At 38.9% G+C, this 72,089-nt stretch overlaps 1 protein-coding gene across 2 annotated transcripts; it reads right to left on the bottom strand.

Annotated features, from left to right (window-relative positions):
• Nucleotides 1-32,457: 32,457 nt before the first annotated feature.
• Nucleotides 32,458-57,727, bottom strand: NUCKS1 (nuclear casein kinase and cyclin dependent kinase substrate 1). 2 transcript variants are annotated; one of them, XM_081325418.1, is made up of 8 exons: nucleotides 57,468-57,725; nucleotides 44,100-44,149; nucleotides 42,748-42,853; nucleotides 40,934-40,986; nucleotides 40,144-40,293; nucleotides 39,313-39,465; nucleotides 38,073-38,222; nucleotides 32,458-37,128 (listed from the first exon to the last, which is right to left on the bottom strand). In XM_081325418.1, exons 1-8 carry the CDS (start codon nucleotides 57,482-57,484, stop codon nucleotides 36,929-36,931), a joined length of 879 nt encoding a protein of 292 aa, XP_081181544.1. In that variant the 5' UTR covers nucleotides 57,485-57,725; the 3' UTR covers nucleotides 32,458-36,928. The 2 variants fall into 2 exon arrangements, with proteins under 2 accessions (XP_081181544.1, XP_081181545.1); XM_081325419.1 differs by lacking the exon at nucleotides 38,073-38,222 and having other exon boundaries at nucleotides 57,468-57,727.
• Between the last annotated feature and the right edge of the window lie 14,362 nt (nucleotides 57,728-72,089).

Genomic DNA, 72,089 nt, shown 5'->3' with positions numbered 1-72,089 from the left:
ACAAGATGTTTGAAATTATTTAGGGGATGTTCCATGACTGCATTTCTATTTCAAGCATTTTCAGAAAGACTCAGTTCAAACCTGAATCGCTATGATGGCGGAAAGAGATTCACTCTATTCTCTACATTGCTTTTTAAAATTAGATCATACTTCACTCCACTGCCAGGGGTTGCTGCTATGGAAAACATATACAGTAGATACCTAAATAAATAGCAATGGGGCAGGGACAAGAGGAAGGATAATTTCACTGCAAAAATAGGAGGGAGAAAAGTAACTGTAGCCCTGATCGTGGTTTTTTTTAAAAACGAAGATTACTGAACTCTCAACATTTTGTCTGACTGATCTCTTTGTGTCTTCAAAATTATGTCCCAGAGTAATCTTCATGGTTGTTCACCTTTAACCTCAATATCATTGATTCTCTTCTGTTTTAAATTTAAAATAAACCATTTTTATTATGGTTAAAGGCATAAGAATCATATTAATAGCTGGCTTTCCACCCATGGTATTTTTGCAATTCCTGGTGATGGGGAAAAAAGGGTTAATGAAAGCAGGAAATACTTTAGAAAAGCAAATAGAATTTTGGACACACTGCTCTTTACCTCCTGGGAGAATGTTCTAGGCAGGGGTGTTGACTGTTCAGGTGAAGAGCTGAGCTGATTCAGAATAATTCCTTCTCTTCTCCTGTCAGGAACAGATATAGATCATCCATTTGCTGATGTCTTTATTAGCAGCCTTTGTCCTAGAGACAAAGCACTGCATATTCCACTACCCTCATCTTGAATTTCCAGTTTGTTTCCAGTATCTATTGTGAAGCATATTTATTACAGATGTTCAGAACTGCTCTTTACTGTGATTTCCTTAAGCAGCCACATATATTTTATAAGCTATTTTTAAAAGCCCCCAGGATATAGACACTAGGGACCTTGACACAGTCAGAGTAAGCATCTGAACTCTTAAGCTTATCTACTCTTGTTCTCTAAACAGGAAATGTAGATACAGTGCAAGAATTTGTCTCCATTACAGAACAATTTAGGGAGTTCCCAAATGTTTTTCCCCTCTTGTCTATTGTAGCAATATACACCAGCTCAGTAACACAGCTGGGTACTTTGTTCTACAATAGCATCGAATACTATTGATACTTGAGTATATGTTTATAAATCTATTTTTAGCACTTCTTTTTAAAAAGTTATAACCAAGAAGAGACTTTCTTATTAAACTCCTGAGCATCATAAAGAGCCAGTTATTTCCGGGAGCTAAATCCAGAAATTTATTCAGAGATTCCTTTGACATAGGTGGAGCCTACCTCTGATTAACTCTGCATGATTACAGCTCCCAAATGTGGTGAAATCTGAGACAGCATTGTTGGAATATGTGGAGTCATTTTTACAGGTGACAAAATGAAGCAGAGAAATGTGCATATACACGTAAAATGCTGGCAAAGGAGAAAATAATCGGGGGGCGGGGGAGAGAGAAATAAATGATTTTCTTCTTATAGGAAGTTTTTGACTGACACAACATACAGCATTTTTTTTATAAAAGATATATAAAAATACAAAAATACAAAAGTTAAAAGAAAATTAAACATATGCCCAGCTAAAAACAATAAATACAAATATTAAAAATGAGATAAAAACCCAACCCATCCCCCTTTCAAAGCCATTGTACAGTACAGTACACAAAAAGTAAAGAATAATGTAACATTTGAAGTAGTTTAAAAACAGCCTCTGCTTCAGGAAATGAAAACTGTTTCTATGTGTTTTGAAATGGATTCAAGCTGAACAAGAGAAAAAAGGGATTTAATCTTCCTTGTAAGTAATGGATATAGATAATGCCCATTTCCGCCACACTTGTTCCAAAAATCAGTTAAAACTATTTTTGAAGGAAGAATCATGATGCACTTTCTTTCAAATAATCTCTTTAGAAAAAGTAACATTTCAGAGGGGAAAGACTGGCTCTACTATTCAGAAAAAAAGAAAATACATACTAGCACCTCAACTATTTATTCTTGAATTTTCAAATCCTATATATACTGTGAACAATGTACCTTTCTTTCTCATTTATTTGCACTGTATAAAAGAGGCTGTTACAGATACTTCTTTGTCTGACCCATAGGGAGTTTGAACAACTTTGTATTAGAAAAAGAAAATATAAGTCTTCAAACCTTTTTGACGCTAAGATTTAAATTGGTTGCCCAGCAGGGCTTGAACAATGCTCATGTGGACATCAGGCCATTAACCAATGGCTTCTCCTTTCATCTCACACTGTTACAGCCATTAGCATAAGACCTGGTGTGATTTGGGCTGCTTCAGTTCAAAAGCATGTTTTAACATTTTAAACATTCATTATTATTAAACAAACATTATTAGTTTTGGCCAGCTCACAACATCAGACTAATTTGTACTGCAAGGCTGATGTTTTCTGATACAGCAAAATGTTTGAGGCCAATCAAAGTATGGAAGAGCTATTTGTAGCCCTAAGCAATACTACATTACTATAGCACACTAAGACAGAATGTGGATTGTATGGCTTAATAACCTAGTGTGGTGATCCTACCATACAAAACCATAGTTTATGGCTACATATTGTGGCTTAATTAAACTATAGCAAAACAAAGCATTTTTAAAAAGAAGGCAAACTCTTGATGATTGAACAGACTGACTGCCTTTTTGGATGTGCCGAGAGCCTTGAACTGGGGAAATCACATTAAACACAACTGGTTTAAGAACAGATTTCAGTTTGCTCCACATTATGTATGCAATTCTTTCTTTTCAGGCTGTGACTAGACAGTCTCTTATTCTAAACTGTGTGTATTCTCAGGTTCAGGGGATGGAACCCATTAACGTTTCTAGAAAGCAACTAACTTGGAAATTGAGAATCATTTTTACTGCAACATCTTCATTCATAGTGGGGAGTTTCCTGGGAGAGTAAAAATCATTTCTCAGTCTGCATTCACAGGTCCTTCAAACCTAGATGGGCCCTTTGCCAGCAGAACTGTAGAGAGTCCAAGGAAATGCAAATGTTGGCTCTTTCTGTCAAGTTAAAAGCTGGAGCTGAGTTTTCCCTGGGAGGTAAGTTAAGTGCTACTGGACTATGGCCAGGCTGAGAAATGCCTGGCAGTGATGGTTGAGAAGAATGCAACAGGAACCTTTTTTTTAATTAAGCAAATTATTATGTTATATTGCATGATTTCTATAATTGTCAGTCTTCATTACTACCCTGACCTTTTAAAGTGAGAAACTTGTCGTGTAAAAGATTCACAAAAGATCTCCTGCTTCCAAGATTTTGACATTTCATTTGTCACTTGCTGTACAGGAATCTCCTTCCAGTAAGTTTTTCTTTTCTGTTTTAAACTGCATAAACGGCATCGGACAGATTTTTGGCTAATACAATTCTTTTAAGAATTAAGATTACTATTTATTGTTTCAATTATACATTGCGAAATCTACAAACTTAAACAAGTCAAGATTTTTGTTCTCCAGGTCTATATTTGTGGGAAAAGAGGAAACCTAAGTGAGGCTGGAAATTCTTTACTGGCATGCTCAACAGATTTTTGTTAATGGGATTCCAATTCAATTTGGCCTCACCTAAAGATAGAGGGCTCTGATTTCATGTCCTTTATTTCTAATACCAAAGGCATTTTATTTTCTTTGTAGTAGTGTGGTCCATCCATTCAGGAATCTCTTCAATGGCTTGAGTGCATCATCTTATGCTGAATTGACACATGGCCTCAGAATTTATTTGAAATCATCCAGAATCTTATCATCTGTCATCTGCCATAGGGGTCATTTTCTTGGGTGCAGCGAAACAACAGATTGGTAGGCCCTTAAAGACTAACACAATTGTTACAGTGTAAGCCACTATGATTCAAGAAAAGCTTCTGCTATCATCGTTGGTTTTTAAAGGATTGTAAATTTGTATAACAGTTTGATCCTGAACAACTGAAACCCAGATGGGACTCTATAAAACAGAAGCAATTAAGATAGCAATTTTTGAGAGAATGGTAAAAAAAGTCTTTAAAATGGAGGACTATTTTCTTTAGGTGTGCAAAACCAAACATCAGAATAGACTAAAATAGGAAAGAGCCAAGCCCAAAGGATTGGCTGTTAGCTCTTATTCTAAGAAAGGTGTGGCACAATCAGCCTATGAATTAGTCACTTATACTGAAAGGGAAGAGTCATTAATCAGAGACCTTTTATATATAAAATATATAAGCACTACAATAAACAGAAATACAATAAACCTTAAGAGTTCTCTAAGATAAGTTAGTAATTCTATTTGCCGTATGCTCTGGGAGAATAACCCATAACATAAAATTATTGCTTATTTTGGGTTGTAATAACCAAACTCCATGTTTAATGGGTTGTCCATCCATTTCTATTGAGGAAAATAAAATAATACATCTTAGCAAACAAGAGCTGAATTTGCTTAAATAAATTCCTTACTCATCATGATCAATGGGGCATTTTAAAAAGGTGTAAAAGTTTACCCTGTCCAGTTGTGACTCACTCATGCAGGTGATGCTTATCTCCAGTTCTCAGTTGAGGGAGCCCACGTAGTTTGAGAGACATTTCTGTCATCATGTGGCCAACATGAAAATACAGCCAAAGCACTACCTATTTATCTACTTGCATTTACATGTTTTCGAACTGCTATGTTGGCAGGAGCTGGGGCAAGTAACAAGGGCTCACTGCATTGAGCAGTGCTTGGGTCTTAAATTTGGGCTGTTGGCTTTCGAACGTGACAAGTTCAGCATCTTAACTGCTGAATACCTATTCCTGAACGTCAACATGTAATCAAGCCCTAAGTGGTTCATTCTAGTCACAAATGTCTGCAGGGGGGGAGGGGGGGAGATCAAAAAGTCAAGATGGCAGCTACAAGCCAGGTGAAAAAGGGTGGGTCTCAGGTTATCTGGTTGCAGCCATCATCTTGAGTTTTTTGTCCTCTCCTGAGGATACCTTAGCCTCCAGTGTTAAATTAATACTAAAATGTCTGTAAATTTTGTTTTTATCTCATGCTTATTGTCTGCCCTTGATGTATCATGTTCCACATATTGTGGGGGAGATGTGATTTCTGATACTGACCATACCAATGGCATGGGGAATAGGGAATCACCAGAACCTTATACTAATAAAATCCTCCTCTAAATTCACAACCATTTAATCAAAGACAAAGACTGCTAAGTAGAGTTGTTTAAATGGTATTTTTTAATAAATTTTTTTATTGATTTTCTAGTTTTACATTTAAGTATTTAAAAAGCAATGTGGCAGCTGAGTTAATCAATAATTCAATAACATGCAAGTATATTTAGTACAAATCTGAACTACCACAATAAATATTTCCTCTCTTTTTCCATTAGTATTTACTGTCTCATGTTTAAACTAATACAATTCTTATTATATCGATTACGTAAAAATAACATTGTTACATTTATCAATAGTTTTTAGCTTACACATATCCTAATTGCTTTAACATTCAATCTTTATAGACAATCAATATCCTGTAATTAGTTTTTCCCAATTTTTAGTTTCCCATCAATATTTAAATTTAACATTTATAATTTTCAAGTTTTAGGTAACCAAAGTTTCCTTTACCTTAATTCTTAGCATAATCTAGTGTTCAAAGTACACATCTTGTCTGTTTGAGTATATTCTATTTTAATTAGTAACATAACATCCTCACTAATAAATCCAAATCTCAATTTTCTTCAGCCTTATTCTAGCTTTCTTTCTTTTCCAACTCGCGTTCCATGTCCGTGCTTTTAAATCATCAAATAGTTCTCACTCTGTTATTGTATATATTATTTGAGATAAAGGAGACCATCCAATCACCATTCTTTTGGAAGGACTAACAAATTGTCTCTCTATTATTCAATCTCCCCGTAGTTGTCCTGGAATGTTTATCTTCCCTTCCGTCTGTTCTTCTTCTTGCTGCTCAGATTTCTTCTGGTTTATATAGAAAGTCTTTTCCATTTTCAGTGTTATCAGTCCCTTTTGTGGGTTTTCCATTAGCTGTGTTTGTTGGTTCATTGAATCCTCTATCATAGTGTTTGATTGTTCCACTTCTTCTATTGTGTTCTGTGTAGTTGATTCTTTAATTGTAGTCAAAGTTAGGGTTTGAATTTCTAGGCTGACATCTTGCTCTTTTCTATAGTATCTTATTTCGTCAGAAGCTGTAAGAATAGCTTCATGAATTGCTTTCAACATAGAAAGAATCTGTTCCTGATCTTCATCCATATTCTCTTATTGGTATATTAAATTAAAAGCTTTACAATCAGGGGATGAAAATAATTTTATCACTGGGTATAGAACACAGCTGAGCTTCTCACAGCTGATATCTGCCAAGGTTGAAGGATTCTTATCTGTAGTGGTGCAAAATCAAATGTGGAAGATGGAGCTTGCTTTCCAGTGGCCGCAATGGCAAACCGGAAGTCTAAATGGTATTTTTCTTATTATGAAGTTTGGTCAAGGAACATTCAGTAAGGAACAGTCCTTGTCTATTGGTCCTATGCCTCTCCATGGGGGTCCCAAAAGATCAGTTGCAAGCCAAGCTTTCTCAGGACATTTTTCTTCCTGAATGTGTAGCAACTTGCACACCAAAGAGCAGAATATTATTGCACAATACTATAGAAATACATGAGATTTATTAACTAACCAAATAAACTTGTTCCTCTGGCTAGCATTTTTATTGATTGTGGGAAGATGTCTAGCATTTTTGCAAAGACTTTTGAAGAATAAAAGATCACTTGAAAGATTTACTTTTGCCTTGTGGAAGAGCAAACTTTTGCATTTTGTCCTTTTGTCCTTTTGCAAGCTGAATTCTTAACCTCCAGGATTTTGTTTTCAACAGAGCATCACATGCTATGACCCATGTAAAAACCCATCTGTCACAGCTGACAGTATTTCAATACATGAATCAAGATAACATCTACTTGCAAAAATAACAATATTCAAAGAACACCTGCTCTTTGCAACATATTCACATATCAAAGAATCAGTGTTTTGGGAAGCTTATTATCTACATGAGCTTTGCAACATGAACTTCGGTCATACATAGATATTTTAATAAACAAATAATATATTGGGAGTATAGGAGCAACTAATATCAGATAATCCAGAGAAGTACAGCCAACTAGGTTCCTTCCAAAGAGAAATAAAATACAAAACTGATTGTGGGAAAACATTGAAGAATTATCCATGAATTTGATATGATTTGGATCTGTAAAATATGACACATGTAACAAAATGATTACAGAGCAAATACCTCATTAGAAATTCTCAGTTTTGAGTCAAATAAATCCTAAGTGATAGCTGTGGGTTTTTTTTAAAATCGGTCCTATGCAAAGTTGGATTAAGTTTTTGCCAACATAAAGACAATCTTGTGGTCACACCTAGTATGACCTCTGGATTTGGATTATGATTTTAATTTTAATAAGAAGCATCTTAACCATAATTTCTAATGGTTTGGAAACCATTGTCATGGATTTAGTCACCTAAATTACCACCCAGTATGACATCAAATCCAAACATAAGCATTAATCTGTGGTTAATTTCTGCTTCTAAGATGATTAGAGTAACTATGAAAATAAGCTATTGTGATTGCTGTGTCTGTTTATTCCCAATATTCTTGCTTGTTTTACTTCAAAATATGTTTTTTTAAGCTTCAGGAAGTGTTGGCTGGCCAGTGCAAAAAGGTGACTAGAATAACAACCAAACAGATGGTTAACCAGCAATTCACAACTGGCCACATTTTGTCATTTTGTCTGATATTTGGTTTTAAAGACTATAAAAATACCATACCTTAAATAAGAAAACCAGAACTTTTAAAATAGTTGCATTTTTTATTACAATAATTTTATTGGAAAGGATGCTGCTACCTCTCCCCCCTCCAAAAACAAAAACAAAAAAAACCCAGTTCACTAAAGTTTAATAAAAAGAAGGCATACTTTGGCTTGAAAACATTATAATGCTTTTGCTGGAAGAAATGTTTAAATTTTTAGAATTCAAGTCAATTTGCCAGACTGAATTGAAAGGATATTATGTATATATTGATTCATAATAGCAACGGCACTTAGACTTATATACCACTCTATAGTGCTTTACAGCAACTGTCTAAGTGATTTATATAGTCAGTATATTGTCTCCAACAAACTGAGTCCTCAATTTTACCAACCTTGGAAGGATGGAAGGCTGAGCCAAACTTGAGCCTGTCAGGATTGAACTCCTGACTGTGGGCAGAGTTAGCCTGCAAAACTGCATTCTAACCACTGCGCTACTATGGCTCCTGGATAATATCAATGTATGTACAAGAATGCTTTTGTTCATGTTCCTAAATACTGCCTCTTCTTGTGCAGTCAGAATTAAAGACATAGGATTTAAGGAGAAATAAAATATGTTTGTTTATTATTATTATTTAACAGTATGAACAATCACCATTGAAAAGTTAAGCACTATTGAAGGCCACTTTGAAGCATTTTAGGGACCTTGCATGAAGCATTCTAAAATGAGGATGACAACACCAGCCCTAGTCAGCCTTAAAGACAGCAATTAAAGATATCTGAACTCCCATACCACCTGTACATTCCTACCCACAGTTTATAAGCAATACTCCTGCTTTGTTTCCATTTCCCTGCCCATTCTTTTCTATGTTGGAGACACTCAAATCATTAGACGATGAAAATGCAGTCATGAATTTGCTAATAAAACTTAGACAACCTTTTCTCCTGCTAACACAAAGCTCTTATGTCTGCTTGTGCTGGCATGGGAAAAAGAGTTCTACAAACCATGGCAAATTGCTCCCCTTATACTGTCCCTTGGTGGAAAAGGATTATAATGAAGCAAGTCTAAATAAAATCTGTAGTATTAGTTATTAGGGAATAATTTAAAACAAGAGCCCATACTGTGCTGGACAAATGTCCTTTTTTGCACAGCTCCATTCTCCATTTGAAGAGATGTCTAGTCAACATCTGACTTGAAAGTTAAGACTTCCAAGAAAGAAGAGAGGAAATCACCTATCAATAGCCAATACTCAGACAGCAGCTAAAGAGGCATATACTTGACTGGTTATAGTTTTGCCAGCTACATTATGATAGACTATACTTCTATTTAAATAATAGGGATTATTAGCTAATATGAGTCAGTATCTATCCAACACATACACATTTTAAAGAAAACTACCTCATTTTAAAGTAATTTCTTCTTTATTAATGATGCATTAATGATCACAGGCTATACTGATGACTGCATTTAAGGCAAAGGCCATGTATGCATCTTTTCTTCTTGCATCTCCTCTAGGCATGCAACAGAATCCCTTTCATTCCTCCTTGAAGAGTTCTTTTAGTTTTACATTTTAGTGGCTTAATAAAATAAAAAAGTTAGACTTGGAAGGAAAGGTACAGCTTTCCATGTATACTTTGGGGAAAAACAAATTACAGATAATCCTCAGTTTACAACCATTATTTTATCAAGTGTTCAAAGTTACAATGGCACTGGAAAAAAAATGACTAGTCTTCACACAATTGTTGCAGCATCCCCATGGTCACATGATCAAAATTTGAGTGTTTGGCAACCATCATGTATTTACAATGCTTGCTGTATCCCAGAGTCATGTGATTGCCATTTGCTACCTTCCCAGCCGGCTTCTGGCAAACAAAGTCAGTGGAGGAAGCTGGATTCCCTTAATAACCATGTGATTCATTTAACAACTGCAGTGACTTAACAACAGGGGCAAAAAGTAATCCTCAACTTACAACAACAATTATTAGGTGATGGCCTCTACAACATTCATGTTTCTCCTTTATTATTATAATTCTCAATCTCTTAGAACAGGAGTGTCAAACTGCCGGCCTGCATGCCGGTTGCATCATGTGGAAGCCGCACCCACCCCAGCTCTGGCAATGCAAAAAAAGGGTGCAATATGTTGCGACATGTCACATGACACAGTGAGTTTGACATCCGTGTCTTAGAACCAACTAAAGACAAGCTCTTGACCTGCTTAGAAGCATTTTAAAGTATTCACCAACAAAATAACCAGTTTTCCCCCAAATCTCACCCTCCCAATGTGTGAGTAACACCTTCCAGGATTACCAACCAGCATTTGCCCATTTTCATTTCTTTCTTTCCCTTTTCACTTCATGTTGTATGCTGCCCAGAGACCTTGGAGATTGGGGTGAATTATAAATAATGAAAAATAATTGAGTAAAATTCTTTGTATTTTCAAAGTAAAAATCCATATCCTCCCCAGATAAGAGCAAAGAGATAGAGAACACTTTTAACATCCAGATTTTTGCAGCTGAAATCTGGTAGCCCCAGTCAAATAAGCAGGTGGGGCTCCAAGCCCAGCAGGGTTATCTTTTTGCATATTTATAAAAAGAGACACCCTCCTACTAAGAAAGACCTTAAATGAGCCTTAAATGAGCCTTAAATGATCTAACCGCATGTTTGCTTAGCCCAGCAACAAACAGCTGCCATCTATCACAGCCTAAAGAACAAGGCTGGAAACACAGATACGGTTTCTCTGCTTTAAAAGAAGATTTACAATTTCAGGCCTATTTACTTGCTTCCTACACATTCTCCTGTGAGACTCCAAAGCAAGGTCAAGGTGGCCTAGGTTTGCCTTGCACTGGCCTGGGCCTTGAGCCAATCTCACTTGTGCAGGGACAGGGCTCCTCCTTGCCTTCTCACATAACAGCTGCACACAGCAGGAGCAAAACAGGAGTTTCCACCAAGAAAACATATACTGCAGCTTGTGATTTACTTTGTACCAGGCATTTTATTTGGCCTCTTTTGAAATAGATAGCTAAAAAGAGGCTGAATGCAAGAGGAAAGGCAATACTGATTAATAGCAAACCTCCAGCAAATCAGTCGGCTGTTGCAGCCATCCAAACTAGCTTGTTTCAAACCCTATTCTGAGGAAGCTCCAGTAGCCCACCTGAACAGAACCAGAAAAGCTGCTGAGACTTTGCTTTACGTTCCAAGTTTAAAGTGTTCTCTATCTCTTTGCTCTTATCTGGGGAGGATATGAAGAAAATGCAAGCTGAGAGGCTGCTTTTTGAAGGAAGGTGGTGGAACGAAGAGATATTTTTCAAACATTGGATTTGTTGAATAGGCTTATATCCTGTATATGGCAGTTGGCGATGGTTATCCAGTCCCTCAATCTGAGTAAATGGCAGCTGGGAAGGTAGATGGCCGTTCCTAGGAGCGAGAATAGCTCTTAACAGGCTGGGCTTGAAAGCAGAACAGATAGAGTGAACAGTGTTTTGAAGGGAAGTGCTTTCTAAGCTTACCATTCATCAGTAAATTCTTTGTAATTGTAGCTGAAAAGGAAGAAACTAGTCAACAGTTTCTTATGATACCTTTTCTTCTCATATTGTCAATTATGATTGACAATAATTATTGTCTCTTTATCTCCAGGGATGGAAGATGGTGTATACCTAGCCTGTGTCTGCTTCCAAATGTCATAAAATAAGAAATTGAAGTCTGAGATGTGCATGAATAAAGTACAGGGATGCACTGTAGCCACAAGCATTTATTTATTTATTTTGGGACTTATATGCCGCCCTATCTCCCAAAGGACTCAGGGCGGCTAACAACCATAAAAACAACAATACAAAAGTTAAAAGAGATTAAATAAACAGCCCCAAAATAAATTAACTAAACAAGCAAGCATATCATACCTTGCTTATCAACCCTTCTCCTGGGTGGCCAACCTTCTTCAGGAACCTCTAGGAAGGTTGCAAAATGTTTATCACTGACTATAGCTGTTAGAAACCATCTGGTTATGTAATAGAATGTGTGGATGACCTTGGGAAATGAGAGGAAGAAATGCTGCCTAGGAAACAGACAAGAGAGGCGGAAGTCCCCAGTGGCTTAATGGTCAGTCAGAAAAAGGCCTGCAGTCATGGATCAAGCAGTTTAAAGTGGTGGTGGGACATTTGTATTTTCTGGGATAGGGAACGATGGCCCTTTGGTTGGTTGGTTGGTTGGTTGGTTTGTTGTTTGTTTAATATTTTCACTTTCTCCAGATCTCAACACTTCGACTGGAAGGAGGGAATAACGGGCCGCTGTACACTTGTAAACAAGCTATTATCTTTTCAGCTGTACTCCTTTAAACTCTCTCCAAATTCTTTCTCCTATCAGTCTTCAATCATAGGGCCCCTCCTCTCCCCATCAGTCTTCAAAAAGTCTCTCAAGTCTCTTAATCAAACATCCAAATTCAAGGCTTCTCTGGGAGAATGTCCAAAACTGAATCAAATACATTCCAAACTTTAGGAGGAAAGCAAGGGACATAACTCACGTTTCATAATCTCTTAAATTTTGATAGTCCTTAATTGGGTATTACATTTCTTAATCAATTCTCTGCGATGGTCTGGAGGAGGCAGAAATTCAGCATCCATCGTTCATTCAAGCTAGCTCCGCCCCCCACCAAACTTATGGACTTCAACTCCCAGAATTCCTGAACCACCATGCTGGCAAACTCAGGAAATCTGGGAGTTGAAGTCCACAAGTCATATAAAACGGCCATCGTTCCCTACCTTTGGTATATTCAGACTTAGAAGACTCTGTTAATATAGCCTCAAAATAAAGTAGAATTAGTTCCTCAAATGGTGTTTCTTGTCTGGTTTATCCTGGAAGGCTGACATCAATCTTGCAAGTCTGAAAGTGCTAACTTCCCTTTAAAAAAAAATCCTTTATATTCTTCTCACCTGTACTCTTGATTCCTTTTACATAGCAGGGAGTGGACATAATTATAATTATTTGAATTTATTAGCTGCCATATGATTTTTTTTACTGAAATATGATGGAAAAACTATAATTGAAGTTTACATTTTTGGAAGCATGAATACAAGAGTCAGACAAGGCATTTTTTAAGCACATATAACCATTCTTTTCTAGAAAATGCGAAAGCATTTCATTAAATTGATCCTCAAGGACTTACATGCAAAATTAAAATCTAAATTTGTAAAATAAACACTGTTTAGTTCAGGACTACACAAGAGCCCCATAAATAATGGTTGATATGAATGGACAAATGTATCATGTTTCCAAATGACCTATGCATTAAAAGTCCTATAATCCAGGACTTTTCAAGAAGTGGCACCTGGCAGGTGGTACACGACTGTCCTAGAGAAGTGGTAGCGGGGAAAGAGGAATGAGCTGAAGTGGCGGAAGTGCCACACAAGCCGGAGAGAGAGAGAGCTGGAGCTGCAGGGCTGTCGGGGCTTTGAAGAAGCGCCAGGATCAGCACCGGGCTCCAGCTGATCGGCACTTCCGGGAGCTGAAGAGAAAAGGAGCGTGGGGAGAGAGGAGATGATATAAAATGAGGTTTTGGCGGGAAAGGACCAGCAAGGGGCTGCCCCCCCACCCCCTTGGGCATATGAAGAGGAGGTAGTGAGCGCCCGGCATCCCTGCTGACTGTTCCTGCTGACCACTGAGAAGGAAAAAAAGGCAAGAGAAGCACTTCCCTTCCCCCAGATGCCAGCGCTCATGTGCTCACCGCCTTCTCTGTGCACCCCCAGAGGGTGGGGCAGAGATGGCGGGGGGCCCTCGCTGGCTCCAGGGCTGTCTCTTGGATCTAAGGCTGAGCACATTCTGGCTTTGATGGTCCCCATCAGTAGATCAGTGGCCATCCTGCTTGCTGACCTAGCCTCACAGCCACCAAGCTTCCCTTTCACCAGGACTGTCCCTGCCTGTGTGGGATAGCTATGGCCGGCGGCAGCATGGCCACCAGCAGCACTGGCAATCTCTTTCTCTCCAGTCATTCTTTCATAAGCATGGAGAAAGGAAAGAGAAGCAGGGTAGGAAGGATGGATGGATGGATGGAAGGAAGGAAGGAAGGAAGGAAGGAAGGAAGGAAGGAAGGAAGGAAGGAAGGAAGGAAGGAAGGAAGGTGTTATGTATCCAGGTGCAGGCATCTGCATAGCAGCGGCCACTAGGGGGTGTTGGCCTGGATGGTTTTGGCGGGAAACCTAGTTTCGGCAGGAAACCTAGGGCCAACCCCATTGGCTAGCCGCCTACCTGGCCAGGTATATAAGGAGGCCAGGTAGCCCTTGTTCTCCAGTACGAACCCCCCCCACACAATAAAGAGCTGAACACGTACTCCGGCTGGCGTCTCTTCCTTGCGTCAGACCCACTACATTACAGAAGGAGCTGGGAAAGGGACTGCCTTCTGAGCACTTCTCAGGTTCATTCTTTTATCTCTGTTCTCCGGACAGGAAACTTCCCATTTTGACCCCTCCCCCCATCGTTGCCTCTATGCCTGAAGGGCCTTTGCGTGGCTCTCAGCTCACCTCTCCCAGATCCGTGTGTGTGTGTGTGTGTGTGTGTGTGTGTGTGTGTGTGTGTAAGTATGCATGCGGCATGCGTTGGGGGGTCGTACTCCTTGCAGCCCCATGCTGAGACATTGGGGAAGAAAAGAACAGGAGAAATAAGAGAAGCTGTGATAGGAGCTTCTTGCAGCCTTCCATGAGGCTGGGGGTGGGAACTGAGGGAGGCAGGGTGCGAATCAATCAGCAGCACATTGAGAAAAAGAAACAAGTACTCCAAAAAAAAACCCAGCTTTCATTAGTTTGCAGCCTGCCACCTCAGAACATCTCTGTTGAGTGCATGGGGCTGCAAGGGGTGAGACCCCCCCTGCATGCAGACACACACACACACACACACACAAACAAACATGTGTGCGGGTCTGGGAGATGTGAGCTGATAGCCACGCAGAGGCAACGACGGGGAGGGGTCAAAATGGGAAGCCTCTGTCCACCGCTATCTGCCTGCTGCCATCTCTGCTCGGAGCCTCTGGCAATTTTTTAAAAAAAGCTGGGGAAGAAGGAAGGAAGGAAGGAAGGAAGGAAGGAAGGAAGGAAGGAAGGAAGGAAGGAAGGAAGGAAGGAAGGAAGGAAGGAAGGAAGGAAGGAAGGAAGGAAGGAAGGAAGGATATAATGAGAGGGAGGGAGGGGCTGAGGGAAGTCCTGCCATAGCACTTGACCACGACCAGTCCTGCTGCCCTTTTGCCATCCCGTTGTCCCTTCCTCCTAACTCTCCTGGTGGTCTCCTATCCTATTGCTGAGGATGCTTTGGTTACAAAGCCGGGTCTCCTCACATGGAGAGGGAGTGGGCCTCCCTCTGACCCACACATTTTGCCCTCCCGCACACACCATGAGCAACCTGGCCAAGGAGAGTGAGCCAAGCAGCAGCAGACTTGAGGAGAAGGTAACCCCAGCCAGGCAACCCCTGGGGGAAGGCTGGGCTGAGCTGGGCACTTGCCCTCCACTGCCAGGGCTCTGGGCAGCCTGCACCACCAGAGGTCCTCCGCATGGCCTGAGAGCAAAGGAACTGCCACTGAAGAAATTAAAACCGGTACTTTCTTCTTCTTTTTTTACGGTTTGTAACATTTTATTAGATCAGGGTTTTTCAACCAGTGGTACGGGTACCACCTGTGGTACATTGGCACCTGGCAGGTGGTACGCGATCATCCTAGAAAAGTGGTAGCTGGGGAGGGGAATGAGGTGAACTGGTGGCAGCACTGCACAAGCCTGAGCAAGAGATTGCTGGAGGTGCAGGGCTGTCAGGGCTCAGCGGAAGCGCCAGGATCAGTGCCAGGCTCCAGCTGGAGCTCGGCGCTGATCCTGGTGCTTCTGAGCCCAGAAGAAGCACCGATCAGCTGGAATGTTGCAGCATCTTCAGGGTCTTGTGATTTACATTCAGATGCTTGGCAACTGATTCATATTTATGACAGTCTCAGTGTCCCAGGGTCATGTGAAGTGACCAAAACCTGCTGCAACCAAACACCCCCCACCAAGCCCGCTGTCAATCCTCAACAGAAATGCTCACAACAATGAAAACCTCAGACAGGAGAAAGAGCGCCACCAGGCATGCAGGCGTCTTGCTCGGCTGTGGCTTGGGGGGCACTTTTTTCAGTGTCCTTGTAACTTTGAACAGTCACTAAGCGAACTGTTGTAAGTTGAGGACTACCTGTACTTCATCACTTTTTTCCTTTTTTTTTTTGGTCATCAAGTTTTTGACACCTTGCTAGGCGACTGGTGGTACTCGGATGTTGCCATATTCTAAAAGTGGTACAATGGGTGAAAAGGTTGAAAAGCCCTGTATTAGATTATGGAATAAAATACAAAAATACAAAAGCAAATAGAAGGACACAGTGGGGAGGAAGAAGAGGAAAAAAGTGGGGGAGAAGGGAAAAAGAAAAGACATTGACTTCCGACTTCCTCTGTTGCAGTGGAATAAAGCATTAACATTGAACCTCAACTTTTTACTTTTCCATAATAGTATAAACTAGCCATTTCTATAAAAACAATGAATCTAACCAGTAAAACCCAAAATCCCACCCTTTTTTTTCAGTCATCACATTTTTTATACCTTGCTAAGCACTGGTGGTACTCAAATATTGTCATGTCCTAAAAGTGGTACAATCTGTGAAAAGGTTGAAAAGCCCTGCTCTAATCAAACTATTTATTCATGAACTGTATCGTAAAACACATCCAGGATCATATCCTATTTAGTTGGCCATTAATAACATGTTTACATAGTTCAAAACAAGAAGCACCGTGAAAATCAGCAAAAAGGAATATATCAGTAGTATAAATCCAGTACTTAAAAAAATTGAAATTGAAATGGGAAAAAACCACAAAGTGATCTGTATTCTTGCTTCTAATTCTGGCCTTCCTATTTCATTAACCTTTATATACTCTACAAATACTGGATACAAGTATAAAGTTTGCTTCAGGTAAATATTATCACCCTGTTTACTTGATTCAGTGCAAACATTTCATAGTATGTTTACCCATAAACCTTTGACCACATAAGTAGGAAATGATTGCAAAAAAATAGGCAGCACACGATAATTATCAACATGTTGTTTGGATCCAATTATGTTAAATCTTTGATGTGATTTTTATGCAAAATTTCTAAAATTACAGTGAAAACTGCAATAGGCATAAAGAGGTCATATAAAAAGTGGTATACGTGTAATGCAGTGGTGGGATTCAAATATGTGAACAACCGGTTCTCTGTATGGATGCTGCTTCCAGAAGTCCATTCTGGGCCTGGGCAACAAAAAATCAACTACTGGTTCTGACAAACTGGTGCAAACTGGCTGAATCCCACCACTGATATAATGCCTTTTGTTATATCAATTTGTAAGATCTTAAATATGTAAGCTATCAAGTTTTCAATAACCTTTTATGTTATACAATAGTAAGCAAACTATCTGTCGAGCCCCGCGGGCCCGACATCCGGCAGGGGGGTGGCGGCCGGCTGGAACGCCCCACCCACGGGCCCTCTCTTCCCGTCCCGCGGCAAGGGACTCACAGCCGGCAAGTGCAGGCCTTGTCGTTCCCGTGGGAGATGCACCGCCCGGACGTCCGGCACCTCTCCGCCCGGCTGTGCTCGTGGGTTCCCGGCTGGCTGAGGAAAGCGCGCCTGCGCAGAACCGCCGCTCAGGTCCCCGCCCGTCGCTGGCCTGCCCCGAGGACTCCCAGTGGACTGGAAAAGGTGCACCTGTGCAACGCTGCCGTGCAGGCCCCCGCCCATCACTGGCCTGCCCCGAAGACTCCTCGTTGGCAGAGGAGGGCGCACCTGCTCAGATCCCCTGCGTGGAACTTCATCCAATACTGGGGACTGCGCCAACGACGCCAGGCCTTGCGCTGGCACAAGGACGCCTTGCCGGCGGCCCTGCCGAGGAGCGGCTGCTAGCCCGTTCCTCATAGAATGTGGCTGGAGCACAGACTTATGAAGCGAGCCCATTGGACCGGGACTGCGGTGGTGCTGGGGACCGTGGGGGGTGGTGAGGGTTCTGGGGCCCGGGGTCATGAAGGGAACGTCCTTGGGTGGTAGGTGGTTGTTGTGAACGGTGGTGATGGGGTGTGGGGCTGCGGGATTAGGGCTGGGTGGGTACGTACCTGGCAAGAGCCTTGGTGGAGCAGTGGGCTAATGCCTCCTTAAGTAACACCAGCTGCCTGCAATTAGTGCAGGTTCGCATCCCACCAGGCTCAAGGTTGACTCAGCCTTCCATCCTTCTGAGGTAGGTAAAATGAGGACCCAGATTGTTGGGGGCAATAAGCTGACTTTGTAATAATGCCGCTTGGGGGGGGGGGAAGCCCTAATAAGCAGGCATATACATAGAATGAAGGCTATTGCTAAGCACATTGATTTGTGCTTTAAATTGTAAGCTGCCCTGAGTCTTCGGAGAAGGGCGGGATATAAATGGGATTTTAAAAAAAAAGAGGAGCGCAGTGGGTTCTAGGGAGAGGCAGGGACCAAAGGGAGCTGACGGGGGAGGGTGGGGTGTAAATAGGGGGGAGGCGGATATTGGCTTGTTTGGGCGGGGCTGTGGGTGTGTGCTTCAGCCGGCTATTTAGCAGCGTTGGATGTGAGCAGCAGCCAACGCTGACTTCGCCATTTCTTGGTTTGCTGTTTGTTCGCAATAAACACAATACTTTGGAAACAACACCCGTTCCAGCTCTGCGTCTTTCCTGCCGTCGCGGACGAAGGGTTGTCACTATCACCTCAACTTATTGAGTTTAGAAATAAATTAAAGATTTCGCTGAGGTGGAAGAGATAAAATGAGTGGATCTGTACACTTGGAGTCTGCAAATTGTGACAGTCCTGGCAGAATAAAGGAATGGCCGGCCTGCTTGACTAGTTAGTGAAATGCTCACAGAACTTTCCCAGGGCAGTTATTGTACACAGAGTCCTTGCAAGTGGAACACTGAATCCTCTAAGAAAATTTCAGACAATGACTACATTTAACTAAATGAACTGGAGATATAATGGCAAGAACTATATAATTTAAGCCTTAAAAATGCCCAGTGATTTATTACTTTAGAGAATACCCTGAGATCAGGTTCATAAAGCACATGTTTTGTTTGGAGAAAGTCCTGGATTTTATCCCTTTAATCTCTAGTTTAAAAGGTTTTAAAAGTATCTGTTGCAATTTCTGTGGTTTTGAACAAATAAAAAACAAAAACAACCCACCAAAATGGTTTCTCCTTTATTGGAGAAATAGGGTTCCCTGCCTGAGCAGGGGGTTGGTCTAGATGACCTCCAAGGTCCCTTCCAATTTTATTATTATCTTTTATTCATTAGACATGAACCTCAGTCAACTGAACATTCAAATTGACTGGCGCTGATGGTTGACACGGGTTGCTGCCAGCATCCTAGTTATCAACCAGGTACCTCCTTAAAATGTAAGATGTTCCCAGTAACGTTTTTCCTTATATTCTGCCTTTTGCTTCTATTATTTTTATAATGCTCTCTGTTTTCACAGCCTGCAGCAGTTTTTCTGTACTTTGATTCACATAGTCATTCAAGCTTCACTTTTCTTCTTCTACAGTTTGGTGGATTTGCAATAGCCCTCTGCCCCCTATTTTTCTTGGCAGGTGCAACCTGTCAATGTCACTTCGTGGATGTAGAGCATGGTGCATATTCAAAAGTTTATGCGTCTTCCGGTCTAGGTTTTCCAGTTCAGCCAAAGTCCAGTTGATAATTCCAGCTGGGTAGCATATCACTGGAACTGCCCATGTATTAATGGCTTTAATTATGTTTCCAGCATTCAGCTTTGATTTTAATATTTTGTGGACTCTCCTGATGGAAGTTTTGAAGAAGAGAATGGCCAGCCACTTGTCTGAAATGGTATAGGGTTTCCTGCCTGAGCAGGGGGTTGTACTAGATGACCTCCAAGATCCCTTCCAACTTATTATATTATTATTATTAAGAAGCAATGGGTGGAAACTCATCAAGGAGAGAAGCAACCTGGAACTAAGGAGAAATTTCCTGACAGTGAAAACAATTAACCAGTGGAACTCCTTGCCTCCAGAAGTGGTGAATGCTCCAACACTGACAGTTTTTAAGAAGAGACTGGACAGCCATTTGTCTGAAATGATAGGGTTTCCTGCCTGAGCAGGGGTTGGACTAGATGACCTCTAAGAACCCTTCTAATAATAATAATAATAATAATAATAATAATAATAATAATAATAATAATAATAATAATAATAATAATAATAATAATAATAATAATAATAATTATTGTTATATTTTTGGAAGACATCTCCATTTTTCTCATTATTTCTGGCTTACTTGATATGCTTCATTTAGTATAATTTACACCCACACATATAAACTAGGTTGCAAATAACCCAAATATTTTATGGATATTTTTACTGTTTCCCAGAAAATATGGAAAATTATCAACCTATCAAATATGGAAAAGAATAAGTAATAATAATGAGATGAATCTCAGTCCAGTGTATGATTTTTAACCCTTTGATGAAACAATTTCAGATTTTTTTAGAGGTAAGATTACTTTGTTTCGATGCAATAATATTGAAAATCCCACTTACTTTAAAATCAGCTGACTCCTTGATGTGAATTCTTTCTTCAAACTGTCACCCTCCTGTTGCATTAAACAATTCTCATTAACTCCACTCAGTCACTTTAGCAATGGATATCCTAACCAGCCCACTGGTTAATCCCTTTGGAAAATGGAAGGTTAATAAAGGCTACAGCAGAGCAAAGCTCTCAGGACTGTGTGTAGTTCCTAAAGTTTTGAATGCAATTCCCAGGGTCTCTCCCAAAGGGTCTCTCCCAAATTGTACTTTTTAAGTGACAGAAGTGAGCAGTTACTAAATAGATGAGGAATGACCATGTGATATTTAGTTAAGTAAATAATTATACAAGTAAACTATATCAGTTTGTCCTGATCCAATTTTTAATTTTTGTAGCTCCAGCATGTTACTCAAACGTCAAGCATGGCTTTTGGCTTGAGAGAAATTGTGTGCATGTGGATTGAAAGTAGCTTCTGTTAACCATTGTAATCAAACTAAACCCATTGCACTATCAACTTTCCAAAAGTTCTGCCCATCCACTATGATGGGCAAGCTCCAAATCCCCTCAATTAAACAATGTCATCCATTGGGACCCAAGAAGTGTGCGTTCCCTGCTGCATCATCTCTTCTCTGGAACCACATCCCCCCCCAAGGAGGTCCAGATGGCTCTCATCCGGTTGTTTTAGAAGTTTTTGAAGCTATCAATTTTCTATCAAATGAAGGGGCTAGGGTGGCTGCTGAGCCCCCAATGGTTATTTTGTCAAATTTGTTTTGGTTGTTGTCATTTGTTTTCTGTCTGTGGATGTGAACTACTCAGAGTCATCAAAGAGTTGGATGGCCTTCAAATCCGAAATTAAATTGAAAAAAAGTTTGGAGTATTGTCCATAAAAGTGGTCTATGTGTAGTGAATAGTTTCCAAAACAGTTCAACAAGGAGCACTTGCTGTTTAATCTACAGGACATTTTTTTTCTGTATGCATTCCTGAAACCCCAATCACTTGATTCCAAGGGATTTCTATAAGTTAGTATTTGATTCCTTGATACTCATTTAAATATAATATGGGCATACAAAGATTTTAAAGCAAATATTACAACATACCCACAAAGCATCATCATGTGCCAAGGCATTTAGTCACCTCTTTCTTAGCTCAGAGGCTATCAAATATGCAAGAGAATGTTTTAAACAATGAATAGAAAGTTCATTGTCAGATTTAAAACAGAGTGATGCAGTCAGATGTAGCTTTCAAACATCAGATTTGCAGTTTCTTAAACCTAGCTCTGGTATGAAAGTTCCAGCAGCAGTTCTCAAGATTTGTTTTCCCAAGATCAGACACACTGCATCCTAGGGATTAGCTGATGATCTGGGCAAATTCTTATATATTATTTTTGAGAGCTCCTGAAGAACTGTTGTAGTGTTGAATGAAAGAGAAGAGCAAATATTTCTATCCTCCAGAGAAGAGAAAATGAAAGATCCAGAAAACCACAAACATCTAAGAGGATTTTAGAATGTATCACAGAGATTGATCTCTAAGCACTTTGACAACAACCTGGTAATTATGAGAAGTCAGTATGGACAGCAAATATTTGGGTTTTGGCCACTCCTTATGAATGCTTATAATACATCTGCAATAAACCTGTCCTTAAGAGAAGGGTGTTCACCTCTCAGAAATGTGCACTTCTGAATTTTGGGTTTGGCACCAGTTGCAAACTGGGGGGAAGAGAGGAGGAAGAGGACTAAAGTTTTTAATGTATAAGTGTCAGCAGCCAGAAGAACTGTTCTGTGGGTAACTGGCCATGAGACTTTGTATTCTTTCTGTATCTTTATCAGTTCTAAACACCAGGGTTGCTTGTGAGGTCTTGAATCTCAGGCTCCAATTTAGTATTGACATTTTCATGGATTATGTCTGGGGGAACACCAGTTTATCTTCCCTAATTTGATGCAGGTTTCAGCAATCATCTCACCATGACAGTCTTTCTCAGGTCATTATTGGCCTGTCACATTTTAAACTCAGTTTTTGCTTCAAAGAAGATGTAATGTTAAATCACTCTTGCATTGCTATGGACTTGATTAATTCTTCCGATCTCTGTGGGTGGGGAGAGAGGACCTATTTGATTGGTCTATCCCAGGGGTAGGCAACTTTGGCTCTTTTATGACTCATGGACTTCAACTCCCAGAATTCCTGAGTCAGCTGACTCAAGAATTCTGGGAGTTGAAGTCCATGAATCATAATAGAGCCGAGGTTGCCTACCCCTGGTCTATCCCAAGCATCCAATGGACACTTTAGGTTCCTCCTATAACCTGGTAAGGCAATTCTGTTGAGACATTCATCACCCACTGGGACTTGGACAGGGTTGTACTTGAGCAGTTTCTTCTTATTTGTTCATCCCGTTGTGCTTCTTAATAAATGAAAGATAAGATGAAGTATCTAAAGAAACGCCTGAGGTGACACTAGAAAAGACAAAAAGTGATTGACTGTGTGCAGAAATTCTTGTAGACTGAGAGGTGGAAAGTTGCTAAGATTTGGCTGTTCCAAAATCTTTTGAGGATTGATAGTATGGTGAGTTCCTTCAAAAACTGGGTGAAAGTGTACCTAGAATTGATACTGTGTTGAAGGCAAAGGGTCATCATACCAAAACTTGATTTGGATTTCTCTTCTGTTTATTTACTTTCCATTTTGTGAATTGATAAAAATAAGTTATCAACACGTCTATTTCTGAAAGCATTAATTTACAGCAATTTTTTTTGCACAATACCGTAAATCTAGTAAGTACTCTGTCCTGACTTCAGCAAAGCATTTGACAAAATATTCCACTACAGCCTGATTAGCAAACAAATTAAGAGTGGGCTAGATGGCATGACAAGTAGATACATAACTGGCTTGAAAATGATAAAAAGGGCTCCTTATTAAATCTGGAGTGAGATGTCAACTATGACGGATTCAAGCAGACGCTACGCAGACATCAGTCAATACTGGATTCCTGCAATAAGCAGGAAATTTCAGCCAATTGGCCTAGCCAATTCTACCTCTAGGAAGAAACATCTTGAAGGAAATAATGGTTAATGGTATCACAAACCATTGCAAGGCAGTCTGGTGAGTTTGTTTGAAAGAACATCTTTTAATATAGGCAGTCTTCTGGTTAAGAATGTTTGACTTATGAGCAATTCACTTACAAACAGACTGCTTACTGTAAAAACAATAGTGTTCTCCTTCCTTGAGCTGACAGACTGCTGAAGCTATTGTCTTTCAATAACCACTTAAGTATACAACATTTTTAATATACAACTGTTCATGAAAACATTGTGTAGCTTCAGCAGTTCATAGGCTTGAGGAAGGAGAACACTGCCTGCCACTTTTAGTAGTTCATAGGTATAAGTTCCGACTTACACACAAATTCCAATTAAAGACAGACTTAAGAATTTAACCTGGCACTGCCTGCATTGTATTTGAAGAGCAGATTGCCATTTTTATTCTCCAAAATGCCTATGGAACTTACTTTGGCTTAAAACATCATTGTAAATAAAGATGTTTCCCATATATATTAAAAATGGTTACTTGACAATGAGCTTAACAAGTGCCATGAGACATGATTTTGAAAATATTAATGCCTACAAAGATCATGCATAGTGACACATAGTATATATAGTGCATATCCTGGTTTAATGCAGCCCTTACATCAGTAATGAAAATTCATGAGGAAAAAAGGACATCTATAAAATTTTTAGCTGCTCTCTTGGGAAAATAAAATACATAAGAGCATAAGAAATACATAAGAAAAAATACATAAAAATACATAAGAAAATTCACATTTCCAGTGAATGCTGCTTAAAAATAGATTTAAATAATGAGTCAGAATAGGTTAATGTTTGTAGACTATGTAATGTGCAACGCTATGTAGCTTTTAGGAAATATTGATATTTGTTGAATCCATTTTTCCTTCCAGTTACACAATATTTCCTGTGCCACTGTCTGTCAAACAATCCCTAAAGCCCATGCTTAAAAGTTGTCAAGGTCTTTTTGTTCTTCAAATACTTCACCCTTTTTCTCAAATGTATCTTGCATGGTTATGGGCAAACAATTCAGTTACTGTTTCATCAGTCTTAAACATGTTCCAAAACTCTTCAGATTTATCAAGGTTTTGTTTTGTATTTTATTTATTTTATTTATTTTATTTTTATTACATTTATATCCCGCCCTTCTCCGAAGACTCAGGGCGGCTTACAAGCTTAGCAGTATGTATACTTATGTATACTTTAGACAATGACTTTTGTGATTAAGTTGGAAAAAGTTTTTCTCCATGAAGAAAAACATTACTGAATGTGAACCTTGGGCTATTATTCCAGAGTTAGGTAAATCGTTTTAGGTGGTTATTTGCAATGATCTATAGGTTCCATTTTGCAAATCCAACTTGTTTTCAGGCAGTTCTATAAAATTCTTTTAATTCTTCAAGCTAATGCCCCACAGTAATTTGTAGTCAGACAATTAAAGCTGAAGAGATTCCTGATAAATAATGACCTAAAACATACCTCCAAATCTACCTTGAAGTATTAAGAGGGCAAGGGAAGTTTTAGGATGGTTTCTAAATATTTGAATATTATTTCTGTGGGGATATCTCAAACATACAATGCATGCAGGAGAATCCAAGAATATTTCTGAGCTACAAGAATTCTGCACACGATGCAGAAACGTTTCAAAACCTTGAAGATGAAGACAAGATTCTTAGCTGGCTAAAGGAAACATATGGAAGCTGTTATTTCTGCCAAAGGAGGTACTACAAAGTATTGACTGAAATACATCCAAACTTTTGCCATATTTTATTATGTTTTATTTTCAATGTATAAACAACTACTGTATACCGAAATAGTAAGTATGCATTGGAAGATTATTGTGATTACTCTTAACAATGTATAAATTTTGTTATTTGGTTCACTTAGGGATTCAATGAAATATAGTTTAATCAGAAAAAATGTTGTCTTACAAATTTAGCAGCAATAAAAAAGAATATACGTAGCTTAGAGTTCAACTGTGGAGTCCTTGGTGCTCTTTGAACTTATTTCCTTGTAAGATCACCTAGTCAGGTAATGAACCATCTGCAAGAAAACAAACAAGCCCAGAGCACTCTCTACTAATCCTCAGGATAGAAAAAGAACAATTCTGGAACAAGGATTTTATTTCATACGGTTGAGATTCTAATTGTCTCTGCCCAAATTTCACATGTATCTTTACAATCTCAGTTTTTCTTCTGGATCTGTATGAAATTGTTCCCAAAGCAAATTATCTTTTTCAGATTTGTACTCAAAAGACTGGATATATACAACATTCAGAAACACTCTATCGTCTAAACAACTATTCTCCTATAAAACTAAAAATTGACATATTATACTAATCGTTTTACTACAATAGCTCCAGCAGCAAGTGAAAGCATGCTCTTAGTCAGGGGTCCCCAAACTGTGGGCTGCAGCCCATTCCTGGGCCATGGCCTATTGGCCACCGGGCCGTGTGACTGGCCAATGCCCATGTGTGCATAGTCCCACTCGTGCGAGCGTTGTGGGCATTTACAGCCCCACTCACATGAGCAATGGATATTCGTGCACACACGTGCACACATTTACCCCTTTAACAAAACCATCCCTTCTTTCCTCCCTCCCTGGGCCACCAACCCTGAAAGTTTGGGGAAGTCTGCTCTTAGTTACTTGTGCAAGTAAGCACACCCATCATCTAAACAATGCTACAAGCCTAAAACTATGTCTAGTAGAGGTGGTGTAACAGCAAGGCTGATTGAAACAATGAACAAGTTAGGGAAGGAAGAAAATATCTATGCAGTAGATGCACAAGTAATTAACTAAAACCATTACAATTAGCAAATTAGGGTAAGGAAAAGAAACATGTTGGATTACAATATAAACCTTCAGTTATATACAATCTGTAATTATACTAGGCATATTAACAATAGGCATACATTTAGAGCAAATATCCAAATGCACTTTGTTTTTAAATATAAATTGTCAACTTTGTGATGATAAAAAAGTTTTTTAAAAGTGGTGTGAGATGAAACTGATACTAGAAGGGGCTGAGCAAGATTTCTACTTGAAACGACAAGGAAAAACAAATCAAGAATACATATTTATGGATTAAGTACTTCAGCCTCTGAATTGTTATGAAGTATAGGTTACACATTTCTGGCTATGTTTTAATTAGGAACTGTAATCTTTATTTTCACTTGGTTAATCAAAGTTATCCATCAAAGGCAATTATCACTTACTCACAAAAAAATCAGCTCTTGGATCAGCTCTAAAAATCTATTTTCAAGCCCAATAAAATGCAAGCTTTATTCCTCTGTGGATTTTGCCTGACATTATCAGGGAATATTTTCCTCTCCATTTCAATGTTTGAGCTATACATTACTGCATGCAAAATTAAGCCTAGTGATGCTATATCCTACAATATTATCAGACATGGAAGGATTCATATGATCAAACACAAGCTGAAACAGCAGATGCAAGAAACTGGAATATTTACAGATTTCATGAAATGGAACTAAGAATTTTAAATTGGCTGAACACAAGAAATACAAGCACGTGCACACAGAAATATATTAGAAAGCTGAACTACAGTTCTTGAGGCTTTCTAGAGTATGATGTTGTTGCGAGGTAGAAGTATGCCCTCTGCTGCTTGATCTGCACACAACTTAGGATGTAAGCGACCTTAGATGCATGTGAATGCATGTGATTGTATGTTCCTATTACCAAAAGGGAATTTAGTATTAAATTTTAATTGATTGGATCAAGTTCTACTTTTTTCAGAGTTATCAATATTTTGTAGAAATAAAATCGATAAGCCCAAAATCTCCCATAAATGAAATTTGAATGGACTTTTTTTTATTCATTCCCATGTCTACTTCATCTCTTTTGCCTTCCAGTTCCACCCCCTCATCCCCACCCTCATGAACAATTGTGATTGGTCCTCAATGAAATATCTGTGGCTTCACTTACCCGTTTTTCCTTGAGGGGAAGGGTTTTCAGTAAAACCTCTTGCAATACTTTTTTGGCAATTTATGAACTCACCGTAATAACTGAATGTCAACAGTAAATGATAATCTCATTTTCAACATGGTATTTCATGGAACCTTAACAGGAGATATTTACTTTCTGCATTATTCCATTATGCTAGCATTCAAAGTTTGTAATAGAATACGTTAAATTTATAGTTTGCATTTATATTTAATGAATGCCAAACCATTCAATGGGAGAAGAGAGGCCCCTGTTTTTTAGCTACAGAATTGTATGGAGGGTCTTCTGAAAAGCATCGGTTATACAGATGTAATGGGGGGGGGGAAAGAATTGTCCTAAAATTGGTGATTTCTCTGAAATGCATTTACCCAACTTCAGAGAATTCCCACACACTGTCCAGAAAAAATCATGACCATTTGGACAGACTTTTTGGTAAATGAGCAAGGGTGTTTAGGACAGGAAAAAAATCATACAATTTATCATTTTTCAGCAATTAACATTTTTTCTAGGAACTGTATGATTTTTTTCAGAGAGAGAAAAGAATGGGATGAAAACAAAACAAAAATCAATTTAATATAAAAGTGGTACCTTGCTGTTAATGTACACAATTCACAGCTATCATACTTTTTTTATAAAAGGGACCACTGAAACAAATTTCCCAGATTTGCTTCAATTTTGTAGGTGTAGTTATAGCAGCCATATTAATATATGCAAATAATTTTCACTTCAAATTGTAAATGAACTGCTTAATCATAATCTGACAGTTGATTAGGGCTTTTCAACCAGTGGTACGGGTACCACCTGTGGTACATTGGCACCTGGCAGGTGGTACGCAACCATCCTAGAAAAGTGATAGCGGGGGAGGCGAATGAGCTGAACTGGTGGCAGCACCGCACAAGCCTAAGCGAAAGATTGCTGGAGCTACGCAACTGGTGGTACTCGGATGTTGCCATATCCTAAAAGTGGTACAATGGGTGAAAAGGTTGAAAAACACTGGATTAGAATATCATATAACAGCTTAAAATGCTGTCTCATTTTATCAGTACAAAAACTTATGTTTTAATACAAAGGAACAGTTGCATAACTAAAGCACGTACATACTTTACTCTGACTTGGTTTCACAAAAATTAATAATGAAAATTAGAATCATAGAATTGGAAGGGACGTTAAATCTACTGAAATGAAAACAATTTAAGTCATGGCTAGGAACAGCATCATTTAAAGAAGGGATGGGCTGGGTGATGTCTCTTGCAACTCCCAGAATGGATAAAACCATATTTAAAAACTTTATCCCCAGTTTTTGAGTGGGAAGGCAGTTTAACACTTGCAGAGCATAATGGCAGATGTCTTGGAAACAGGTATTAAAGTCAATCTAACCCACTACACAGTGTTGTTGGGGTAAAAATGGGAAGCAGGAATCTATTCCACTCCATTTTGAGTTGTACAAAATAAAAGTAAGATATAAATCTAATAAACTAGGAACTTAATATACAGATACATAATTATTTTTAACTGTCCTCTCCATTAAATTTAGAACTTTGCAAGACACAAATGTGTTATACTAGCTACATCAAATCTTTTATTAAGCCAGTTGTTTAACTTGAATTACAGACTTTATTGTATCACCATACTACTGGGTTACCTCCACAGAGGGACTCTGTAGAAGCTTGCAAAAATATCTTTTGCCAGATACAAGCAGAAAGGTCCTGTTTATCAACTATTACTTGATCATAAACAGTATACTAATGTAGCGTAACCCCCTCAGAGGCCGCCAAAGCCCAGGCCCTCCTAGCCCTCCCTTTAGTTTCGCTCAGCAGCCGCGCTCTCAAGGTGTTGATAGAATGTCCTTTTTAGCGGGAACTCATGCAGAGTGAAGGAATGGCAGGTTTTCGTCGTCAAAGGGGTTTTACAGGAACAAAGATGACCAATCCCTAGCCACGGCAGTGAAGTGTTCAACAGTGTTTTATCAACCCCCTGGCTTGTAGCAGCTGCTTGTAAAATTGGGGGGGAGGCCCTCCCGCTCCAGGTAGCAATGGAAAGCACGAGTGAAGATAAGTCAGCGCTCCAGTGACAGCTCGCCCCGCGAGGGCAGCTCCTCACAATGTCTACAGCTTGCACAGATGATAATGTTCAAAGTTCGGATGGCCGCTGGTCTCCAAAGCAGTAGCAACCAGCCTCTCCTTCTCTTCTGTCGACACTTGTAGTCCCAGGTCTCTCTATGCCAAATCCCCCCCTCCTAATTAAAACCTGAATTTAAAACCCCAGCAAGCTTCCCCTCTTCTCTTCCCTTCGCTCAGGATATCCCCCTGCGAAAGAAAGCAATAAAACTTCGCTTTCTCTCTCCTTCCCTCTATTTCAGAGGAAAAGAATCACATAAAACCCCAAACTCCTGTTTGGCTTCACCTGGTCTCTCCCCCCTCCCCCGACAACAACCACACCACCACCCCTTTCTCCTTCCTCTTTTCTTTCCTTCCGCCCAATCCATGCCCAAACCAGCAGCTGTCCGAGCTTCCCACTTCCCTCTCTCCGGCCAGGCTCCCGCAAAGCCTTTCAGCCATCTCCGCTACACTAAAAATATGTGATAGATATACAGGAATAAGTCCAGACTTATTGCCCTTGCTTTAGTGCTAATATTTATTTTCATGAAGGCTAATCTAGGGGAAAAAAAGATCACCAGAGAAATGATTTGTACAGGTAGTTCTTCACTTACAATCACATCTGAACCCCAAATTTCTGTTGCTAAGAGAGACATTTGAGTTTCGCCTAATTTTACGAGCTTTCTTGCCACAGTTGTATAATCCTCAGATTTGATTATAAGCAGTTCTTGGGTTATGACCACTGGTTCAGTGAGTATTCAGTTGCAATGTCTCTAAAGGAGGACATATCACCATTCCTCAGAGTACTGGCCATCAGTCTCACTATGGTCATGTGATCATGATCTGGCTACTTAAGTGCCCACCTTGTGATTATGTCACAGTGGGCCGATGCTCCCTGCCAACTTTCCACAGTCAATGGGGAAACCAGCAGTAAGTCACTCCTGATGCTTTTTCACCCAACCTCATTCCATAATGCCCACCCCTAGCACCCTCCCTGCCCACAGCTCACCCACTGGCCTGCTTGCCTGGGACTCCCATATCTTCCTGCTCAATGACCCATAGTCCTGGGATTACAATAGCAATCAGGACCGTGGAATTGCCATCACTAAATGATGTGATTACATGACATTGTACTTTGGCCACATTGCTTAGAGACAAAAATTCCTACCATATCCCAATTGCTGTCATAACCTGTGACTATTTATATCTGTAACCTAAAATTCAGAATATCTATTGCAGCTAATTTGTAAGTTCTTGTGGAAATACAATGTTAAAAGGACAAATGATATGCAACAATGCAAATGTAAGATAAGCTTCTAATTTACTGCACATAAATGAATAGTCACTAAAATTATTTACTTTCTTTGGTTGATAAATTACTAAAATACTGATTACCAGAATAAATAACTCATATAAAAAATCTGAAAATGCAATAAATCAGGTTGGATCAGTTTTTCATATCTAGCAGCAATCCCATAGATCTCAACAATTTTGAAAGACAATTCAGCTCTGTATAAAGCAAATATTAACTGTTCTTCATTGCCATTTTTCTGCTAGGCTTAACAAAGCCTTATATTTCCACAAAGTACACAAGTTTAGCTATGAATATGAAAACAACTGCCAGGATACTGTTTGCTTTTAAAATTACATAATTCCTCCTTTAGATTGAGACTAAACTGTGGAAGTATGGATCAATGACAAAAATAACTTCATCTTTAACAAACAAGTCTCATAAAGAATTTAATCTAGAAACTACTTTTACGTATAATTCCACAAATGGACTTATACAACATCCTAAATTTGGATTTTCCTTAACATAAGGATTTAAAATATTAGATTTTGCCTGATTCATTATAAGAGTAAACTTAGACAGAAACTCCTAATGCTTATTCTAATTGAGGGTTTTTATCAATTAAGTTATCTTTGCTAAGCATTGTTGATCTTCCTTTAAAAGCAATTAAAACTGATTATATAGCAATATTATATTATATATAGTATTAATGTAATGATTGAAAAATCTTGCTGTTTTAGACAGCTTGTAAATCTTAACATTCTTTTATTTTTTGCTTGGTTATACTATTAATTATGTGCTAAAATAAAATAAAAATGCACAAAAAATAGTTTAGGTTATCCACTGTATCCACAGAAATGTACTTCCAAAGGGAACAGATTTTCGTGTTTTGGGATAGTTTTAAGAAGCAAAATACTCCCTTAACTTGTGCTTCTGTAAACCAATTGTGTTACTTCAAAAAAACAAAATAGCCTTCTTTCCTTCTGATAACATCTATGGCCAAACCTGTTATTGAGTCAGAATTTTTCATTTCAAAGTTAATATAAATTATAAGCAAGTGTTCTCAGATTCATAAAATCTTGTAATTTGTATGGCAAAAACAATTTTGTGACTTTTAACAAGAATTTCATGTCTTCCGTTTCCAGTGAGTTGTTTTGCACCCCATAATAGTCGTTTAGTTTTCTCCTTGGACAATTTAAATTCCATCTATTCAAAACATCAATGAAAAAATGCTAGTAAAATATTTGGGGAATTCTATTATTTTACATTTTCTACATATTTATTGAAATATATTTTTCAAGTCTGGTCAATATGCCAGTGTATCAGTTAATGCTTTACTGCAATTTCAGTTTGATCCACTTTTTCTGATTAGGATCATGTGATCCCATGGGCAAATTTATAATTTTATAAATAGTTTATAGTCAACTGGTTTCCCAAGGTTTGAATTAAGTAGCTCAAGTGAATTATCAAAAAGCCTTAAAGAAAAATAAGTGTCAATACAGAACTTGTAGAATGTTACTGATTTTGAGAAACAAATTGATACTTGGCATATACGAGCCCTCCCCAAAATGGTGTCCTCCAAATGTATTAGACTACGAGTTTCATACTTCCTTACTTGGCATGACCACATATTGGGAATTATAGTAACTGAAATAAAATTTGCATAGAATGCCAAATTGGGGTAGGCTGGCATATACAGTAAAGAGCGGAAGAAACACAGAAGGCATTGGTATGGGTTATAAAAGCCCTTTTATAAAGCCATTTTTAAACAAAACCAAAAAGTTTACAAAAGAAAAAAACATACAGAAGAATAAGTTGCTGAATATATTCAAAAAACAAAAACAAACAAAAACAAAACAAAATAGGGAGGGAGAGAGGGGGATAGAGAGAGAGAGAGAGAGAGAGAGAGGAGAGAGAAAATAAGGGGGACACAATTCCAACATGCTGAACAATAAAGGGTTCTTTTCCATGTTCTCTTTTAATACAAAATACAAGCCAAGGGTACACATATTTAAAACAGAGCTCAATAACTGATATGCAGTCCTGGGAACCCTTCAATAAAAAGCAAGGCAGGAACTGTTTTTTTTTTAAATTGCAAGTACATACAGAGACTGGAATATGTAAAATTAAGTAGCACGAAAGACTGTCACACAATTCTACCAATGCATGTTGCATCTATAATTCACGAACATGGTTAACAATATCATGTTCACTTCAACCCCCCCTCCCTTTTAAAATTCATTTTTATATAAAGCATTAGTGTTACATTCAACTGACCCTTAGTACCATGCTGCAGATTTCATTGTCAACAGACTGACAACTTTATTGGTTATTTATCATGATTGGTGGCCTTGGTACCGCATTTGAATGTATGCTTTCTAATAATCCAGACTTACAACCCATCAAAATAGTTAATTCCAGGACAAATATCTACTGTATTTAATTCCATCAGTTTCTATCTGATACAAAGAGCACTCGCTCATTTGTCTCTTTCTAAAACATGAGAAGTGTTAGGGTTTGACTGTGCCATGTTCCTGATAAACAAATTATGTAAAACTCTTATATACAATTTCTGTAATAATTGCTTCTCCAGCAATAAACCACAAATTTCTAACACACATTAAGTTGTCAGACTGACACCCATGCATGCGTACACACATGCGCTTTCATTTCCACTCATACAAGATACTTGAAGGGTTTTTATCCAGACTATAGCTATAGCAAGTTTATGTTCTGTATTCTCAATTAAAAAATCCCTATCCAGGTATATAAAATGTATGCACAATGGTATTTTACAATCATACCAGACATGCTTCAAACTGATGGAACCATTCCATTTTCTACTGTTTTGAACAGCACATGTGGGTCAACAAATCTTTTTTTTAACAGGTTAATACATCAAATCAAAATGTAGTGAATGCTTTAATAGACTCAAAATAGAGAAGCACTTGCTTTAAATGTTAGAAGAGATTTTAACAGAAAATAATGAAGTGTAAGTTCTTCAACGAAGCAGTAAACTGAAGTTAAGAACGTGTGAAGAGATACTCAAGCGAATGTCAGCTTAGTTTTGCTTATAAATCCTGGGCCCTCAAAATCATTACAAGTATACCCATATCTAGCTTTTACACTGTGCATTCCACACAAGAAGAGTAAATTCCAACTGAAATTGAGGGGATGGGTGCGGTGATGGTGGAGTTTCAGTAACAGGATGACCAAGGTTGAGACCGAGCCATTCAGATGCAGTCATTTAATGAAGTTAATTGAAAGGGGGAAAGAGTTAAATCTCCCCCCCCAAAATACTAACATGATTTACCAAATACCTAAAATCATGGGAATCGATTTCCTTTTATTTTATAAAATCATGTGTCAACATTATGATTTGTTATAAAAAATAAACACTCCACAGAAAAATTACATAAAGCAAAAGCACCAATTTCTACAGCTCATAAATTTCCAGCATGTTATAGCATTTTTTCTTCCTTAGCTCTAGTTAAGCTGTCTCATATACTTGGGTAATGCTTTAAAAATCAGTCTAAAAGTATTAACAGTTTCAGTATTTGGTGCAGGCAATTACAATTGAGTATAATCAACATTTATATCACATCAACCACCCAAATGCATATACATTTCTTTCTTTCCCCCCAATATATTTCAACATGATTTTTTTAATATCAGATCAAACCAGTTATTATGCCCCTGCATTTTGTTTGATCTTTGCTAGATTATTATACCGAACAGAAGTCATCGCAAACAGTGTATCTAATTATTCTTTTATGGTGTGCAAGTTATTCCTTCAGTATTATAGCCACCATTACCTGTTCGGACCTCAAAGGTAAGATGTAAACACACACCTCTAAAAACTTTACTGAAATTTTATTTATACCCCTGTTGCGATCACATTTATATATGAAGCAATAACTTAGATACACTAAACATATTTGCTTTTGGTTTTTCAGCAAATGCAAGAAATACTTAATTAAAACTACTACGACAAAAAAACCTGCCATTCCCAGGTTGCAACCAATATAGTGTGATTAGCGCACCGTGGAATATACCTATTTGTTTATCTGGCAACACTTGTTCTATGGAACAAAGTAATAAACTGATATAGCTATTGAATCCCTAGAATACCCCACATAAAAGCAATATGCACAGAGAGACAGAAAATTGCAAAATAGAATGAAATATTTAAAATATTACTTTGCTGCTGTTATGTGAACAGTAAGGGGAAAATTAATGTTCAGTCTCTGGATTGTTTATCAAATGGAAAATGGCCAAACAACTACTATCTGAATTAAGAGATTTCAGGAACCTTGAAAATATTTTTGTCCAGGAGTTAAATGCAAGGATCAGTGAAAGCACAGCATTTGATTTAGGCTTAAGAAATCCAATTGCCATCATTTATCTGTCAGAAAAACAGAGGAAGAACCCAAATGGCAACCCAATTGTTATTACACATGGTTGTATCTGTGTACAGAAAGAAAAAATGCATATTGTATAAAAAAAATCTGAATCAGCAGTGAAAATATATTGATTGAAACATCTTGCTGGCTGACCATAATAATTAAGAGGTAATCACTCTAATACCTGTACATTTGGATGAGCTAAATACTAGGTCACCAAGTATTTAACTTGTAGGATGGGATACGTCTGTTTTGAACTCAGAATTCAGACATAATACTTAGCTATAACCATTTAACATTTAAATCTTAATTAAATTGGCAAAAATTACTCCACCCGGATTAGCTTCTGTCCAAGGAGAAACTCAGTCTTTTCACTTTCTAGATATTCTTTAAAAATTATTAAGCCAATATCTAGATCAAAGCTATCACTACAAGCCAGGATGAGTGTGTATTATTTTGCCAAACAACCCAGTTATATATGTGAAACAATCATAGACATAAGTCTATGTGTTTTAAATTAAAAAAACAAAACAAAGGGGATAAGCCAAGTATTTCTGAAAGGCAAATTATACTTTGTTGGGTTTGTGAGTATGTATGCGCATGTGAAAAGAGAAAACCAGAATCATGCTTCACTTTCACTTTGTCATACTTATTAGGCAGACCTAGCCTACGAAGAGAATATTTTGGGGGTTGCTATCCACTTGGCTTTTTAGAAATTTACAATATATAAGTAGAAATATTACAGTATATAAGCAGAGATACTAAAATGTTAATTCTGGCAGAATTGTTGTTGTTATATCAATCACGTCTTCCAGTTTACACCCTGTTTCTTGTTTAGCCTGGGTATCCAGCTTCTGCTAACCAAACACAAGGCCTGGTTGTGAACCAGCACTCACTCTCCAGAAAGGGAAGTAAACAGTGAAGGGTATGGTAAAAAACAAATTATGTTGTAGAAGCAGAGTATTCTAACTTTGTGAAATATGAAGGGAAATATATTTAAATCAATACCCAGTGGTTGAAAAGGATACTGTGTAATCACTCATTCAGTGCATTGCTCAGAAATTTTAAAGCAGTTATTCCAGCTTCCAGAATTTCTCAATGAAATCAAACTTTACGGAAAGAAAGCAGAAAAAGCATAGAAATTTCAGAATAAGCTGGAAGAATATTAATACATTTTGGCCAATGGAAATGTTATCCTAATAAAAAATATAAATGGTACGAACAGGTATGATCTTCTCAAAGCCTGGAACAGATCAGACTAAATTGTTACTAAAATAACCTTGGCCACTAAGTTAAATAGTAGAAGCTAAAAGATTCAGAATGCTAGAACTTGCAATGCTTAATGGAATTCAAAATAATTCAGGTATAAAGGATGGGTTTATACCAACAAAAATGCTATATGCAATAATCTATTGGTTTTAGATTTAATTAAGCAAATTGCCTTCTCAGCTTTGGAAAATCTATTTGTTAACAATGATCTCCAAATGCCAGCTTCAATCTTATTGCTTAACAGCTGTAGTAAGCTTTCAAAAATATATCTTTAGTTAGCTGTTAATTTAAATCTAAATGGCTTTCAGATTTGTTGGGGAGAACGGAATGGCCAATAGAGACTGTGACATCAAAACATAAAGGTTTTCTTTAAAAAAACAAAACATAAGGATTGTACTATTAAAACAACTAAAATAAAAGTGGCATTCACAGCCCAATAGTTAAGCCACAACCCAAACCATGTTCTACCCCTAAGTATATCCTCTTTTCCTTACTCTCTCTCAAAAAAGTTTCTCTCCCACACCACTGTTTAATCTTCACCAGACGGGACTTCATCTTCAGACCCTTCATCCCCAGATTTGTCTGGAGGTGGACTAATTGATTTCTTCTTTTGTGGAGGACTTTCAGGTTCATCATCATCATCTTTGGGGGATGGGGTTTTTTCTTTTGATGTCTTTGAAGCTGTGGAACGACCTCCCTTTCCTTTGCCCTTTACTGGACTAGGTGTAACTGAAGAAAAGCATCAAGACAATAGTAAAATATTTTATTATTCCATCACATATTTTAATACCCACACCCCAAATCAAAGGGATTTTTATTTATTAAATTTATTCATTTATGAAATTTATAATGCTGCCCATCTCGCTATCCAAAGCAACTCTAAATACTGCTTTCTAATCCAATAAAACACACTAAACTCTTGAACACAGCCAGTACCATTATGAAAACATGCAGGATTCTTATTTAGCAAAGAATCAATTTGAGCTCTTATTATCTATATTTTAATAGTAACATACAGGCAGCTTGTGAGTAAATTTTTGACACTAAGTATTGGTTGACAATGTTTGCCTTCCAATTCTCTATAACCATTAGCAGCAAAAAGATAGTAATGAAAGCAGTTTTGCTACAATAGCCATTTTTGAGGTTAAATAGACATGTGGGTAGGAAGTAAAATACAATTATCCTATACATTTTTTCACCCAAGCTGGAATGCAATTTCTAATAAGCAACATGTAACCAAATAGATATTGTATATTTGAAGATATATGTAGTTCTGTAGGTATCTGTACATGTCAAAATAAACAATACTGTTCTCTTCAAATAGAATGAAATACTACTACTTGCTGGGTCTAAGACACTAATATCACTTGTTTTAATCAGCACTGGCAAGTGGTCTGAACATAATACTAACAATGATAACATCAGAAGAATCCTATCCAAATTCAATCAGAATTCTGATTCTTTGAAAAAAGAATAATCCACAAATGAATTTTTAGTAGCCTATTCAATTATACCACCCACAAATCTGGGTTTAACATTGAGAATTTGATTCACATCTTTCTAAGCACACACAATGAAGAGCTGAGAAAATATAAGTACTTGCAAACAACACATTTCATTCTGTTATTCTAAATGGATGTAAAATAAGAACTTTTGAAGCAAGCTAAGCTCACCTGTAGCCTTTAGTCTTGGTTTAGGCACTTTCTTTTCTTTCCTTTCTGGTTTGGATTTCTTAGCCACTTTTTTATTCTTCTTTTTAGAACTGCCATAGTCACTATCATCATCATCTTCCACAAGGAAGTCTTCATCGCTGCCAGAATCTTCTGTGCAGAGAGAGAGGAATGAAATGTCTCTAAGAAGAGCTGTTCTTGTTCACTTGGAAGAGACAGAATGAGGGAGAGAGTCTGGTAGGTTGATCAAGAGATAGGAGTCAGTATTCTTGGCTTCTATATCCTGTAACACACTTGCTAGAACTTGGAGAAATCACGACTTCTGTGCCTCAGTATTTCCTCATGTAAATCTGCTTTAGAGCTTGTGATAAGTAGAATTATTATTTAAAATAGCAGTTGCATAGGCAAATTTCTCCTTCCCTCAAAAGCAATTAAGGCTCAAAGCCTGACTATTTTTATACCAGCTGTTGTAGGTCCTATATCAAAGCCCTTCCCAGCCTGTCATGATTCCTTTCTTGTTCAATACGGTCTTCCATCTTGTAGCAAGTTGTAGAAGTGCCCTTTGCAGTCAATATCAGTAACTTATTATATACGAAACAGAGCATCTTACTCTTCCTAAAACAGACTTCCAGGTTTTGAATCCAGGTTTCCATGATTCTAGTTCATCAGTTCACAGATTCACTGTTTGATACATTCACTGCAAATTTCTCATGGCTCCCCACCTTTCACCATTTAGAGCAAGCGTCTGTCAATTTATACAACAGACAAGTTAGAAAGCTGTACTGCAGATATTTTAACACAAATTCATTTTTAAATTTATGGTTTATTCTAACTGTGAAGATAAAAATTTGAAGCCCTTCACTGTATCATGAAGCCAGATAAGATGGTATTTGTAATAAAATTAGACTGTTCAGACTATTGCCCAGTGCTGAAGGTAAAACAGTGATGAGTGGCACTTTTATATTCTTTGCATTTTTCTAGCAGAATATTACCTAAAAAACTGCCATGGTCTGAAAAAGTTTTTATGTCCCGAATTTTAGGGATAGCATATTTTTAATCATCTTTGCTGCCAATAAACATGTGGACATGGAGTATACCAACAATGAAATGAATATATTTAAGATGATGAAATATCAAGTTTGGTTGTCTAACAATTAATGTGGACACATCAGACATGGCTGCAGACTGACAATTCATTCCTACTTTTCATGTATCTATACACGCGCCTCTGAATGTCACTTACTTTCCTGAAATGATGCCTCTTCCTCTTCCTGATCTTCCTCCTCACTGCCCACATCATCCATTAGCATTTCTCTCTGCTTGGACGCAGCTTTGGATGCTGCTTGCCGCTGCTGACGCACATTTTTGTGATCTTCTTTCTCATCCTCACTATCCTCTGTTATAAAATCAGAAAATCAGTAAATATTGATTGTTCTATATACATTTCCAAATTAGGCAGAAATAAATAGGTAGAAATAAAAGTCCATCTTTCCACAATGGACTAGCGTTCACTGAATGCTACCTGTATCTAATAGCTTGCAATTTGTAATTATTCTGAATAGATTTTGATGCAAAATTTTCCTAGTAATGTAACATACAGCATCTATTGTCATCCACATACTATAAATCAAGTGTAAGATAATTGTTACTCTTGATCCACGTTCATTTTCTTCAACTGGCTTTTTGAACTAAGCAAAGCTTTATAGGAAAATATGAACAAGTAAGAATTAAGATACTATACTAAGTAAATCAGAACCAAAACAGTTTCTTTTAAACAAAACAGGCAACACATAGATTAAATTTTATTATATTCATCTGTATGTTATGACATATTTTTGTTTACCTTCAACATGCCTCAGACCAAAAAACAACTTTAGTTGTTTTTACCAGCTTTCATACATATAAATGGTTACTGTACTTCAAATTAGTTATTTAAATTACAATATTACAAATTTGTTAAATTCCAATTTATTTAAGATTTAATGAAACATTACCTGAAATTGTCTATCAATCACATATCACATAAGTATTAAATGATTTTTATCTTTTTAAATACATCACCAGAAGACATTACCTGCAGCCCTTTTTCTAGATCTGGAAGCAGCTTTTTTGTTCTTCTCAGGTTTCACTTTTTTTCCTTTTTTGTTCTTTTGAGAACTTTCATAGTCACTGTCAGCTTTACCATCATCTGCTCCTATATCATCCTCACTGCCAAAATCTTCATCTGAGAGGAAAAAAAGGATGGAAGAATAATAATGGAAATATTCTTAGAAATTGGCTATAGCAGCCATGGGAACGTTGTGCTTATTCCCAAACATCCCTAAATAGGATGGCTGTATTCAGCGTTGAAGAATGCTACACCTCTCTGTTATATGGAAACAAATCATATGGCGCTATTAAAATATTAATTCCACATATCAGCAGTAAGTAGACGATTTAAAAGTTTCAGGCAATAGTAACAGTGAAATCATTGATTACATATTTTGATCAAACTGCCATCATAATAAGAGCCTTGGTGGAGCAGTGGGCTAATGCCTCCTTAAGTAACACCAGCTGCCTGCAATTAGTGCAGGTTCGCCTCCCACCAGGCTCAAGGTTGACTCAGCCTTCCATCCTTCCGAGGTAGGTAAAATGAGGACCCAGATTGTTAGGGGCAATTAAGCTGACTTTGTAATAATGCCGCTTGGGGGGGAGGGAAAGCCCTAATAAGCAGGCATATACAGAGAATGAAGGCTATTGCTAAGCACATTTGATTTGTGCTTAGATTGTAAGCCGCCCTGAGTCTTCGGAGAAGGGCGGGATATAAATGGGATTAAAATTTAAATTAAATTTAAAATTTAAATTTACAAAAATGGTGTAATTACCTGCCGAGTGTGAATCATCTTTCTTTGTCTTCATGTCTTTTTCTGAGTCTTCACTATAAAAAGAAAAACAATTTTAAATTATTTCCAGAAAGATCACTATGCTGTTATTTCACTCCCAGAGAAGCAATTAAATTGGCTAATGTCCATAGTATAGAATTTTATTATTTTATTGATTAATCAATAGTAAGCTAGTTTTCAATTCTATCACTCTTTTAAGATGCAAAATAGGATAATGAAGGGAACTTGCAGCTTAACTGTGGTATCTCGGTACTAAGGGTATATTTTTCTGAAGTTTATCAATGTCGCAGCTTTCTCAATAAAGTCTGATTTACAGAGAACGCAAAAGTTTTAATAACTTCTGAAAAAATCAATTTAGGAACTCCCAGTCGAACATTAAACTGCAGCTATTCAGATCTTAGAATAGAATAGAGCTGGAAGGGACCTTAGTGGTCTTCAGTCTCAGACAGGTTAATGTCTAGCCTCTTCTTAAAAATCTCCAGTGATGGAGCGCCCACGGTTTCTAGGGGTAAGCTGTGCCACTGGTTGATTGTCCTCACTGTCTTATTCAAGAAGTTCCAAGCGTGAATCTTATGCGCACTACTAGTGATCTTGGTATAAACTATTGTTAAGATGGTTCAGTGAAATGCCATGCCAACGACTCTTCACATCCCTTTCATGGTTACACCAAGACTGGAAAACTGTCAGTCCACAAATCTGAGCTGTCTGCAATCATCCTAGTTTCAGTAAATTTTTCACTGGTTGTGATGGTGCTGCTCGGCTTGTGGCACTGCTTGGCTTGTGATTGGTCATGTGGTCCTGTGCTGAGTGCTTACTGCGGGTGGCGACCATTACGTTTTGTCACAGAACTGATGTGTGTATGTGTACAGTGACTTATTTGCGAAAGGTAAAAAATTTCTTTATTTTAAAAAATCGTTTGAAAATCTTTAAATTTTAGTGTAAAATTTACTATGAACTTTTGCCTTAAATACAATAAATTAAATTTATGTTTAGAACTTTTTTAAATAAAAGATTAACAAGATGTGAGTTCCGGCATCTTTTTTCTTACAAAAAAAGCAGTGTGTGTGTGTGTGTGTGTGTAAAAATAATTAATGAATTAATTAAAAAGAAAACAAAGAACTTCAAAGGACAAACTCAATGGACTATTAGGTCTTTTTCTGCCATCAATTTTCTACATTTTTATGTGTTCACACACCAATTCTAAAACAGTGTAAATAATCCAATAATCCAACTGTGCAGAAGTAAATACCCTAAAGCTACATCCAGACCAAAATAAAAGATTAATATCAAGTATTAAAATATGCTGAAAGTATTATGGTTTTTCAGGTCTTTGATATCATGAAAACAAAGCATGTATTGGAATGATATGCCCTCTAGATCAGGGGTGTCAAACTGCTGGCCCGTGGGCCGGACACGTCATCTGGAAGCCACGCCCACCCCATTGCCAGCAATGGCAAAACAGCCCCGATACGTCTCGCGACGTCATGAGTCTGACATGTCTGCTCTAGATGTTGCTGAACTTTATCCCCAGCAACCTGTTAGAATCGTCAATAGCAAAGGAAACTAGGAGCTGTGGTTTAGCAACAACTAGAACATGCTATCCTTCCATGTTCAATGAGTTTAAAGATCAAGACTTTCTAATTGGACACAATTTGTAGGCCAGTGAATAGTTATAGAATTCATACTTTCTAATTACTGTCTTTAAGGTAAGCTAATAGTATAACCTCTAGATAGATACACAAGCACACAGACAAATGACACAAACCAAATTTATTAGAAAACTATCTCCAGCTTACCTGTCCTCCTGAGAATTTTTTCCAGACCTCCTCTTATTTTTTGCATCTCTTGGTGATGAACGTATTTTCTTTGCTGGAGGGGCTGAATCCCTACCATATTCTTCATCTACACAGTAAATAGGATTAAGCAAAATTGATAAATAAGTGATTTTCAAGTCTGTCAATTTAACTTCAAAATCACCATTAAATATAATATTCTGATAAAAACAAATGAGTACATTTTGATCAGAAACTGAAAATCCAGGGTTGCTGTTTTTTTAAATAGCATCTTGTAGTCTCTACTGTTATTTATTTTGTGTAGTTTTAAATTTGCTATATTTTCTTGCATTTATAAGTGAGTGGGTGAGTAAGTGAGCGAGCTGGACAGAATACTGTGAATTCTTAATTCTTCAAAAAGCAAAACTCAATCCAATCGCATTGACAGATAAAACCTCACAACAGCCTTCAATAATGCAGATACACTTGAGATGTATGAATTCTCCAGCCACTATTTGCTGTGAATTCTGGAAGAAGAAATCCAGATAACTGGAAGGAACTATTAGGAAATTGTATCTCACAAATTTAACCTAGTGACATCAATGTGACTAAGGTTTTTTATGAGATTATATTATTTAAAGAGAATTCAAATAAAAACAAAAATATTCAAAAGGATATATTCAATTTAAGTAAATAAAGATAAAAAGAACATATGTAAGCAGAGGCAAAGTAAAGAATGCTGAGGCCAAAACCAAAGAAAAAAAAACACATACACACAAAACCACAAACTCAAAATAAAGCAAGACAAAACCCTACAAAACAAAACCTTAAACATACCTAAATTGGCATTTTTTTTAAATTTGTCTTTTGTATCTTGGTTTTTTTAATTACCCTGTAAACCGCCCTGAGTCCTTCGGGAAAGGGCGGTATATAAATGTAATAAAATAAAATAAAATAAATAAATAAACAAACACTGAACTACATATATTTTGTTTTATTATTGTTTTATTATTTTATTTTATAAAAAACTAATAAAATTTATAATTGAAAAGATGACAATATGGAATTTTACCATGTTTTGCCCTTGCTAATAAATACAACAATAGGTCATTATGAAGTGGAGCATGCCATCTTTCTATCCAGGAAAGGAAATGAACTGTATAGGTTCCAGAAATGTTAATGGATGGCCATTTCTGAGGAACTTTCTAGAATCATAGAAACTAAGAAGCTTTATCTAAAAAAATCTCAGCAAACAACTTAAAGAATCACTTCAGCACAGCCTCCTAGTAAAATATACAATTTTTCAAACATTTGTTGCCCATCATTTTTTGTAATTGTAGAAGTTTCCACATTTTTGCTTAGGAATTGATACTTACCTGCATCATCTGATTCCTGAAACTGTGAATAGTCTACTACTTTTCTGTTCCTAGAAGAGAAGAAAAAAGTATTGATCTTGGGACACTGAAAAATTTCACCATATAGAACTGATTTTAGTACAAAGAAAACTTTGCACATAAACATTATTACAGTTGCCATGACTCAGTAAGTCCATCATCTGAGATTTTGACTAATTAAAAAAAAAGATTTGGTCAATAAAGATAAACATACATTTTGGAATATTTTAATAGCTTTTTTCCTCCATAAATTCATTCAGATAGAAGACTTGCAGGAAATTCAGATGACATAAAGGGAGTATTCCCTAGTTCCTACAGGAAGTAAATATGTGATATGGCATTTATCATTAATCTTCATATTCAGAAATGCCTAAAGTTCCAGCAGTTGATCAACAGAAACAGTTTATAATGCAGAGCTTGCCTCTGACTGATGCTATAGGTCCAGTTAGCAACACTGTTATAACATTTAAAAAACATGGAGTTTACATAAGCAAGATTCCTGGATTAGTAAATATTTGAAAATATTTATACATGACAATCAAATAACAACTGAAGAGAGCAGAAATACTAATATATATATATTTAATTTCATATAGCTAGGGAATGAACTGTTGCATATCGACATTCCAACAAACTTCATATCACAATTAAATCTTTAAAACAAATATGATTGGAAGTGAAAATCACATATTAAACACTTGAATATTCTTTCTAGAAAAAAAATTGACTGTTCTAAAACAAAACGTGATTTACTTTGATGTATAAATGTACCCATTGTAAAAGGGGTTATGATTGTATTAGGTGGCAAAAAATTCATATACTTTATACATATTCCCAAACTATAGCCAAAGTTCAAATATTCAAAATTCAGGTAATGTTAATTCCAATGATATTTAAAAAACAAATCTGACACTTTATCAAGTAACTGTATTTCACTGTCTTATTATATACATAATTCTCATTAAAACAAGTAAGTATAATCAAATTATAATCCAATTTTAGACAAAACACTGGAATGTATTTTGGTACAAGTTATATGAATGCATCTTGAATAAGAGAACATGTAATTTCCCACAAAAGACTAGATTCTGGACTAGATACAAAAGACTAGATGCAGAATTCATCTATCATCAGAAATATTTTTATTTGTTCCTGAATATACCTTCTAACCAAGGGGTGTCAAACTGCCGGCCCGTGGGTCAGATGCATCATAGCGAAACCGCGCCCATCCCACTGCCAGCAATGCAAAAAAGTCACAATACGTCACTACACGTCACGTGACATTGCAAGTTTGACACCCCTGTTCTAACTACTTCCATGAAAGCCTTGCCTAGTTTCTACTTTAGTCAACTTAGGGGGTTCAGCATCATTTGTCCATCCAGATATATATTTTCGATACATAAAGGTAGTTCTCAATTTACAACCACAACTGTGACTGGAATTTCTGTTGCTAAACAATGCCATTATAAAATAAGGAGTCACATGACATCACTTAGTGATTATAATCTCAGCACTCCTGACTGTTGTGGTTAACTAAGAATCACTGAGTGAAGGAAGTCTTAAATAGGAGCATAGAATGCCTAGGGGGTTGAGAGAATCAATGCGTTTTTGACTGCCCTCTATGGCACTTGGCAGCGGTGCCAGGGACAGGGCAGAAGTAGAGGCCTGGACTTTTAGCAGTCTCAGGCAGCCGCCAAGTCTTAACTTCAGCCCCAGCACTGCTACTGAGAAATATTGCTTTAAGCCACGCCAGCATCTTTGTGCAAAGCCACAGTTGCTGCACACAGCCTCTGTGCTCCAGATTCTCCTGCACCCAGATGACCTTTGCCAGTTTTTTTCCTTGCTAACATGAGGTATACTGGCTGTATTTGAGGGAACTGCTGGCCCTGACAGGCCTCCTTCCTTGTGCAAATTGCACAATCCTATTCTCACAATCCTTCAGAAACTTTCCAGTCTTTTCCAGGCTATTTGGAGAATAAGCTTTGGACAATGGGGCTGACAGGGCTGGCTGTAGGGAGGCAGCTGATTAGGACTGCTGAAGGCCCCAAGCCTCTTTTCAGTCCCAACCCTGGGGTGGTCGCCAAGGGCCACTGTTCAGGGGTGACCAAAAGTGCATAGCTGGGGGGAGGAAGGAGATAGGGGGTGTAGGGAGTTTCAGTGCCCCTGCAGTCTAAGTGCAGGCTGACTGCCATTTGAATTTTTATCACATGACCATGAAATGCAGCAACAACTGTAATTTGGGCACAAGATATAAATCTTTTTTCAATACTGTTGTAATTTTGAATGGTTGTTGAAGAAATGGTTTTAAATCAAGGACTACCTATACACGATGGTACAAACTAGGGATAGGAATTATTTTTCAAAGGGTAGTGTTTGGGTACAATGAATAAGGCAATTAGGTCAGAGTCATCTCACCCAAATGTTCACAGCCATGACTTTGAGGTTGTGCATGATCTTGCTTTGTTAAACCACATTAAGCTTATTTTAAGCAATTCAATCCACTGAGTGATTATTTATTGTGTATATAAGGGATTTTCAGTCTAAATACTGTTTATCTTCTTCACACCCAACATTCTTTAGTGTCAGAATGTTCAATTCTTTCTAAATTTCTATTCATATGTAATAGACTAAGTGGAGCTTTGAGCAAAGGACCTGGAAAATACAAGTGCAATTTGTGGTCTACTGATAGTAAAACAACTCAATTTTAAAGATAAAAATAATTTCAAATGCAGCATAATTTGTAGTTGACTCCTCAGATATAATTTTTAAATATTTTTATTATAATTATTCACGTTGAAGATTTGCATCTTCCAGTTCAGACTATCTTTATGATTTTGATTTGCTTAAAATGTATTAAGAATTATATTATGTAAAAATCATAATCATTTGATAAGTTTTTTATATAAGCTTACTATAAAATTATGATGGAACATGGCAATTTAATGATTATGGTTTATCCAGCATCAAGAGCTGGCAAATTAAAAACAGGTTTTAATACAATATGTACCACACACTCATATACGACTTATGATTGTTTTTCACACTTATGACCGTTGCAGCATCCCCATGGTCACATGATCAAAATTCGGACACTTGGTAATTGATTTGATATTTATGATGGTTGCAGTGTCCCGGGGGTCATGTAAACACTTTTTGCAACTTTCTGACAAGCGGTCTATGGGGAAAACCAGTGTCTCTTAACTACACTGTTACTAACAACTACAGTGATTCACTTAATAACTGTGGCAAGAAAGGTCATAAAATGGGGCAAAACTCACTTAACTGTCTCACTTAGCAACAGGAATCTTGGGCTCAATTGTGGTAGTAAGTCGAGAACTATCTGTAGTAAGGAGGAGGCAAGTGGCCACCCTCATCTGGTGGGAAATATATAGTAAAAGTTAGATCTCTTTCCTAGACTGAACATTAGATTCATTCTAAATATTAATTTGGACATCCAGAAAAAAGTTAAAAGAAATAAGGAGTGAACAACTGCTTTCGGAAACAAAAAGTTAGTATCACCATGGGGACTAATTGTTCTTCCGTCCCCAATCTCAAACACCAGAACCAATTCATACAGCCTAGATTTCAGTCCATAATGTGAAATAATTTACATTGCAGCTAATTTCATCAATTTTAGCCTGCTATTCAAATTCATAGATTTAAGCTTGACTGTTAATGGCTATGTTTTCTTCAGACAGCTTTGGAAGAAAATTGGAGATATCAAGTGAACATTTGGTTCAAAAATGGACATGGTAAAGGATCAAAATGGTAGAGACCCACCAGAAGCATAAGAGATTAAGAAGATGTGGCAAGAATACTCAGAAAAAATATACAAGATCTTAATGTCCCTGATAACCATAATTGGTGTGATTGCTGACCTTGAGCTAGACATCCTGGAGTGTGAAGTCAAGTGGGCCTAAGGAAGCATTACCAACAGAGCTAGCAGAGGTGATGTCAAAGAATATTCGAACTATGGTACAACTGCATTCATTTCACATGCTAGCAAGGTCATTCTCAAAATCCTACAAATTAGGCTGCAAAATGTGAACCTGATATTACCGTAAGTACAAGCTGGTTTTCGAAGAGGTAGAGGAACTAGAGATCAAATTGCCAACATTCTCTGGATTATGGAGAAATCAAGAGTTCCATAAAAACATCTACTTCTGTTTCACTGATTATGCTATGGCAAGCTCTTAAAGAAATGTCTCCTAAGAAACCTTTATGTGGGTGAAGAAGCAACAGTTAAAACTGAACATAGAAAAAGTGATGGGTTCAAAATAGGGAAAGGAATACAACAAGGTTGTATATTGTCCCCATGCTTATTTAACTTATATGCAGAGCACATCATGCAAATGCTGGACTGGATGAACCAGAAGCTGAAATTAAGACTGCTGGGAGAAATACCAACCATCTCAGATATGCAGATGATACCACTCTAATAGCCGAAAATGAAGTGGAAGTAAAGAGTCTCTTGATGAGGGTGAAAGAGAATACAAAAGTTGGCTTGAAACTCAACATTTCAGGCCTGGGCACAGCATGGAGACGGCACAGCATGGAGACTCACTGGAAAAGATTCGAATGTTGGGAAAGACTGAAGGCAAAAGGAAAAGGGGACAGCTGAGGATGAGATAGTTAGATAGTGCCATTGATGCAATAAACATGAATTTGGGACAGTGGAAGACAGGTAAACCTGGTGTGTATGGTCCACGGCATTGCAAGTTGGACACAACTTGCCTTCTCTCTGGCCTTGGTTGAAGCTTACCTCCTGTAAACAAACCTTAGAAGGTTCTTCCACCTGGTTTTCCTTCCTTGGAAACTTTTTATTATCATTGCAATTCAAACTCATTTAATACTGCATCTTGTGGCATCTGTTGAAATGTGGATATTTATGAAATATGCTTGTACCGTGTTAGACCAATTCTTGGTTGCAACCTATCTAGGTTGCTTAGAGTAAAATCTACTTAATATTTTCCCCATCTATTTTGGATTTTTTTGCAGATTCTATAACTTCCTATATACCGTATTTTTCCGACCATAAGACGCACCGGACCATAAGACGCACCCAGTTTTTAGAGGAAAACAAGAAAAAAAATTCTTTCTCCTTCTCTCTCTCCCTCTTTCTCTCCCTCCCTCTCCCATTGTCCCTTCCTTCCTTCCTTCCTTCCTTCCTTCCTTCCTTCCTTCCTTCCCTCCCTCCCTCTTTGTCCTTCCCTCTCTGCATTAGAGCAGTACCCGCAGAGGCGGCCCTGCAGCCCGGCTTTCTCTTGCAGAAAGCAAGCTGAAACGGAGTGAGGGAGATTGCCAGGAATGCGAATCGGCTGATCTCGCGCTCCTGCAAACTCCATCGCTCGGTTTCAGCTTCCCTTGCTACAAGAGAAAGCAGGCTGAAACGAGGCAGATTGCAGCAGCGCAAGATCAGCCGATTCGCATTCCTGGCAATCTGCCTCACTCCGTTTCAGCCTGCTTTCTCTTGTAGCAAGGGAAGCTGAAACCGAGCGAGGGAGAGTGCAGGAGCATGAGATCGGCGTTTCTCAGCATGTGCCGATTCGTGCTCCTGGCAATCTCCCTTGCTTTCCACTTGCGGAGGTTGGGGCTGGCCATACGGATCACCTTCGGACCATAAGACGCACCCTCGTTTCCCCCCCACACTTTTGGGGAAAAAAGTGCGTCTTATGGTCCGAAAAATACGGTACTACTTCCCCAGCCTCCTATATTGTGAGCATGCTAGTGTCCCATCTGCTTTAGAAGTATTTACTTTACTTCTGGGAAACAAAAAACCCATTTGATCAAATGCCATACTCATGAATAACCACTGATATATCTCTTTAACAATCATTTGTTCACCAACTGTTTGAAGTTACATCGCACTGAATGAATGGTATTTTATATCCAGTCCGATGTTTGTTGCAGCAACCCGGTTATCATATGATCAAATTTGAACACTAGGTACGCCACCCACACTTACAAACATAGGGCCACTCCTCAATGGTGGTGGGGCTGAAGTAAAGGCCCAGAGGTGCTGTCACTGAGTGATACAGTACAGGGTGGAGGGAGAAAGGTGTGTGTGTGTGGGGGGGGGGGGGAATTGAAAAAGAGGCAGAGGACACAGTCCCTTACTTTACCAAACCTTGGGAGGGACCAACCCAGGAATGGCTGGATTGGTGTGTGTCCTTGCCTAACAACTGGAGGGATTTAGTTAACAATGGCAATGGGAAGTTGTGGGATTGGTATTGTTAAGCAATGCACTCATGCTTTACGACCCAGTATCTAGTAACAGAAATTCCAGTCCCAATTACTATCATAACTCAAGGACTACCTGTACACATTTTTTTGCATTTGACATGAAATACTGTTTGAAAAAACAAGTTGCACAAAGAAGCTAATAAAAATGCAGGGAATTAAAATAATTTCTTTTCTTGCAAAGATATAAAGGGATGTCTTTCTTGTAAAATAGCATTTGCTTTGGAGAAGAAATTAAATGAACCAATTTACCTACCAAACACATTGAATTAGATTCTCTATTCTCTATTTTATTTTCACTCTCTGTCAATCCCATGTATTTTATGTGTTGTTATACTTGATTTCTGTCAAGTAAAATAAACACTGAAAAGAAAATAATTGATTGAGGATAACCACAATTTGCAATTTTTTTGTTCATTTTAAGTGAAAAGACACCCTTTCAGAAGAAATGTGCTTGTTTAACAACCACACTGTTTACCAATTACTGTGAAAAATGTCAAAAAAACGGGTCTGGTTATGTGGGTACCTGAACATGTGACCTCGACAACTTCTGACCAGACTGTGGTTGCAAATTGAGGATTACCTGTAAAAGTCTTCTATAAATTATTAAAATATACATCAGGTTACTTTATTTTAATTAATCAAATTTACTTGGATTATCACGATTTATAATGCCTTTCAACCTTTGGGGAAAAAGACGCAGTGAAAGATGTAGCAATTTAACATCCAAATTGTATAAAAAGCTTTCTTAAAGAAGACTTTTACACCTATTTTTTTCTGCAAAGAATTTTTATAAGTTAAAAACATTTTAGTATTGTTCTTTCTAAACTTTGCTTTGTATTTCATTAACCAAACACAGTAAGATTTTCCTTATGTTGACAAATCACAGTAAAGCAATAGCAAATCCAAACTATGCCAGATGTTGGAAAATACCGTATTTTCCGGCGTATAAGATGAGTTTTTAACCCATGAAAATCATCTCAAAAGTTGGGGGGTCGTCTTATACGCCCAGTCGTCTTATACGCCGGAAAATAGTACATAAATCAATCAAGCACCCCCGTTCTTGCAAAGCAACTTCAAGCCTCCTTAGCCCAGTCCCCCCTCCAACGTGACTCTCCCTTCCCACCCCCAAGAGCCTCTCAGCCCCTTCCCCTCCCCCTTGCAAACGCCAGACCCCGGGAGCTCTTGCGTCTATTCCAAAGGGTGGGTGGAAGGAAAAGCCCCTTTCGGCTCCGGCTTGGCTGCAAGTCAGCGAGCCCGGGAAGGCACGCCCTCCCCTCTCACTGAGGAGGAAGCAGGGCAGGCTGGCGTCTGGCGGGAGCCGGCAGGGCAGTCCTGCGCACGCACACGCTCCCCGGCTCCTAAGGAGTCCTCGGGGAGCCATGGCAGGTACCTCACGCTCTTCCCTCTTGAAGCAGCATCGGCGGAGCCGTCCAGCGTCAGGCAGGAGCCGGCAGGGCAGTCCTGCACACGCGCGCACTCCCCGGCTGCTAAGGAGTGCTCCTTAACAGCCGGGGAGCGCACGCGTGCGCAGGACTGCTCTGCCGGCTCCCGCCCGATGCCTCCGCCAATGCTGCCTCAAGAGGGAAGAGCGTGAGGCGCCTGCCATGGCTCCCCGAGGACTCCTTAGGAGCTGGGCAGCGTCCGCGTGCACAGGACTGCCCTGCCGGCTCCCGCCAGCCTGCCCTGCTTCCTCCACAGTGAGAGGGGAGGGCGTGCCTTCCCAGGCTTCCTGATTTTCCGGCGTATAAGACGAAAAATCTTGAAAATCATCTCAAAAGTTGGGGGGTCATCTTATACGCCCAGTCGTCTTATACGCCGGAAAATACGGTAAGCTACAGAGTTGTTGTCTAGTGTAGAAAAATACAGAAATAAATTTTAACAACTGAATTACATAGCACCTTAAACAAAATACTTAATTTAAAAAAAATATTTCAGGTATTATGTAATGACATTGCTAAACAGTGTTTACTCCTTCCATTTGTGATTTGAATCATTACAATGAATACAGTTAATTTAGACTTGAAATGATGATTTAATCCAATATAAAATACATATATCAGGCAATTTAAATTCTCAATCTTTTCTTATCTTAATCTAAGCTAATAATGCAAATTAAAAATCTTTAAATAACAAGTCAAATTGTACTAATTCTTCACTTATCCTCAGAACTTAATTTTCTTGCTAATGAATTTAAATCCATGTAATTGACAAATTTGTCAATTAAAAGTACAGTATCATATTTAATTCTAGCTGAATTAGGAGAACATGAAAATATAATCCTTACCAGCATACTTCACATCTATTTCAAACATGTCAATAAATCACCATCTTCTTAATAAAAGATTTGCATTTTCTAGGTTCCTTATTTTTATTTTAGAAAACACCTAACCATTTACAGCTATATTTCTTCTTCCTAACTCACATAAATACTCTATTGAAGATGGACAGAAAGAAGCTTAGTGAATGTTCTTTCATCTTTTCTTCATTAAAATTTAATTCCCAAAGAATTCATTCAGCAATGACAAAGTGCCTTCCAAATTCATTCAAGAGCTATATCATATCCAGAAATTATGGATTAGAAGGAAAAAAGAATCCCATTTGAAGATTTTCATGGTGAAATGAATAATTAAACATATTTCATTCTAATTATTATTTAAGAACAATACTGCATTTCCCCCAAAATAAGCCTGGGTCTTATTTTATTTATTTTTGGTCCAAAAGACCCATTATGGCTTATTTTCAGGGGATGTCTTATTTTTTCATCACAAGGCCCAGCCCGGCCGGCGCCCTCACCCAAGCAACTCAAGTTTCCCTCAGTGGGGGGAGGAAGGCTTTGGAAACTGCCTTTTCATTTACATTCATCAATATTGTAATCCAACCCTTTATTTTTTTTTAAAAAAAAAGGCTCAAGGTTGACTCAGCCTTCCATCCTTCCGAGGTAGGTAAAATGAGGACCCAGATTGTTGGGGGCAATTAAGCTGACTTTGTAATAATGCCGCTTGGGGGGGGGGCGTGAAAGCCCTAATAAGCAGGCATATACATAGAATGAAGGCTACTGCTAAGCTTGTAAGCCGCCCTGAGTCTTCGGAGAAGGGCGGGATATAAATGGAATTAAAATTAAAAAAAAATAAATTTACCATGATTAGCCTCCTTGAACGCCAATGGGAAGGTGCGGTTGAAACCTAGGTGATGCAAACCTTAGGCCAGCTCCTCACAACTGAAGCAATCCGGCTCGCCCAGGGTCAGGTTGGCCATCATGGGAGGCGTGGCCCATCCCTGTCCTCCAGCTCCGCTGCACATGCAGAACAAGCCGCCTGCGACAGCCAACCTGACCCTGGGCGAGCCGGATTGCTTACAGGGAGAGGCTGCATATTGCAGGAGGATGAGTGCAAAGGGCACATGCAGATCCCTGCAGCTCCTGGAGACTCTGAGCGCTACTTTTGGCGCCACACTCTATTTCCTATCCCATCTGGTGGGCGGGATTGCCTTCCGCCGTCACGGCTGCTGTATTGGCAGCTGAAACTGCCCTCCTGAGAGGTAGTGCAGTGATTGGATGGTGGCCACACTACGAATGGGAATAGACCATCCCCCAAATCTCAGCCATCCTTTACACAGCGCGCTGCAGCTGATCTGACGTGGTGGCTAGGCACCAAAGCGTTGCTGAAAACAGCAAGGCAGACATGCACACATGGCACCAAAAATAGCGGCATTAAAAGCAGTGCGCAGGCGCCCTTTGCAATAGTCCTTCTGCAATGCGCAGCCTCTCCCTGTAAACAATCCGGCTCACCTACGGTCCAGTTGGCCGTCACGAGAGGCTTGTCCCATTGGCATTCATGGAGGCTAATTGTGGTAAATACAAATCATTTTTTTTTGAAAAATAAAGGGATAGATTACAATATTGATGATGAATGTAAATGAAAAGGCAATTTCCAAAGCCTTCCTCCCCCCACTGAGGAAAACCTGAGTTGCCTCCCAGAATGGGATGTCTCAGGACACCCAGCTTTCTTTCCCACCCTTCCAGAGGAAGAGAAAGCCGGCAAAGCCCACACGCAGGGCAGTGCAAGTCCCCTCTGGAGGCTACTTTGGGGTGAATGTGAGAAGCTGATTGTTGAGGCCCCGGCCAGTCCCCACCCCTGCCTGCCCGCTGGATTCTCCAATCCAGGGCAGGAACTGAGGTCCCAACTTGCAGCGGCGGCACTGGCAGCAGGCAAGGCAGGGGGAAGAAGGCACATGATCTGGCGTGCCAAAAAACCTATGGTGGGACAGTGTGGGTGGGGTCTTAAGTAGGGCTTATTTTTGGGATAGGGCTTATATTAGGCCCAACCCCAAAAATCAAGCTAGGTCTTATTTTCGGGGAAACATGGTAGTGCATTGTATATAACTTAAAACTAATTGTCCTATTGGTAGTGCTATGACATTTAAAAATGTAAATACCTTATAGTTACAAATATTAAAAATGGTACAGTTAGTTACAAATATGCATCTTATTCTGTAGGGAGGAAAAACATGGAAGAATTGAAAATGAATGATTTGGTAAATGTTCATAAAATGGACCTGAAATAGATTAAATTTACTAGAAATCTGTATTTCTTTACACAATACTACCCATTTTATTTTTCTAAAGAAAACAAGTCTTTGAACAATCACATTTTTAATTCTGTCATAAGCTGAAACCTTAACTAGTTTACTCTTCTGCTTGCTTGTTTTTAACTGTGTGAATTTTCAGTAGAATTAATTCATTTCATAAGTAAAAGAATGTAAAGGAATATGGAGTTGATTTCTTCCAGCAACCGACATCCCATTATTACCATTTAAAGTGGTCCTAAAATCTCATTTTGGCTTTGGATTAAAATTTCATGATTTACTTTAACACAGTGCTTATTACCTCATGTTGTGTGATCAGAAATTTAAAGATTCTGGAAATGCTGAAGCAATGAAGGATTTTCCAAGTTTTGTTTCAAACAAAAGAAAAAAAAACCTCTGCCCTACTTTTTAGCACTATGCATACATGTAGCTATTATAAATTTTAATCATTCTCAATGCTTTGAGTTTTAATTGAGAAAAACAGATGATCACCAAATTAATACTGAGGAAGAGTAAGCAAGCCAATGAACAAAGGAGAATAGAGTTCTTCTCTTGTAAAATAATGACAGTGCCCTCTGCAGGAAAAAACATATTCCTATCTTCATCTTTAAAAGACTGGGTCAACATCCTTTAACAGATATTATGCATTATTAATTTGGCATGGTGTAACAAGTGATACTTTTTCTGTAAGAAATGTGTGTGTATAGTTTAAGTTAGTGATGCCCCATGGACATCATTATACATGATAATGTGCCAAATCTGATATATTATTACATAAGTCTTCCTGTTACATTTTTTTAGAACTTACCTTGAAATATAAAGGCTTCATGTTTAATGTTTACTTATCCTTAAATAGAAAGTTATAAGATTTGATAATCCTACTTTTTAACTAAATACTTGCTAGTTAAACAACCCTATTTTAGAATCTGCAGAGGTAACAACTAGCACAAGAAGAAATTAAACATGAATGCATTTCTGTAGGAACAGGACATAAAACTAAAAACAGAGAAAATGCTGAGTTACAGCAATTTCAAAATTATATATAACAGCTTTCTTATCTAATTATATGTTCCATGATTCTCACACATCATGGTTATGGTACAGTTTGCTGAGAATTACATTACAGTAAGTTGTAACCCAGTGACTGTGTTTTAAAGTTTACATAAAAGCTACCACAGTGTACCAAAGAGTAAATTTTGATTGGAGCAATCTGTATTTAACTTTTGTTGAGCCACAGATTTAGCAGAAGAATTTGAGACGTCACTTTTTAGTCCTACCACAACAAATGAGTTAGAAATAGAATGTTAGGTTTCCATTTTTTGGCTGACTTTAACAGCCAAATTAGAAATATTGAAATTTTCTCTCTTCTCCTCTGTTAGCTACAGACTTTTATATATATCCTACAGGAAATGGAGGTGGGAAGCATACCTGATCGAAGCTGCCTGATTGAGCTGAAAAGCTGTCAGAAAATCCCTTGAAAAGAGAGTATCTTGGCATGCTCAATGAGCCTAGAATAGCAGTGAAAAGGATGACCAAAGCATCTTGGCAAAACTGACAGGGAAACAAGTTAACGTACTATAGAAAGGGTTTATTATCAAAGGCAGACAAAAACTCCATACTTCTTTCACTGTGAAGAAAAAGTAAATTCAAACTTTCCATCAGCCACAATGCTGATTAGAAAGCTCACCTACAGTCCATGGGATTGCTGGAAACTCTAATTTTAAACAAGAGCCACACGTCAATTCCTTTGAAAAATATCAAGATTTAAATAGAATACACAGCGAAATATAAGATTGTCTGACTTTGCTACACGTCTGAAGAAACTGTACCATTTGATACGAAGAAAGAAAATTTTCCTTGCTTCTAAATCTGTCCGTTAAAATAATCTACCACCCCTCCCCATCAGCAAATCCTTTCCCTATGAGCTGCTCACTCTTGCCAAGAAGCTTGCGTCCCGACACATATGTACCAGCAAAGCTGGTGCAAAAAAGGCTTAAGAGACACACGTTGACTCTGGTGTACTTGGGCATTGTCTAGGCGCCTGGCTTTTTCCGGGGTGAAACCGCATACAAACCTTCCGAGACCGAGCTATGCCGGACTGGCCTGCGTTCACTCTTCGCTGGCGATGCGCACTGAAAGAACTAGAGACGCCGCCGCTTCCCAAGTCGAAGCATGGACTTTGCTTGCGCTAACCTTAAGGGGCAGCATTGCATCCGGTAAGGAGGGACCTGCAGGGCGGCGGCGGCGGCAGCAGCGGCGTGCCATACTGTACTGTAGTCCCCCCAACTATCGAGGAGGAGCAGCAGCAGCAGCGGCAGCAGCACGCTGCATGCCTGCACACGCCCCTCCCCTCTGCTCTCCCGCCATACCTCCTCGGTCCGGGCCGCCTTCCCTCCCTCCCTCCCTCGCGTGGGACTTCCTGGCCAGCTCTGCTCGTACCTCCGTTTCAGGTCCAAGGATGGCCTCCGACGGGGAAAAGCAGAACAGCCCTCAAGGGCCTTTCTCCATTTGCAAAGGACTCACCTGACAGGCCTAGACATCTTGGCTGGTTAAATCGAAGCTCGGAGGCGGGCACTGGGGCGACGAAGACGACAAAATAACCGAGAAGCGTTGGCGCTGTTCTTGCTCGCCTTCCCGGGGAGGGGGCGTTAATCCCCGGGTCCAGCGACTCAGGCCGCCGTCCCGCGCCCCAAACCTGGCTCTCTTGCACCGTCAATGGCCACCACTCGCAGCTCCCCCCCTGCAAAATGGTCGCACTTCGTCCAGCAGAGGGGATGCGCCGAGCTGAGAGGACGGCGCAACCTACACCGCTTGCATCTCCTCCCTAATTTTGTCATTGGTCGCTTCACGGGCTCCCTGGCACCTATTGGCTCATTCGAACGATCATGGACGCGACGGCCCGCCCCTTTTTTGAGAGCGGGAGGAGTGAAGAAGCTGGAGAGTACCCCCCCTCGCTAAAGCTAATATGAGAGCTGAGTAGCTCTGAGAAGCCAACAACAGCTACAAAAAAAAACACAAAAAAAACTGGCGGGCTACGACGTTGACAGATTCGCCAAGAGCCCTCTTGAATTCCCCTCCGAGAGTTCAAAAGGCCCAGTCTCCTTTGCAGGCGAAATAATTTGTTTTAATAGATATTTACTAAACGAGATCTTAATCTCGGAGCCTATCAGCAGATTCGATAGCAAAACTGGGCAAGGATTTTGGAGGGAAAGGAAAGTGAGATTCAATCAGCTCTCAGACATATGCAATGCCAGGGCAGTACCAGGCACGCACTTTATGCTTACGTTTCTTGATTGGTAAATTAGTTAAATGGTTATTTGGCAGGCTATTATTATTTCCCAGAGGGCCGCTTTAAAGTATCCTCTTCACATCCTCGGCTTCTTATTACTTACTAGGGGATGACAAACAACAGGCTATAAAATTAAAGTGAAGATACTATTAGCTCCCCGGAAACCTCTCCGTGCCGTGACAGAATCTTCTCAGATTATTGCTGTTCTGGGGAGAGAGGAAAATTTGCTAACCGATGCAGCTATTCTTGTCTCTTCCATTCTTGTCCTCTGTTCAAAACATCAGCCCTACCACGCACTAAAAGCAATTGATGTCTCTTTTTCTGTAGGGAAAAAATAGTAAAACAAGTAAAATTCAATTACTTGGATTTAGTTTGCCCTGCTCGCTGGTTTCTTTACTGAGACAGAAGGAGGTTTGGTATCTGGGTAGCAAGCATTATGTTGGCCAAAGGACTGATGGATGTGTGAGATTTAAAAACCCAAAATCTGATACTCACAACTCGAAGACAAGTCTGGTTAACAAAGGCAAAGATTTATTGAAAAGAAAATTGAAAATAAGAAAGAAAATAAGAAAGAAAGAAAGCGTTTGCAAACGCGGCCTCTTAGACCCTTCCTAAATTGGATTGGGTTCAAAGAGCGCACTGAGCAAGTTTCAAACCAGGCATTTATACTTTTTTTTCTCGATACATGCCCCCCTAAGAAACTTAAATTAGTCTTTGAAGTCATTTATATTTCTAAAAGATCTTCTTTGAACTTTTACATCCAAAAGACTTATTGTAACAACTTCCTTACATCCGTCACTAAGTTATCTTGTTTTACTCACCACCTTGAGATGTTCCTATCCTTTTTAACATTTCAAAAGAACTTTGTTGATTACCATGTGTGAATTCTCTGTCTAAGCAGGAAATAGATAGCCCCACATCTTAGTGTTACATTTGATACAATTCATTGGTGTTACATTTTATACAATTTATTGGTGTTACATTTTATACAATTTGTAAAAGAATAACCTTTATTTATTTTCCTTTAGATGGTACTTTAAAGTGACTGGCTGGCTGGCTCTTAGAAATTTTTCCAGCTTCTTTTAGTAATACTGTAGCATTGGTAAAGGAGCAGCCACCTCATTCTTTCTCCTACCTGTAAGCCAGAGTAATAGTGGCTGAGGAAAGAGGAGGAATAAGTAATTACTTTTTCCCAGGGAACAGTCCTGTCTATTCCATTACCAAATGAATGAGGAAAACAGGCCTTTTTGTTTCTTGATTAGGTCAGCTAAGCAAGAAGAGGGACTAGATTAATGTATCATTTTAAACCCACAGTGGTACCAATTTAATATTTGGGTCAATTATTTATTATACAAAACTTGGCTTAATTTTATTCCTAATCAGAATAAAAAAAACTACATTGTAGAAGGAGAAAACAAATTTGTAACCACAAATATTGACCAACCTATACAGTGCTGACTAAAGCACCTTCTTTCTCCCTCTGAATTACATAAATAGAGGATTTGGTTCACTGAGTAAATGTACCATCAGAATTTAAGTGAACAAGTAAGTGAATGAGGTGCTTGTTACTAAATTTTACAATACTGAGGCCCATGTGCCTAATCCACTGTGCTGTTTCACTTGAAAGAGAATTACCTTTTCTCTTTTCAATATTTCTTGTCTTATTACCAGAATGATGCTTTCCTGAGAAATAGAAAAAATCAAGAGGAAGCCACAAAAATAAAGTTGAACTGTGCAAGGTACAATTCAAGATGAATTCAAGTGAAATGGAAATTTTAGTTGTCTTTTATTTTCTTGGCAATAGGAATTAGATGGACATTACTGCCTCTTCCAAATTCTCACCTAAATTCTCTCTTTGCAAAAGTACATATTCTATCTGGGCATCAGTGGTGAGATTCAAATATGTGAACAATCGGTTCTCTGTGTGGATGCCGCTTCCGGAAGTCCATTCTGGGCTGGTGCTAACTGGCTGAATCCCACCACTGCTGGGCATCCAAAGGTAGCAAGGGCAAGACAGCTGCTCCTTGGAGGAGCAGTCTCCAACTTTGCTCATACACTTTTACCTTCTCTGACCAGATTATCAATAGATTGATTTATTGCCTAAGGTAAAACAACAAATTATCTCCCCACAAGCCAACTCCCCAAAGCCAGCCAAGTTAGTATGGCACCCAAGACAGAAATATCCAGTGGGATATTTCTCAGGCTGTAAATATATTTAGATGAAGTAATGTATTCTTTCAAATCCAACTAGATGATGGAAAAAATTATGTAAAGGGACCTCTAACTCTGTTCATCTGGATGGCAGTAGTGTTAACGCTCTGAAAATAGCACAGAACAAATTTAATGGACACAGAAAAGCCAGCAAAAGTAATAGTGTGTTTCAAAATAGGCCAGATTTTTCTGGAACATTAAGAGAGCTTATAGGAGAGGCAATTGGGCAGCAGCTCAGAAGACTACTAGACTCCACCATTCTAGTTCCCTTTTCTCTTCCCAGTGAAATGACTCAGAGTGACTATTAAGAGGTTGTAAAGAGTTCAGAAGTTATGCTCTCCATTCCTTCCTAATTTGTTATTCCTTCCAGTTCAACAGAATTTTGGATTCTGTCCATCTGCTAATTAGAGGGATAACTCTACACAAGCAGATCAATATTGGAATAAATATGGTATGATAAACCAGCAAAATAAAAAGTTACAAATTATAAGAAAGTTATAGGAAAGACACTCCAGGGAGGAAAATGCCACAATGCATCTCTATGGGAGATGCAGTTGGATAGCAACTTGAACTGTTGTTGATTCCTCTGGTCTAAGCTTCCCTCCTTGTTATAAATACAGCATAGAGCTTATGCATCCCACTCAGTGCTTCCCCCTCAGTGCTTCCCCGTGTGTATGCACAAATATAGATGCAATGAGAGAAGACAGCAGAAACACACACACAATTTTAGTTTGTTATCTCTAAGAAAATAAAGAACATACTTTGCATTGTGCTTCTACTGGTGATTTGAGTTTCATATATTTGTTGTCAATAAATATATTACCATTTAATTGTGAGCCCCCAGCAATTTTATAAAGGATAGTATTTGTTATGTACTGGGCTCATAGTAATACCACGTGGGTTGCTGGAGCAGCTAATGGCTCTCCAGCAACCCAGACTACAAGTCTCCAGTGCTACAATTGGCTATTCCTATGTGGCAATGGTGTTTCAAACCTATTGGCTGCCGCCTAGGGACTAGACTATATATTGCGGCTAGTTGCAGCCATTTGCTTTGTACAGATTCTGCACGAAATAAAATATGAGTTTCCCTGTACTCAGCTACCTCGTCTTCATTCCTGTGCCAAAGAACCCGCTATTTAACACTGGCGATGAGGGCAGGATCCTGCTTCACTAAAAAGAGTTGAAGTCTATGAGGGGAAGGCAGTGCACGCTGGAGGGAAAAGGCATTTTCTCCCCCCCTCTCTCAAGGTTGGCTAGCAAGTTACGCTAGCGACCTCGTGCTCAGTGGACTCATTCCCTGAGCCTGGAAAGCAGGATTTGGAAAGAAACGCAGGAACCAGCAAAGAAAGAATGCTGAAGGTCGGGAAACTTCAGGAATTCGACATGAAGCACCCGGAGGAATGGCCATCATATTTATCCCAGGTAGAGAACTACCTCAGGGCTAATCAGATTGTGGAAGAAGGACTGAAGGCTGCAACACTACTCTGTGTGTGCAGCCCAGCAACCTTTGATTTGGCTGAGAACCTTTTCGCGCTGACACCGATTGAAGCGGTCTCCTACGTAGACCTCAAAAAGAAGCTAACCAGACATTTCCAGCCCAAGATGTCTGAAATGGCTTGGCGGTTCAAGTTCGACCAAAGAGTGCAGCAACCGGGTGAATCGGCTTCGGAATTCATAGCGGGCCTAAGGCCTTTGCAAATTTTCTAATTTAGAAGAGCGACTATGAGACTGGCTCGTCTGCGGCCTACGGGATCGAACGCTTCAGCAGAGACTCTTTGCTAGACCAAACTTAACGTTTTCTGAAGCACAAGATGAAGTGATGGCTGACGAAGCCGCCAGGGGCACAGTTCAAACAGTACAGCCCACCGAAACAACAAAGTTTGTAGAAATGGTCCACCTTGAGGATGCCAAACACACCGAAGAATCTTCCAATGAAGAAGAAATGAAATGAAATCAACAGACTCCAAAAGCAACCCAACGCGCAACACCACAACAGCCAGCAGCGAGAGGACAGTTATAAGGCAGTTCTCTTACCGAGATGTAAGGGGTGCGGCGGCAACCATTTTCACACCAATTGCAGATTCCTATCAGCCATGTGCAGAGCTTGCGGAAAGACAGGCCACATTGCAGTGGTTTGCAGAGCCCGACAGAGAGACCGGCCACCCAAACACCAGTCAGAAGAATTGACTAGGAGAGGTACTGGGGCCCAGGGTCCAGTTAGTGTGGAGTTTTTCAGAAGCCGTAGAAGCGTGTGCCACACCGGGGCTCGACGCCCTCTCAAACCCAAACTTAAGCTCATAGTAGAGCTACAAGGAGTTCCATGTAAGATGGAATTGGACTCTGGCTCTGCAGTCTCAATTGTTTCTCAAGACACTTTTAACTTCATGTGTAGGCGCAGTAACAATTGGGCCAAACTAAGACCCTCAGATATAATCCTAACTGATTTTCAAAATGCTCACGTTAAAGTTAAGGGAGAAGCCACTTTGATGGTAAAATTTAAGGGGTTTTGGGGGCACCTGGATGTAATAGTAGTAGGGGGCCAGAGAACGAGTCTCATTGGACTCAATTGGTTTGATGCCTTAGGTATTCAGATTACTGGTATAAACCAGACACAAACTGCAGACCTCGCGTCAGTATGTGAGGACTATACAGATGCTTTTGATTCAACCCTAGGAACATACACAGGCCCGCCTATCTCATTTAAGCTAGATCCCAACATAGTTCCAATCAGGGTTAAGCCTCGTAGGGTCCCCTTTGCCTTAAAACATAAAATTGATTCAGAAATTGATAAGCTTGTAGAACAGGAAGTATTACAGCCTGTTGATGGTGGGGAGTGGAAAACTCCTATCGGTACTCCACTTAAAGCCAGCGGGGAAATTCGCATTTGCACTGACTATAAATGCACTCTAAATAAAGCCCTCAAGCAACACGCTTACCCGGTCCCAGTGGTCAACCATATTTTAGCCTCCTTGCAAGAGGGTACTATTTTTGCTAAACTTGATTTAGCACAGGCCTATCAGCAGTTGCCGGTTGATGAGGCCACAGCGGCAGCTCAGACGATCGTGACTCACAGGGTGACTTTCAAAGTTAAACGCTTACAGTTTGGAGTCAGTGTTGCACTGGGCATTTTCCAGGGAATCATGGAGCATACACTTAAAGGTATTCAGGGTGTCTGCCCTTATTTTGATGATGTTCTCATTGCAGGGGAATCCCCAGAAGTGTTAGCCAGTAGGCTCAGGGCTGTTTTGCAGAGGCTTCGTGAAGCAGGCCTCAAATAAAAAAAAGCAAGTGTAGTATTGGGGTTCCTTCAACAGAATTCCTGGGTTTCCGAATTGATGCTAATGGCATTCACCCTGCTGATTCTAAAGTGAAGGCCCCTAGGTCCAAATCCAAAGGAGAGCTACAAGCATTCTTGGGCCTCCTAAACTTTTACCACACATTTCTACCTCATAAGGCCACACTAGCAGAGCACCTCCACAGGCTTCTAGATAAGAAAGCTCCATGGAAATGGACTAACTTACATAAAAAAAGTTTCCAGGATTTAAAAGCACTATTGTTAGAAAAGTCCACTGTAACTTACTACAAAGAGTCTAAACCAGTATGTCTTGCGTGTGATGCATCTCCCTATGGGGTGGGGGCAGTTTTAAGCCCCATAGAAAAAAATGGAACACAGGTTCCTATAGCATTTTACTCTAGGACATTGTCCTCTGCTGAGCGCAACTATGCTCAGATTGACAAAGAGGCCCTAGCCATCGTTGCTGGAATTAAAAAATTCCATGACTATTTATATGGCAGGGACTTCACAGTCTTTACAGACCACAAACCTCTGTTGGGACTTTTCACAACAGACAAACAAACCCCCCACATACTTTCTCCAAGAATGCTGAGATGGTCTATTTTTCTATCTGCATACACTTTTAAATTGATTCACAAACCGGGCAAAGAAATGGGCCATGCTGATGGGCTCAGCAGACTACCACTGCCACTAATTGAACCAGATCCGGCTTCAGCTGCTAGAATACTGTCCATACAGGACATACCTGAATTTCCCCTCCATGTGGGGGACATTGCTGCTGAAACTGCCACAGATAAAATACTTAGTAGAGTATTGTCATGGGTATACATGGGCTGGTTGGATAAAAGCCCAGGTTCTGAATTTCAAAACTATTTTGTCAGAAGGCATGAGTTATCTGCCCACAAGGAGTGCATTTTATGGGGAAATAGAGTCATAATTCCCACTTCCCTAAGGGACAGGGTCTTACAGTCATTACATGAAGGCCATCCAGGCATTGTCAGAATGAAAGCTTTAGCTAGAAGCTACCTTTGGTGGCCTGGCCTTCATAAGGACTTTGAGGCACAAGTCCATGGTTGTTATACATGCCAGCAGTCTTGGCCTGAAATGCCACAAGCTCTAATTCACAGGTGGGAGGAAATGCACACTCCATGGTCTAGGATTCACATAGACTACGCTGGGCCCTTTCAGGGACAGCTCTTTCTTATAGTAGTGGATAGCCACTCCAAATGGCTGGAAGTAATTCCAGTTCCTAACATGAGTACTGTTAGGACCATCCAGGTGCTGAGAAAACTCTTTGCCACACATGGGTTGCCAGATGACTTAGTTTCGGACAATGGAACCCAATTCACTGCTGCTGAATTTCAGGCCTTCCTTACAGCTAATCTCATCAGACATGCAACATCTGCGCCTTTTCATCCGTCTTCTAATGGTCAAGCTGAACGCATGGTGAGGACAACGAAGGAATCACTCAAGAGCATTGCCACAGGTGACTGGCATCACAGATTGGCAGATTTTCTACTCTGCCAGCATTCCACGCCCTGCACTGCTACAGGCAAAAGTCCTGCAGAACTACGTTGGGGGAGGCATTTGATCACTAAACTGGACAGGTTGCATCCAGATAGAGTGGCAGCAGAAGCCTCTCGACCAAAACCCCCGAGGGGGCTGCACATGGGGGATTGGGTTTGGGCCAGGAACTATGGTCATGGGAATCTGTGGGTTCCTGGTCAAATTACCAAAGCATCCGGACCCCTATCTTATGAAGTGGGGTTGGAAGGAGGGCGAGTTGTCAGACAACAAATTGATCAGCTCAGGAAATGGTTTCCAGAATGGCCAGTAAGTGCGGACTGCATCATAAGTCCCTCCCAAGGTCCTCAAACTTGCGGTCAAGCCAGTCCTCACATGGACTCTCAGGACTTTTCCTGCATAACTGAGGTGGAACCAGAGGGAGAAGTGGGGAGTCCTGGAATGCAACATGGATCCCCTGAAGGAGCAAGCCATCTGAACTTCAGCAACCGCTGCGCCTACTCTGCTGATCAGTCTGACTCTGGGGTGGGCCAACCAGGAGAGGCCAGCCAGAGAGCATCTAATCCCCTTGATTTAGGAGCACAAAGGGACACAAGTCTACCCAGCCCACTGGGTAAGCTGGAAAACCACAAAGTGATTGGGACTCCGAGACGTTCCACTAAGGCACACAAGCCTCCTTCATATCTTGCTGACTACGTTGTAAAATAAAGAGCTATAATATTGTGTATTGCTGTATGCCACTATACTACAGAAACTAGTGCTATGTTGTAACTGTCTAAGTATGCTATCCATGAAGCCTATTCATTCAGACATTGTTTAATCACATTGTAACCTATATGGTTTTTTTTTTGTTCTATTACTTTTATTTTAGTGTGTTTTGATAATGGGTCTTGATAACTGCATTGAGACTAACTTATGTTAATATTGTCTGATCTAAGAGAGGAGGGGTGTTATGTACTGGGCTCATAGTAATACCACGTGGGTTGCTGGAGCAGCTAACGGCTCTCCAGCAACCCAGACTACAAGTCTCCAGTGCTACAATTGGCTATCCCTAGGCGGCAATGGTTGTTTCAATCCTATTGGCTGCCACCTAGGGGCTAGTCTATATATTGCGGCTAGTTGCAGCCATTTGCTCAGTACAGATTCTGCACAAAATAAAATATGAGTTTCCCTGTACTCAGCTACCTTGTCTTCATTCCTGCGCCGAAGAACCCACTATTTAACAGTATTGATATTTAAAAATATCAAACAAATGAAAAATACAATCCAGTCTCACATCTTGACTATGTGCAGAAAGCTTTCCCATGTCCTTGAGTAGCCACCTGGAAATCATTAAGCAAATTTTAGGATTACAAAGCACAGTTTCCCAACTGCAAAGCTTCCCAAGCAGGCTGCATTTAATTGTAGAAATCTAACTACTGGGTTGTTAACCCTTGCAACATCTGCAAATCATACAGCCTTACTAGATTCATATCTCGCAAATTGAGGCCTTGATCATAATCGATCATAACGTAAAACACATACAGCCCACTCCTACATACACATACTTCAAAAATCATTCTAAGCATCACAGAACTTTCATTTAAATTAAGAGTGCACAAATTAGTAGCTTCCTTAGAAAGAAATAGTTATAGTTTATAGTTTATTATATTTGTATACCGCCCTTCTCCCGAAGGAGATTTACCTTTCCTTCCCCAAAATATGACTGAACCTTTGGGGGAAGTGGATGTATGTTGTTTTTAAAATTCCAACTTTAATCTTTTCATTTAGTTTGTAGATATTTTCTTTATAAATCAATATGCGAAAAGGTGCAATAGAGAGTAGCTTTTATTTTTATTTTTTATTCCACCTTTTTATAAATATCTCAAGGTGACAAATGTATCAATATTCCCCTCCCTCCTCTTTTCCCTATAATAACAACCTGGTGCGGTCAAGTGGAGAGCCAGTGAGTGACCCAAAGTCACCTAGCCAGCTTTCATGCCTAACGTGGGATTAGAACTCACAGTTTTTGTTTCTCTCCTGGTGCCTTAACCACTAGTCTAAACTGGCTCACTTTATATCTTATTCTATTACCTATGTTTTGCCCACTCTTTCCCTTGCTTTCTCTTAACAACATGAGCTAAGCGAACAGTGAAAGAAAAAAATGAATAAAGTTTAGTATGCTGAGTTGCACCTTTCTATTTCTTTGTAAGAATTTGCCTCGGTGGTAATGGAAAATAGACAAAAGAAAAAATATATATTTCAGGCATCCAAATTTCTTTTACTGTACTATATTTCATGGTAGCCCACCTTGCTAAAATATGCCTATGTGAAGGAAATGTTGTGTATGTATAGAGTTGTCTTGTCTTTTTCTTTGTTTTCATCTGCTGATATTTATTTTTGTAGAAAAGGGCTTTTCAGTTGGGCAGACTTATTTTGTGCAGCACTAAAAATAAGGACATTGAGGACTTCCGGGTGGCTCTTCAGCGGCGCAGATGGTTGGGATCGACCGCCAGCCCTCCGTTCTTGTTAGAGCAGCGACGATCAGCTGTTCTGCGGCTTGAAAACCCTTCCCCTCGGGCGAAGAGGGGAAGGGGAGTATTCTGGGTAGGAGTAGAGTTCCCCAGAGCCCTAGAATATTTATTCTGGGGCTTGAAGGGTGAGAGCTCCCCTGAAGCCCGGAGATACTCCGGATCAGAGGACCTCTTTGCTTTTAAGCAGAGCAAGACACTGAATCCACTCCTGCTGGATTTGATTGTTATCTTGAGCAACTGAAGCAGGCAGAGCGGATGCAGGAGCTGTATAAATAGCAAGTATAAGACTTTAACTCTGGAATCTCAACTTCCTTTCCGTTTCAACGATCGTTCTAAAAAGAAGGGGAAGATGGCGCCTGAATGATTCTTTGTAACAAGAATCAAAAGTGTTTGGCTGATAAGGAATTGATATTATATCAAAACAGAGAATAATAACTTAAAAGTTGATAGTGCCTGACTCTTACTGGATTAAGATGTCATTAAAACCACAGAAAACTGTGGTCCCCAGGAGTGCAGGGACTTCGGCAGCACAACAATCAAATCTGCAGGCTTTGATACTTCCCCACCCTTCGTCATGCCCACAAACTCTGACACTAAAGGATTTGCAGGAGGCTTTGAAATCTCAAACTAAAGAAATAGAAGAAAAGATGGAGAAAATAGATTAAAAATGAATAATAAACTGGAGTTAATGTCAGAAGAGATTGGTGAAATTAAAGAAACTATGCAGATTAAAAATAAAGAAATAAGAGAAGATATTATATTGGCATTTCAGGGGCTGGCACAATATATTGAAAGGATGGATAAATGTATGGAAGAATTAAATGAAGGCAATATCGTTCTGGAAGATAAGGTGTCTGAGGCTCAAAATAAAATGGAAAGGATGGAAGATGAAACTGCAATGTTACAATACAGAGAAATGGAATTTGCCTTAAGAGTAAGAGGATTGAAAGAGAATAAACAAGAAGACCTGAGAGAGATATTTGCAAAGGCTTTTGCACCAATAATGGGTTGGCAAACTGAGGATTTTATACGGGAAATAGAGAAAACCTTTAGAGTCAACTCTTGGATTGCGAAGCAGAGGAAACTACCAAGAGACGTGGTGATTTACTTCTCGAAGAGGATGATTCGAAATGAAATTATTCAAGCTTTCTATAATGATAGGTTTCAAGTGGAAAATCAAGAAGTTTTGATATTGAAAGAAATTCCTCCAAAAATTTTAAGAAAAAGGAAAGAGTTTGCCTTTTTGGCAAATGAATTTTAAAAAAGACAGCACCAGTTTAGATGGGATATACCAGCTGGAATAGTGGTGAATTACTTAGGTATAAGATATTGTTTTAATACAATAGGGAAAGCAAAAGAATTCTATTTTAATGTTCTGAAAGCAGATTCACCACCATCTCCTGAAAATAAAAAAAGAAATGAAAGAGAGAAAAAACAGACACAAATGGAGGGGAAGCAGACTTAAGCGGAAGGCATTTTGTTGGCTGAAGAAGTACAATTAGTTGTGGATGTGAAGCAGCCTTTGTTATTAATGGAAGAACCTAGAGGCCAATGAGTGACATGAGCGGCAGCCAGACGAAAAGTGCAAGAACAACAGAAGCAGCAAGATCAAATTAAAACTCAAGAAACTACTAAAGTGGAAGCAGTGGGAGGAGTGAAGCCGAAGCGACAGGTTTATATGGATCTGCAGGATTTGTTCCAAAAGCTTCTAGTCGCGAGAGATGGCGACCAAGTTCCTAACCTGGAATGTTAATGGTTTAAATTCACCACAAAAGAGAAAGAAAATATTTCAATATTTGAAACAATATAAAAATGATGCTATTTGTTTGCAAGAGACACATATTAGAGTAGCGGATCAAAAGTATCTGATAAATTCTAGATTGGGAACACATTGGGAACTTCTCCAAAGCCCAATATTCTCTCCTGCCCAAAAGAATAATTTCTGGACTAATTACTAAGACTGTACAGAGTAGAATATGTCACAAAATTTGGGTAAATTACTGTATCAATACATTGTGCCCTTCATTCTCCCTGTTAGGTACTAAGATGAATTCTGAAGCTAAGGTATGATTTCCAATAAATGGAATGTGGAATCTCACATTAAGAAAACTTTTTGCTTAGTGAATTTTTTCCAATATACTGGACTTACAGTTGAGAACATGATGAGCTAAACATCCCTTTTTAGTAACAGGATGACATTATGACAGTAAGCACCTGAATGCACGATCTGGACTACTGATATTTCCCTAGAGTAAAGGGAGATCTTGAGAGAGCCCACATGACTTTACACAGGTGCTCCTTGTGAGTAAACCCCAGGAATTGCTGTTTCAAAGTTTGCTTATGGCAGGGGTCTTCAAACTTGGCCCTTTTATGACTTGTGGACTTCATCTCCCAGAATTCCTTAGCCAGAGTGCCTGGCTTATGGGTTAAGTGGCTGGGAGTTGAGGGAGGGACCGACCGCCTTTGCTCACGTCATCAGTGCAGTCTTTTAATAAGACATCACACTTGACTGAGCTTCCCTTCTTAATTACTTTGGATTTGTGTTTTGTTGTTGCTTTAGAAGGATTAAGACCTTTTGTAACAGCAAGTTAATCTTCATTTGCTAGGTGAATTGTCTTCTCCTTAGAGAAAATTTTTTAAATATGATTTTAAAAGATTTTGAAAAATATTTTCTGGATTAAACAGCAAAAGGGGACTTAGAATATGAATTTTAGAAAATTTAACAATGGATTAAGGGCTCAAATGGTCCTGGAATTATAATTTTAAACTTTTGGAAGAATTCTTCCCATGAGAAACTGTCATACTGGTAGTTTACCCTCTCAACAGTCAAAACAAGATAATGAGACTTTAAATGATGGACACCAGAGGGAACTAGAGGATAACAAAAGAATTGAAGGAACTATTCTAACAATTACCTTTTTCATGGGAAACTATGAAAAAAATTATGACAATTTATGACAAATAGTCTGGGAAACGATAGATACATGGACAGTTAAAACTCAGTGGAAAAAGAACAAGATCCTCTGGATATGTTTGAAATTAACTTGAATATGGATATAAATGTGACAATTAGTGAGAAGGATGTAGAAAAGGTTGTGCTGGACTTTCAATAATTTGAAGAATTCTTTTTACTGGATGTACAAAAAAGACTTGCTAAAATCCTGAAATAATTTTTGGTGAAGTATAAAGAACAATGACAAAAATCAAGTTGGGTTAATTAACATCATTAAAAATATAGGAAACAAATACAAGGTTGGCATATTTGATCAAGATAAGATAGATATATCTGACAACATTTATTGGACTTTGGTTATTAAGGAATAAATGAAAAGGATATGGTATTATTATGTTTTTAGCTAAGAGATAGGATATGGGGTGAAGAGACAATATGTTGTAACTGAAGAGATGGCAATACATTTAAATTGTGTGGGTTTGTTGGGATGAAATGGGAGGTTACTTTTTTGTTTTTCACTTTTTTTTCTTTTTATAATTTTTCAGTTAGTGTAGTTTTTGTTGTTTTCAACTGTAATAGCTAATGCAATTATTTGGAAAAATTGTTTCCAACATCCTACTTAAAGATTTTATTTGTAACATCTAATTAGGAAAGTATATTTATATGTCAAAGGAATTAAAATAGTGAAAATGGCAGTTTCAAAGCCGAAGAGCCAGCGCTTGTCTGAGGACGTCTCCGTGGTCATGTGGCCGGCATGACTAGACGCCAAAGGCGCATGGAACGCTGTTACCTTCCCACCGTAGTGATCCCTGTTTTTCTACTTGCATTTTTACGTGCTTTCGAACTGCTAGGTTGGCAGAGGCTGGGACGAGTAACAGGCGCTCACTCTGTTACGCGGCACTCGGGATTCGACCCACCAAACTGCCGACCTTCTGATCGACAAGCTCAGCATCCTAACCCACTGAGCCACCGTGTCCCTTCTTATCTCTACAGAGCCTAAAATGCATGAGCAATCTGTTTAATTACCCTCATTCTGATCTGTGTCCATTTTCCCTTGTTTATATATAACGAAACTTCAGTTTAAAACCTAGTTGGGGAAGGGGTTATCTGTTCCAGTTGAATGGCAATTAACTTGCAATATATATTCTTCATACAGATTGTCATTTGTATAATACAGATATAACATATTTGTGTATGTTGCCACCTTATACATGTCATTACACAAATAATTTGATGCAAATAATTTGTATTATGTATTTATTTGTACTGTATCATTTAATTATATCATTATGCAAATGGCATCAATTTAACTACCATTTCCATACTACATTGGGTACAACAGACTTGCCCCGTATTTCAG

Source organism: Vipera berus, assembly GCF_964194415.1.
Source record: "Vipera berus genome assembly, chromosome: 3".
NCBI lineage: Eukaryota > Metazoa > Chordata > Lepidosauria > Squamata > Viperidae > Vipera > Vipera berus.
The sequence above is the reverse complement of the archived record's forward strand: the minus strand, read 5'-3'. Positions and strand labels throughout refer to the sequence as shown.

What these genes read in the sequence shown, in the direction of transcription:
- NUCKS1 (XM_081325418.1), bottom strand. An exon ending in TCAGGAATCAGATGATGCAG is followed by an intron (nt 42,854 to 44,099) that starts GTAAGTATCAAT and finishes TTTACTGTGTAG; the next exon opens with ATGAAGAATATGGTAGGGAT. An exon ending in AAAAATTCTCAGGAGGACAG is followed by an intron (nt 40,987 to 42,747) that starts GTAAGCTGGAGA and finishes TTCTTTTTATAG; the next exon opens with TGAAGACTCAGAAAAAGACA.